Source organism: Pseudophryne corroboree, chromosome 3, assembly GCF_028390025.1.
Source record: "Pseudophryne corroboree isolate aPseCor3 chromosome 3, aPseCor3.hap2, whole genome shotgun sequence".
NCBI classification, from domain to species: domain Eukaryota; kingdom Metazoa; phylum Chordata; class Amphibia; order Anura; family Myobatrachidae; genus Pseudophryne; species Pseudophryne corroboree.
In genome coordinates, this window is record NC_086446.1 from 496271803 (window position 1) to 496343891 (window position 72089).

General features: G+C 44.1%; 1 long non-coding RNA gene across 1 annotated transcript; it reads right to left on the reverse strand.

Moving 5' to 3' along the window:
• Window positions 1–23570: 23570 nt before the first annotated feature.
• On the reverse strand, window positions 23571–56714 carry LOC135057942 (uncharacterized). The gene is made up of 3 exons (XR_010244479.1): window positions 56616–56714; window positions 26573–26686; window positions 23571–24477 (listed from the first exon to the last, which is right to left on the reverse strand). It is a non-coding gene; the product is annotated as an uncharacterized LOC135057942 (long non-coding RNA).
• Between the last annotated feature and the right edge of the window lie 15375 nt (window positions 56715–72089).

Below are 72089 nucleotides of genomic sequence, written 5' to 3' on the forward strand. Positions count from 1 at the left end.
GCAGTTTATTTAATATATCCGTTCTCTGCCTGAAAAAAGCGATACACACAGTGACTCAGTCAGTCACATACCATATCTGTGTGCACTGCTCAGGCTCAGGCCAGTGTGCTGCATCATCTATATATATTATATATCTGTCTGACTGCTCAGCTCACACAGTTTATAATTGTGGGGGAGACTGGGGAGCACTACTGCAGTGCCAGTTATAGGTTATAGCAGGAGCCAGGAGTACATATTATATTAAAATTAAACAGTGCACACTTTTGCTGCAGGAGTGCCACTGCCAGTGTGACTGACCAGTGACCTGACCACACTGACCACCAGTATAGTTAGTAGTATACTTATATTGTGATTGCCTGAAAAAGTTAAACACTCGTCGTGTGACTTCACTTGTGTGTGTTTTTTTTTTTTTATTCTATAAAAATAAAACTCATTCTGCTGACAGACAGTGTCCAGCAGGTCCGTCATTATATAATATATAATATATACCTGTCCGGCTGCAGTAGTGATATATATATATTTTTTATATCATTTATCATCCAGTCGCAGCAGACACAGTAAGGTAGTTCACGGCTGTGGCTACCTCTGTGTCTCTGCACTCGGCAGGCAGTCCGTCCATAATTGTAATACCACCTAACCGTGGATTTTTTTCATTCTTCTTTATACATACATAGTTACATAGACATCTTCTCTTTATCAACCAGTCTATATTAGCTGCAGACACAGTACAGTACGGTAGTTCACGGCTGTGGCTACCTCTGTGTCTGCAGTCGGCAGGCAGTCCATAATTGTATACTAGTATCCATCTCCATTGTTTACCTGAGGTGCCTTTTAGTTGTGCCTATTAAAATATGGAGAACAAAAATGTTGAGGTTCCAAAATTAGGGAAAGATCAAGATCCACTTCCACCTCGTGCTGAAGCTGCTGCCACTAGTCATGGCCGAGACGATGAAATGCCAGCAACGTCGTCTGCCAAGGCCGATGCCCAATGTCATAGTACAGAGCATGTCAAATCCAAAACACCAAATATCAGAAAAAAAAGGACTCCAAAACCTAAAATAAAATTGTCGGAGGAGAAGCGTAAACTTGCCAATATGCCATTTACCACACGGAGTGGCAAGGAACGGCTGAGGCCCTGGCCTATGTTCATGGCTAGTGGTTCAGCTTCACATGAGGATGGAAGCACTCAGCCTCTCGCTAGAAAAATGAAAAGACTCAAGCTGGCAAAAGCAGCACAGCAAAGAACTGTGCATTCTTCGAAATCCCAAATCCACAAGGAGAGTCCAATTGTGTCGGTTGCGATGCCTGACCTTCCCAACACTGGACGTGAAGAGCATGCGCCTTCCACCATTTGCACGCCCCCTGCAAGTGCTGGAAGGAGCACCCGCAGTCCAGTTCCTGATAGTCAGATTGAAGATGTCAGTGTTGAAGTACACCAGGATGAGGAGGATATGGGTGTTGCTGGCGCTGGGGAGGAAATTGACCAGGAGGATTCTGATGGTGAGGTGGTTTGTTTAAGTCAGGCACCCGGGGAGACACCTGTTGTCCGTGGGAGGAATATGGCCGTTGACATGCCAGGTGAAAATACCAAAAAAATCAGCTCTTCGGTGTGGAGGTATTTCACCAGAAATGCGGACAACAGGTGTCAAGCCGTGTGTTCCCTTTGTCAAGCTGTAATAAGTAGGGGTAAGGACGTTAACCACCTCGGAACATCCTCCCTTATACGTCACCTGCAGCGCATTCATAATAAGTCAGTGACAAGTTCAAAAACTTTGGGTGACAGCGGAAGCAGTCCACTGACCAGTAAATCCCTTCCTCTTGTAACCAAGCTCACGCAAACCACCCCACCAACTCCCTCAGTGTCAATTTCCTCCTTCCCCAGGAATGCCAATAGTCCTGCAGGCCATGTCACTGGCAATTCTGACGAGTCCTCTCCTGCCTGGGATTCCTCCGATGCATCCTTGCGTGTAACGCCTACTGCTGCTGGCGCTGCTGTTGTTGCCGCTGGGAGTCGATGGTCATCCCAGAGGGGAAGTCGTAAGCCCACTTGTACTACTTCCAGTAAGCAATTGACTGTTCAACAGTCCTTTGCGAGGAAGATGAAATATCACAGCAGTCATCCTACTGCAAAGCGGATAACTGAGGCCTTGGCATCCTGGGTGGTGAGAAACGTGGTTCCGGTATCCATCATTACTGCAGAGCCAACTAGAGACTTGTTGGAGGTACTGTGTCCCCGGTACCAAATACCATCTAGGTTCCATTTCTCTAGGCAGGCGATACCGAAAATGTACACAGACCTCAGAAAAAGAGTCACCAGTGTCCTAAAAAATGCAGCTGTACCCAATGTCCACTTAACCACGGACATGTGGACAAGTGGAGCAGGGCAGGGTCAGGACTATATGACTGTGACAGCCCACTGGGTAGATGTATGGGCTCCCGCCGCAAGAACAGCAGCGGCGGCACCAGTAGCAGCATCTCGCAAACGCCAACTCTTTCCTAGGCAGGCTACGCTTTGTATCACCGGTTTCCAGAATACGCACACAGCTGAAAACCTCTTACGGCAACTGAGGAAGATCATCGCGGAATGGCTTACCCCAATTGGACTCTCCTGTGGATTTGTGGCATCGGACAACGCCAGCAATATTGTGTGTGCATTAAATATGGGCAAATTCCAGCACGTCCCATGTTTTGCACATACCTTGAATTTGGTGGTGCAGAATTTTTTAAAAAACGACAGGGGCGTGCAAGAGATGCTGTTGGTGGCCAGAAAAATTGCGGGACACTTTCGGCGTACAGGCACCACGTACAGAAGACTGGAGCACCACCAAAAACTACTGAACCTGCCCTGCCATCATCTGAAGCAAGAAGTGGTAACGAGGTGGAATTCAACCCTCTATATGCTTCAGAGGTTGGAGGAGCAGCAAAAGGCCATTCAAGCCTATACAATTGAGCACGATATAGGAGGTGGAATGCACCTGTCTCAAGTGCAGTGGAGAATGATTTCAACGTTGTGCAAGGTTCTGATGCCCTTTGAACTTGCCACACGTGAAGTCAGTTCAGACACTGCCAGCCTGAGTCAGGTCATTCCCCTCATCAGGCTTTTGCAGAAGAAGCTGGAGGCATTGAAGAAGGAGCTAAAAGGGAGCGATTCCGCTAGGCATGTGGGACTTGTGGATGCAGCCCTTAATTCGCTTAACAAGGATTCACGGGTGGTCAATCTGTTGAAATCAGAGCACTACATTTTGGCCACCGTGCTCGATCCTAGATTTAAAGCCTACCTTGGATCTCTCTTTCCGGCAGACACAAGTCTGCTGGGGTTGAAAGACCTGCTGGTGACAAAATTGTCAAGTCAAGCGGAACGCGACCTGTCAACATCTCCTCCTTCACATTCTCCCGCAACTGGGGGTGCGAGGAAAAGGCTCAGAATTCCGAGCCCACCCGCTGGCGGTGATGCAGGGCAGTCTGGAGCGACTGCTGATGCTGACATCTGGTCCGGACTGAAGGACCTGACAACGATTACGGACATGTCGTCTACTGTCACTGCATATGATTCTCTCAACATTGATAGAATGGTGGAGGATTATATGAGTGACCGCATCCAAGTAGGCACATCACACAGTCCGTACTTATACTGGCAGGAAAAAGAGGCAATTTGGAGGCCCTTGCACAAACTGGCTTTATTCTACCTAAGTTGCCCTCCCACAAGTGTGTACTCCGAAAGAGTGTTTAGTGCCGCCGCTCACCAGCAATCGGCGTACGAGGTTACATCCAGAAAATGTGGAGAAGATGATGTTCATTAAAATGAATTATAATCAATTCCTCCGCGGAGATATTGACCAGCAGCAATTGCCTCCACAAAGTACACAGGGAGCTGAGATGGTGGATTCCAGTGGGGACGAATTGATAATCTGTGAGGAGGGGGATGTACACGGTGATATATCGGAGGGTGAAGATGAGGTGGACATCTTGCCTCTGTAGAGCCAGTTTGTGCAAGGAGAGATTAATTGCTTCTTTTTTGGGGGGGGTCCAAACCAACCCGTCATATCAGTCACAGTCGTGTGGCAGACCCTGTCACTGAAATGATGGGTTGGTTAAAGTGTGCATGTCCTGTTTTGTTTATACAACATAAGGGTGGGTGGGAGGGCCCAAGGACAATTCCATCTTGCACCTCTTTTTTCTTTTCTTTTTCTTTGCATCATGTGCTGATTGGGGAGGGTTTTTTGGAAGGGACATCCTGCGTGACACTGCAGTGCCACTCCTAGATGGGCCCGGTGTTTGTGTCGGCCACTAGGGTCGCTAATCTTACTCACACAGTCAGCTACCTCATTGCGCCTCTTTTTTTCTTTGCGTCATGTGCTGTTTGGGGAGGGTTTTTTGGAAGGGACATCCTGCGTGACACTGCAGTGCCACTCCTAGATGGGCCCGGTGTTTGTGTCGGCCACTAGGGTCGCTAATCTTACTCACACAGCTACCTCATTGCGCCTCTTTTTTTCTTTGCGTCATGTGCTGTTTGGGGAGGGTTTTTTGGAAGGGCCATCCTGCGTGACACTGCAGTGCCACTCCTAGATGGGCCCGGTGTTTGTGTCGGCCACTAGGGTCGCTAATCTTACTCACACAGCTACCTCATTGCGCCTCTTTTTTTCTTTGCGTCATGTGCTGTTTGGGGAGGGTTTTTTGGAAGGGACATCCTGCGTGACACTGCAGTGCCACTCCTAGATGGGCCCGGTGTTTGTGTCGGCCACTAGGGTCGCTTATCTTACTCACACAGCGACCTCGGTGCAAATTTTAGGACTAAAAATAATATTGTGAGGTGTGAGGTATTCAGAATAGACTGAAAATGAGTGTAAATTATGGTTTTTGAGGTTAATAATACTTTGGGATCAAAATGACCCCCAAATTCTATGATTTAAGCTGTTTTTTAGTGTTTTTTGAAAAAAACACCCGAATCCAAAACACACCCGAATCCGACAAAAAAAATTCGGTGAGGTTTTGCCAAAACGCGTTCGAACCCAAAACACGGCCGCGGAACCGAACCCAAAACCAAAACACAAAACCCGAAAAATTTCAGGCGCTCATCTCTACTAATTAACAGAGGGTATTTTGCATTGAAGACAGATCACAGACATCTGCAGATAAACTTTCTTGGGGTGTGAAAAGTATAGCCAGGGAGAGATGATAGACTCAGATATACAAGCATGAGGATAGTGTTTTTACCTGTGAAGAAAGGAGAGATGGTTTTCAGTTCCGATTCTAACGTCATCCTTAAAACATATCCTTAACAAATGCATACTTCACAAATGCAAGCAGGCCAAGTACTGACTGCAGGCCTTGATAATATTGCTCTTAAATGCTACACACTATATCAGTTGGAAAAGGGGGAGGTGTGCAATAAGAAGTTCAGCTAATTAACAAGGGGATTTTGCTTTGAAGACAGATCACAGACATTTGCAGACAAACTTTCTTGGGGTGTGAAAAGTATAGCCAGAGAGAGATGATAGACTCAGATATACTGTACAAGCATGAGGATGGTGTTCTTACCATGTTGCTACCCTGTTCCAAGTATCGCTGGCACCAACTTGCTGCTATTGGGGATATTTCTCATATATTTTGGGACTGACCAGTCATAGCCCATTTTGGTCGAAAGTGTTCACTTTATTATAGAAAGTTATTCAGACTCCTGTGTCCGCAGACCTAACACTTGCCCTACTCCACTGGTATCCATTAACCATTGCTAAGTCTGAACGATATTTTGTTCACCAAATATTACTTTCTATAAGGGCTACTCTAGTGCAAAACTAGAAATCCTCCTCCCCACCACTTGACTGAGGTTATTTCTAAAATCCATTTTAATTTTGATATGGAAACATTCAAGGTTCCTTAATCTACTGTTGCCTCATCATCTATTATGAAGTGTTTTTTATTGACACCTATACGTCACGGAGGGTGATGAAGCCACTGCTGTTCAGTTACTGGAATTCTTTGGTTTTAATCTTTATCTTTACCTTAATTTTGATGGTAGTTTTATTATTATGTATAGTATCCGTGTCACTATATCTTTATAATGTATTTCACAGTTTTGACATCGTTGTCATGCAGTTGTGTCGTCGCCCCCCCCCCCTCCCCCTGCCCTTTCCACTTTTCTTTTTCCTGTTCCCCTCTTCCATTACTTGCATACTTTAAAATTGATGCCTGTTTTTTTGTTTTTGTTTTTTAATAGAAACCGCAATTGTTCTTGCTTTATACAGTTATGCACTACATATTTTGTCTGAAAATGATAATTTCACAGAGTTGACAATTTCAAGCATAAACTGTATTTACCCATCCCAAACTTATAGTCAGTGGTGGAACAAGCAAGCGGTGGGCCCAGGTGCAACAAAATGCTTTGGGCCCCCCCCCCCCATCCCATCCAAGTCCACCCCATGGGCAGTGCGCGCCGTAGGCGCGCGCAAAAATACATAGTGGCGTGGCTTCGTGGGGAAGGGGTGTGTCCACAAAATAATACCAATTCATAAAACGGTGCACAGTAGTCTCCATTCTTCAAATTACGCCGCACAGTAGCACCACTACACCAGGTAGAGACCCTTTTACTCCTTACAGCGAACAGATTCCCCTTTTTACACATAACGGCAGACAGTGTGCACTTTTTACACATAACGGCAGACAGCGTGCCCTCGTTACACATAGCGGCAGACAGCATACACTTTTTACACAATGGCAGACAGCGTGCCCTCGTTACACATAGCGGCAGACAGCGTGCCCTCGTTACACATAGCGGCAGACAGCGTGCACTTTTTACACATTACGGCAGACAGCGTCCCCATTTTACACATTACGGCAGACAGACATTACGGCAGACACCATACACTTTTACACATAACGGCAGATAGCGTGCCCTTTTTACACATTACGGCAGGCAGATTCTACCTTTTTACACATAGCGGCAGGCAGATTCCCCATTTTTATACATAGCGGCAGGCAGATTCCCCATTTTTATACATAGCGGCAGGCAGATTCCCCATTTTTACACATTGCGGTAGGCAGATTCCCCATTTTTACATTGCGGCAGGCAGATTCCCCATTTTTACACATTGCGGCAGGCAGATTCCCCATTTTTACATTGCGGCAGGCAGATTCCCCATTTTTTACATTGCGGCAGGCAGATTCCCCATTTTTATACATAGCGGCAGGCAGTCCCCCCTTTTTACACATTGCGGCAGGCAGTCCCAACAAATAAAAAAAGAAAGAGACAGAAAGAAAGAAAGAAAGAAAGAAAGAAAGAAAGAAAGAAAGAAAGAAAGAAAGAAAGAAAGAAAGAAAGAAAGAAAGAAAGAAAGAAAGAAAGAAAGAAGAATTATACTTACCCTCTCTGTTGGCTCAGGCTCCTCGGTGCAGCTTCCCGGGCAGTAGAGAAGAAGGAGGAGGGAGGTGGAGCCGCAGCAGCGCTGTGTTACTGGTGGAGGCGCTGCTGCTGCTGCCCCTCTGCTTCCCTATAGGCTGTTCTCAGAGACAGCCTATAGTGAAGCAGAGGAGCAGCAGCAGCAGCAGCGCCTCCACCAGTAACAAAGCGCTGCTGCGGCTCTCTCCTTCACTGAGAGACTGTGACCTGTTTGTATATGAGGGAGGGAGGGACGGACCCTCCTCCCTCCTTCGTGTGCGGGTGGCCAGAATCGTTCCTTATGACGGGCGGGTCACGGGAGCGCTGGTGTGCGGCTGCGGCATGACATACAATGAGTCATTGTGACTCATTCATGTAATGCCGGCCAGCGGCTGTGGGCCCTTGAGTGCGGCGGGGCCCCAGTGCAATGCACTGCCTGCCCCGCCAGTAGTTCCGCCCCTGACTATAGTAATAATAGATGATTATGGAGCCTTATGTTAAATTTGGAAGTAAATGTGTTTTTATGCTTACAAATGACTGCCTATTCCGTGAACCATCAATTTTGTCTTAAACAAAAATTTCAGTGTTCTAATATCTGTTAAATATATCACTGCAGTGACAGTGTTAATTCTGGTGCTTGTTTTTTGAGAGGGAATGTGCTACTGCAGAATAGTAACATAGTCACATAACATAGTAATTGAGATTGAATAGAGGCAAAATGCCCATCGTGTTCAACCTGTATTCTGTATTAAGTTGAGTTAATTATAATGTACCTGCTGAGTAATGTTTTATGACTAGTTAACAAATATAAATCATGTTACACCCGAATTATCAACGTCAATATTTTAAATATTATAACCTTGGATATAATTTTCAATCAGAAATGTATCCAATCCTTTTTTAAATGCATTTACAGAGTCCGCCATTACCACCTTCCCTGGCAGGGAATTCCAAATCCTTATTGCCCTAACAGTGAAGAACCCTTTCCTCCATTGCGTATGGAATTTTCTATCCTCCAGCCTCAGCGAGTGCCCACGTGTCCTAAACAGAGTTCTTTTAATAAATAATTCCTCTGATAACTCTTTGTAATGTCCCTTTACATATTTAAAGATATTAATAATGTCTCCTCTTAGATGCCTCTTTTCCAGTGTATACATATTCAACCTAGTAAGCCTTTCCTCGTAATCCAGTCCCTCTAGCGCTTTAATCAATTTAGTAGCTTGCCTTTGAACCCTTTCGAGTTCACCAATAAACTTTTTTATACAGTGGTGCCCAAAACTGAACACAATATTCCAGTTGCAGATGTACCAATGATTTGTACAGCGGCAGGATTACATCCTCGTCCCTTGTCTCAATTCCCCGTTTTATGCACGCTAGCTCCTTACTTGCATTCTTTACTGCGCTTTGACATTGTATACGGTTATTAAGCCTATTATCAATGAGTACCCCCAAATCTTTTTCCAATACTGTTACCCCTAGACTTTCCCCATTTAATATGTAGGATGCAAGTTTGTTTTTAGTTACGAAATGCTTAACCTTGCATTTTTCTATATTGAACCTCATTCTCCATTTAGACGCCCAGATTTCAAGTTTAGATAAATAATTCTGCAGGGACTCCACATCTATTTCTGAATTAATTACCCTACAGAGTTTAGTATCATCTGCAAAGATTGACACTGTGCCTTCCAGGCCTATTTCTAGGTCATTGATAAATATGTTGGACAGTAGTGCCCCGAGCACAGACCCTTGTGGTATTCCGCTGACTACTAGTGTCCAGCTTGAGGACTTCCCGTTGACCACTACTCGCTGTACCCTGTTATCCAGCCAGTTACTTATCCATGTACAAACAGTTTTTCCTAGGCCAAGCTCCTTTAATTTGATGATCAGTCTCCTGTGAGGCACTGTATCGAAGGATTTTGCAAAATCTAAGTAGACCACAACTACTGCTTTACCCTGGTCAAGATTGTCGCTCACTTCCTCATAGAAGCTAACTAAGTTAGTTTGACATGATCTGTCTCTCACAAACCCATGCTGGTTATTGCTAATAATCTTAGTGGTCTGTAGATACTCCTGTATGCTATCCCTTAGAATTCCTTCCAATATTTTCCCCACTATAGATGTCAAACTATCCAGTCTGTAGTTACCCGGATGATTTTTAGATCCCTTTTTAAATAATGGCACTACCTCAGCTATGCGCCAATCCTTCGGTACCATGCCTGATCTAATTGAACTATTGAAAATCAAGTATAGGGGTCTTGCTAGTTGTGATCTAAGCTCCATAAGAACCCTCAGGTGAAGTCCATCAGGACCAGGTGATTTATTGATCTTAATTTTGCTTAGTCTCTCCCGGACTACTTCTTCACTTAAACAAGTATCTAACCATGAATCATTACTGTCACTCTCTGATGAAAAAAATTGTTCAATATTTCCGCTTTTATTTCATCATCATCATTTATCAATACTCCAAATTCATCTTTTATTGGACCTATGTTCTCCTTTTTTAACATTTTACTGTTCATGTATTTTAAAAAAACTTTTTTGAATTGGTTTTACTCTCTATAGCAATTTGCATTTCGTTTTCCATTTTAGCTGCTCTTACTGCTTTTTTGCATTTTTTCTTGCATTCCTTGTAATATTGGAATGACTCCTCCTTTCCATTAGATTTAAATGCTTTGAAAGCATGCTTCTTTTTATCCATTTCTGCGTTGACCTTCTTGTTAAGCCACATTGGCTTGCGTTTAGTACTCCTGCGTTTACTGCCCATGGGAATACATTTGTGAATATTGCTATCTAGCAACCCTTGTAAAGCATCCCACATTTCCGAAGTGTTCTTGCTTTGAAACAAAACTTCCCACTAAATGTCGTTAAGTGCACATCTCAGCATACTGAAATTAGCCTCCCTAAAATTAAATGTTTTGGTTGAACCCTTATAGCTATGTTTCCTGAAACTGATATTGAATGTGATCATATAGTGATCACTGTTACCCAAAGTCTCCCCAACTTTAGTGTTTGATATAATGTCTACATTATTAGTAATTACTATATCCAGAGTAGTTTTACCCCTAGTTGGGTCCTCGACTAATTGAGACAAGTAGTGATCCTTTAACATATTTAAGAACCTGTTACCTCTAGCTTTAACACATGAAATGTTACTCCAATTTATATCAGGATAATAAAAACCCCCAATCACTAGGATGTCCCCCAATACCGCAGCCCTTTCGATTTGCTGCAAGAGTTGTTCTTCCTCATGTATGGTAATATCCGGGTGTTTGTAGCATGTGCCTATGACTAGTTTTTTTGCATCAATTCCCCCACTTGAGATTTCAACCCATAGTGACTCCACATTATCGACAATCCCCTCATAAATAACCTCCTTTAAGTATGGTTTAAGAGATGGTTTAACATAAAGACATACACCTCCTCCTCTTTTGCTTGCCCTGTCCCTCCTGAAAAGAGAATACCCCTCCAAGTTTGCAACCCAGTCGTGCGAGTTGTCCCACTATGTTTCCGTAATACCTATAATATACTCCGCCTTTGATGCTAACAATTCCAATACCCCCATTTTACCTGCTAGGCTTCATTTTAGTTTAGCGGTTCCCTTTTCCATTTGTTTTTTTTAAAGGTATCCTATCTAGTGATGAGCGGGTTCGGATCCTCTGGATCCGAACCCGCCCGAACTTCACCTTTTTTTTCACGGGTCCGAGCGACTCGGATCCTTCCGCCTTGCTCGGTTAACCCGAGCGCGCCCGAACGTCATCATCCCGCTGTCGGATTCTCGCGAGATTCGGATTCTATATAAGGAGCCGCGCGTCGCCGCCATTTTCACACGTGCATTGAGATTGATAGGGAGAGGACGTGGCTGGCGTCCTCTCCGTTATAGTAGAAAAGACTGAGTGACTTAGTTATAATTGTGGGGAGGATTGGGGACGGGGAGCAGCTGTTAGGGAGTACAGTGCAGGGTTTTGATTATACCACCAGTGAGTTTAATCCGTTGTTTCTCTGCCTGAAAAAAAAATGCTCCACCATATCTGTGCTCACTCAGTGTGCTGCACTGCTGCATATATATGTGCTGAGTGCACTGCTCACACTGCCTAATTGTGGGGACTGGGGAGCAGTTATAGCAGGAGTACAGTGCACAGTTTTGCTGACAGTGACCACCAGTCCAGTATACGTTTGTCTGCCTGAAAAACACTCCTGTGGTGGCTCCTTTTTTCTTCATACTAGTTTAGCAGTCTGCTGACAGTGTCCACCAGGTCTGTTATTATTATACAGTATATTATATATATATATAGCAGTACGGTAGGCCACGGCTGTACCTACCTCTGTGTCGTCAGTGCACTCGTCGTCCATAAGTAATATAATACTATACTATAGTATCCATCCATCTACATTGTATACCTGTGGTGGCTTTTTTTTTTCTTCATACTAGTTTAGCAGTCTGCTGACAGTGTCCACCAGGTCCGTTATTATTATTATACAGTATATTATAAATATATATATATATAGCAGTACGGTAGGCCACGGCTGTACCTACCTCTGTGTCGTCAGTGCACTCGTCGTCCATAAGTAATATAATACTATACTATCCATCCATCTACATTGTATACCTGTGGTGGGTTTTTTTTTCTTCATACTAGTTTAGCAGTCTGCTGACAGTGTCCACCAGGTCCGTTATTATTATTATACAGTATATTATATATATATATATAGCAGTACGGTAGGCCACGGCTGTACCTACCTCTGTGTCGTCAGTGCACTCGTCGTCCATAAGTAATATAATACTATACTATCCATCCATCTACATTGTATACCTGTGGTGGTTTTTTTTTTCTTCATACTAGTTTAGCAGTCTGCTGACAGTGTCCACCAGGTCCGTTATTATTATACAGTATATTATATATATATATATATATATAGCAGTACGGTAGGCCACGGCTGTACCTACCTCTGTGTCGTCAGTGCACTCGTCGTCCATAAGTAATATAGTACTATACTATAGTATCCATCCATCTACATTGTATACCTGTGGTGGCTTTTTTTTTCTTCATACTAGTTTAGCAGTCTGCTGACAGTGTCCACCAGGTCCGTTATTATTATTATACAGTATATTATATATATATATATATATATATATATATATAGCAGTACGGTAGGCCACGGCTGTACCTACCTCTGTGTCGTCAGTGCACTCGTCGTCCATAAGTAATATAATACTATACTATCCATCCATCTACATTGTATACCTGTGGTGGGTTTTTTTTTCTTCATACTAGTTTAGCAGTCTGCTGACAGTGTCCACCAGGTCCGTTATTATTATACAGTATATTATATATATATATATATATATATATAGCAGTACGGTAGGCCACGGCTGTACCTACCTCTGTGTCGTCAGTGCACTCGTCGTCCATAAGTAATATAATACTATAGTATCCATCCATCTACATTGTATACCTGTGGTGGCTTTTTGTTGTGCGCATTAAAATATGGAGAACAAAAATGTGGAGGTTAAAAAAATAGGGAAAGATCAAGATCCACTTCCACCTCGTGCTGAAGCTGCTGCCACTAGTCATGGCCGAGACAATGAAATGCCATCAACGCCGTCTGCCAAGGCCGATGCCCAATGTCATAGTACAGAGCATGTAAAATCCAAAACACAAAAGATCAGTAAAAAAATGACCCAAAAATCAAAATTAAAAGCGTCTGAGGAGAAGCGTAAACTTGCCAATATGCCATTTACGACACGGAGTGGCAAGGAACGGCTGAGGCCCTGGCCTATGTTCATGGCTAGTGGTTCAGCTTCACATGAGGATGGAAGCACTCATCCTCTCGCTAGAAAAAAGAAAAGATTTAAGCTGGCAAAAGCACAGCAAAGAACTGTGCGTTCTTCGAAATCACAAATCCCCAAGGAGAGTCCAATTGTGTCGGTTGCGATGCCTGACCTTCCCAACACTGGACGGGAAGAGCTTGCGCCTTCCACCATTTGCACGCCCCCTGCAAGTGCTGGAAGGAGCACCCGCAGTCCAGTTCCTGATAGTCAAATTGAAGATGTCAGTGTTGAAGTACACCAGGATGAGGATATGGGTGTTGCTGGCGCTGGGGAGGAAATTGACAAGGAGGATTCTGATGGTGAGGTGGTTTGTTTAAGTCAGGCACCCGGGGAGACACCTGTTGTCCGTGGTAGGAATATGGCCATTGACATGCCTGGTCAAAATACAAAAAAAATCAGCTCTTCAGTGTGAAATTATTTCAACAGAAATGCAGACAACTGGTGTCAAGCCGTGTGTTGCCTTTGTCAAGCTGTAATAAGTAGGGGTAAGGACGTTAACCACCTCGGAACATCCTCCCTTATACGTCACCTGCAGCGCATTCATAATAAGTCAGTGACAAGTTCAAAAACTTTGGGCGACAGCGGAAGCAGTCCACTGACCAGTAAATCCCTTCCTCTTGTAACAAGCTCCCGCAAACCACACCACCAACTCCCTCAGTGTCAATTTCCTCCTTACCCAGGAAAGCCAATAGTCCTGCAGGCCATGTCACTGGCAAGTCTGACGAGTCCTCTCCTGCCTGGGATTCCTCCGATGCATCCTTGAGTGTAACGCCTACTGCTGCTGGCGCTGTTGTTGCTGCTGGGAGTCGATCGTCATCCCAGAGGGGAAGTCGGAAGACCACTTGTACTACTTCCAGTAAGCAATTGACTGTCCAACAGTCCTTTGCGAGGAAGATAAAATATCACAGCAGTCATCCTGTTGCAAAGCGGATAACTCAGGCCTTGACAACTATGTTGGTGTTAGACGTGCGTCCAGTATCCGCCGTTAGCTCACGGGGAACTAGAGAATTGCTTGAGGTAGTGTGCCCCCGTTACCAAATACCATCTAGGTTCGACTTCTCTAGGCAGGCGATACCGAGAATGTACAAGGACGTCAGAAAAAGAGTCACCAGTGTCCTAAAAAATGCAGTTGTACCCAATGTCCACTTAACCACGGACATGTGGACAAGTGGAGCAGGGCAGACTCAGGACTATATGACTGTGACAGCCCACTGGGTAGATGTATTGCCTCCCGCTGCAAGAACAGCAGCGGCGGCACCAGTAGCAGCATCTCGCAAACGCCAACTCATTCCTAGGCAGGCTACGCTTTGTATCACCGCTTTCCAGAATACGCACACAGCTGAAAACCTCTTACGGCAACTGAGGAAGATCATCGCAGAATGGCTTACCCCAATTGGACTCTCCTGGGGATTTGTGGCATCGGACAACACCAGCAATATTGTGCGTGCATTACATCTGGGCAAATTCCAGCACGTCCCATGTTTTGCACATACCTTGAATTTGGTGGTGCAGAATTATTTAAAAAACGACAGGGGCGTGCAAGAGATGCTGTCGGTGGCCAGAAGAATTGCGGGCCACTTTCGGCGTGCAGGCACCGCGTACAGAAGACTGGAGCACCACCAAAAACACCTGAACCTGCCCTGCCATCATCTGAAGCAAGAGGTGGTAACGAGGTGGAATTCAACCCTCTATATGCTTCAGAGGATGGAGGAGCAGCAAAAGGCCATTCAAGCCTATACATCTGCCCATGATATAGGCAAAGGAGGTGGAATGCACCTGTCTCAAGTGCAGTGGAGAATGATTTCAACGTTGTGCAAGGTTCTGCAACCTTTTGAACTTGCCACACGTGAAGTCAGTTCAGACACTGCCAGCCTGAGTCAGGTCATTCCCCTCATCAGGCTTTTGCAGAAGAAGCTGGAGGCATTGAAGGAGGAGCTAAAACAGAGCGATTCCGCTAGGCATGTGGGACTTGTGGATGGAGCCCTTCATACGCTTAACCAGGATTCACGGGTGGTCAATCTGTTGAAATCAGAGCACTACATTTTGGCCACCGTGCTCGATCCTAGATTTAAAACTACGTTGGATCTTTCCAGCAGACACAAGTCTGCAGAGGTTCAAAGACCTGCTGGTGAGAAAATTGTCAAGTCAAGCGGAACGCGACCCGTCAACATCTCCTCCTTCACATTCTCCCGCAACTGGGGGTGCGAGGAAAATGCTACGAATTCCGAGCCCACCCGCTGGCGGTGATGCAGGGCAGTCTGGAGCGAGTGCTAACATCTGGTCCGGACTGAAGGACCTGCCAACGATTACTGACATGTCGTCTACTGTCACTGCATATGATTCTCTCACCATTGAAAGAATGGTGGAGGATTATATGAGTGACCGCATCCAAGTAGGCACGTCAGACAGTCCGTACGTATACTGGCAGGAAAAAGAGGCAATTTGGAGGCCCTTGCACAAACTGGCTTTATTCTACCTAAGTTGCCCTCCCTCCAGTGTGTACTCCGAAAGAGTGTTTAGTGCCGCCACTCACCTTGTCAGCAATCGGCATACGAGGTTACTTCCAGAAAATGTGGAGAAGATGATGTTCATTAAAATGAATTATAATCAATTCCTCCGTGGAGACATTCACCAGCAATTGCCTCCAGAAAGTACACGGGGACCTGAGATTGTGGGTTCCAGTGGGGACGAATTAATAATCTGTGAGGAGGGGGATGTAGACAGTGAAAGGGGTGAGGAATCGGAGGATGATGATGAGGTGGACATCTTGCCTCTGTAGAGCCAATCTGTGCAAGGAGAGATTGATTACTTCTTTTTTGGTGGGGGCCCAAACCAACCAGTCATTTCAGTCACAGTCGTGTGGCAGACCCTGTCGCTGAAATGATGGGTTCGTTAAAGTGTGCATGTCCTGTTTATACAACATAAGGGTGGGTGGGAGGGCCCAGGGACAATTCCATCTTGCACCTCTTTTTTCTTTCATTTTTCTTTGCGTCATGTGCTGTTTGGGGAGTATTTTTTTGAAGGGCCATCCTGCGTGACACTGCAGTGCCACTCCTAGATGGGCCAGGTGTTTGTGTCGGCCACTAGGGTCGCTTAGCTTAGTCACACAGCTACCTCATTGCGCCTCTTTTTTTCTTTGCGTCATGTGCTGTTTGAGGAGTATTTTTTTGAAGGGCCATCCTGCGTGACACTGCAGTGCCACTCCTAGATGGGCCAGGTGTTTGTGTCGGCCACTAGGGTCGCTTAGCTTAGTCACACAGCTACCTCATTGCGCCTCTTTTTTTCTTTGCGTCATGTGCTGTTTGGGGAGTATTTTTTTGAAGGGCCATCCTGCCTGACACTGCAGTGCCACTCCTAGATGGGCCAGGTGTTTGTGTCGGCCACTAGGGTCGCTTAGCTTAGTCACACAGCTACCTCATTGCGCCTCTTTTTTTCTTTGCGTCATGTGCTGTTTGGGGAGTATTTTTTGGAAGGGCCATCCTGCGTGACACTGCAGTGCCACTCCTAGATGGGCCAGGTGTTTGTGTCGGCCACTAGGGTCGCTTAGCTTAGTCACACAGCTACCTCATTGCGCCTCTTTTTTTTCTTTGCGTCATGTGCTGTTTGGGGAGTATTTTTTTGAAGGGCCATCCTGTCTGACACTGCAGTGCCACTCCTAGATGGGCCAGGTGTTTGTGTCGGCCACTTGGGTCGCTGAGCTTAGTCACACAGCTACCTCATTGCACCTCTTTTTTTCTTTGCGTCATGTGCTGTTTGGGGAGTATTTTTTTGAAGGGACATCCTGCCTGACACTGCAGTGCCACTCCTAGATGGGCCAGGTGTTTGTGTCGGCCACTTGTGTCGCTTAGCTTAGCCATCCAGCAAATTTTAGGACTAAAAATAATATTTTGAGGTGTGAGGTGTTCAGAATAGACTGGAAATGAGTGGAAATTATGGTTATTGAGGTTAATAATACTATGGGATCAAAATGACCCCCAAATTCTATGATTTAGGCTGTTTTTTTAGGGTTTTTTGAAAAAAACACCCGAATCCAAAACACACCCGAATCCGACAAAAAAAATTCGGTGAGGTTTTGCCAAAACGCGTTCGAACCCAAAACACGGCCGCGGAACCGAACCCAAAACCAAAACACAAAACCCGAAAAATTTCCGGTGCACATCACTAATCCTATCATGGTTTACTAGTGCCTCCCTAGAGTTACTCTTACCGACTGTCCTTCTCGCTCCCTCTCCATCCCCACCATACTTAATACTGCCCACCTTACTCTTCTCTTTGATCAACCCAATGTTTCCGTCTAAATTCTCCGCCCCGACACAAGTATTTTCCCTTATGCTCCGTACATAATTTTCTATATGCTGTAATGATGACACATATTTGTTGTTAGTTAATGTTTTGGCAATACCTTTGTTAATATCCTTTTTATAACCCATGTAAATACCCTTGCCCTTGATGGCTGCTCTTTCCATCCCCCCTTCTCCACCCCCATTTAGCTCACTACCACCATCCTTACTATTCTCACTGAATGACCCATAGTTTCTAGCTAAACCCTCCTCCCAGACTCCTAGTTTAAAAGCTCCTTCAACCTACTAACCATTCTTCCCCTCCTCATTCAGTGCAATCCATCACATCAAAAAAGATGGCACCTGACTGAGAAGTCCGCCCAGTGTTCCAGGAACACAACCCCCTCCTTCCTACACCAGTCTCTAAACCACACAATTACTTCCCTGATCTCCCTCTGTCTCCCTGGGCTAGTGCATGGCACTGGTAATATTTCGGAGAATATTACCTTAGATGTCCTTTCTTTCAGTTTCTGGCCTAAGTGCCTATAATCTTTCTTAAGGACATCCCAATACCTTCCTACTGTAGGTACCCATTGTGGTTTAAACCAGGGCCCAAACTAGGATTTTCGGCACCCAGGGCAAGGCAGTAATTTGTTGCCCCCCCTGGTAGTGGGCAAGGGTTATCATGTCATAACTAGAGATCTATGTACTACACTAAGCCTTGGAGAGAGATACATTACTAGCCAATCAGCTCCTAATACCCCTTTCAGACATACGACCCGGGAATTTTCCTGCTCAGTCCTGGGTTTTTCACCTCTGAAAAATTGTGTGTTTTTGCTGGGAGCCCATTTCACACTACACCTGAGACCTGGGAAATTCCCGGGTCAACCCCTTTCAGACATAAGTCTGGCCTGCCCTGGCAGCCAGGGCAGACCAGCTACTTTCATGTCACACACACACACACACACACACACACACACACACACACACACACACACACACACACCACACTCGTGCATGTCTTACACACACACATGCCAAATTCATATACATACATACATTCACACACACACACACACACTCACCACAAAAGGCCACCTCTCTGTTTTCCGCCTGCTTCAACTATTTACTGCAGGATGGACTACAGCAGTCGGCACTCCACTCCGGCCCCCTCCAGGCAGCCCTGCCCCTTCCACAAGTACACACGCCAATCAGGTGAGACCTGGGAGCAAATTCCCGGGTCGCACCTTTCAGACCTAAGCCAGGTTGTCTACCCGGGACTTAAGTTTCAGGAAAAACCCTGGTCATTGCAGGGTCGGCAACCCAGCAATGTGTTCCCAGGTTGAGGCCTTTCAGACATGCCAAAATCCCGGGTTGATGTGCGTTCATGTGCAAAAACCTGGGATTTTGGAGGATGCCTGAAAGGGATATAACTGTCATTTTTCAAACACTGCTTGTAACATGGCAGTTAGGAGCTGATTGGCTGGTACTTTATGTCTCTCCACTTTATCTCTCTCTACGGCTTAGTATATAGACCACCTAATTCTGATTCAAGTGATATGCTCTATTGGTGAGAAATTGGCTTAAGGAAAGTTGGGATGTACCCGGTCATAAGGAGTTTTCCTGTGTCTGCCTAATAAAACATATTCCTCCTGCACAATAGTATATTTATTTCATTATCAAAGTCAGTTATAACAAGTTTGCCTAAATTAGCAAAATAGCAGTGATTGCGCAGAAACATGTGACGCACATGTGTCAGAGGTCAGGCTTGATTCATTACAGAGTGTAAAGCCGCCTACACACAGTGCGATACAGGCTAACGGCCGATATTGACTATATTGTGGCCAGTGTCATGAACCTCCGATATAGTCAATATTGGACGTGCCTGCCTTGCGATGCTGATCCCATGGGACCTTGCATCAGCATCGCAAGGTATTTTCACACGGTGCAAAATGCGCTGTGTTTTCTACCGATATGGATATACAGTCCTTAACATTAGATACTGTACATCTCACCGTGTGTAGGCCCTTTAACAACAATATGGAATCAGCCCTGAGACCTTCAGAAACTGCTGTGCTCCCACTGAAATGTTCCATATAATGTGTTATTTCCTGCCAACCAAGCTGAATACCAAATTAACAACAATAATGTCCCAATAAGCAACTACTGGGTCAGACCTGATTACATAGATCCAACATAAAGCTCTCCTTTAGAAGTAATGGCAGCTGCACCTTTGTTGCTAGAAAATGCCACACCCTGGCACATAACCAAATATCAGTCAATTTACAAGCATAAGGGAATAAAGACATCCCACCAACAGCAGCAAATCGGGACAGCCGGTATAACGTACTGTGACAACATATTATGAGAGTATTTCTGCAAAAGGTGACAATGAGCCTGACATAGATGTGCGCACATGCTGTCACAGCTATGATTCAATATGCAGCTGCTGAGTGAAAGTAAGAAAATGTTGCATCCGCAGGGATTTGTACCGAGAGGCCCACTCAAGGCGCCTGAGATCCGCCACTTGTGTATGAAGATGCAGACATCGGACGCACATCAGCCAATAATAAACATTCAGAGTAACCCTATAGTTGTGCAGCAACAGGAAGTAAAATGCAGGCACCATTGTAACTGCACATGGCAAGTTGTGACACCAGTGGTGGAACTAGTAAGTGATGGGCCCAGGTGGGGAAGTGGGGGAATGTAATAACTAGAAGTTTTTGTTAACTATAGCAAAATATTGAAGGTGCCCCAATGCTTATAGAAAGAGAACAATCTCCCCAGCAGTTGTCCATATTACTGTATGTCGCAATGTTTATTTTATGCTCCATAGTAGTTTCTTTGTTAGTTTTATGCCCATAGTAGTGCACAAGTTCACATTATGTCATAGAGTGCCCCTAATGTACTATTATGCTATACAGAGCCCCAGTTCACATTATGTTCCTTTTTAGTACGCTACATCCAGTTAATTATGTTTCCACATTGTAATGTCCACAATTCAATATTATGCCATACAGTGCCCTAGTTCAAGTTATGCCACATTGTGGTTCCTCCAGTTTGCTTTTATTATACACAGTGCCCCAGTTAACATTAAACCACATTGTAGTGGTCCCAGTTTATTATTATGCCACATTTTAGCTGCCACAGTTCACATTATACCCCATAGTGCTCCAGTTCACAGTATGCCACATTTTAGTGCCCCGAGTTTGCATTATGTTACAAAGTAACAATTCATTATTATGCCACCCCCAGTATACATTATGCCAAATTGTAATGTGGCAAGTGGTGGGTGGAACTGTCACTTCAGTGGAGAGTATGCCTGTCTGGTTCTTCATGAGGAGTGCAGGGACATCAGACACTGTGGTAATTCAGATGGCTAAGCTTAAGGAGCTGGCATTGTCTAGGGGTTCCTATGAGAGAGGAGAACCCAGGACAAAGGGCCTTGTGCCTCCATCCTAATCCAGCACTGTGCTGTTGTTAGCTGGGTGCAGGGGAGGCACCAGTAGGCTCCAGAGATGGGCCTTCTAAGCCTCCGGGCCCCATAGCAATGACACCCCCTGCAGCTATGCATAATCATGCACAATTTAGACAAAATGGGGTAAATTTACTAAGATCGAATGAACTCAGCCAATGCAATTTTGACATCAAACGCAACATCGGAAATTTACTAAACACAAAACTCGGTAGAGTTTGAACCATTCAATGTGAAAAACTCATATGTAAACACATCAAACTCAGTAGAGAACACCTGTTCGGACAAATAGACCATCGATCAAACTTGGATACATTTCTCCATAGTCATCAATAGAAGGTGGAAATTTACTAAGGATTTCTATTTGCAGTTGTGGTCGTAATTAACACAAGGAGGAAATTTACTAAGGATTTCTATTTGCAATTGTGGTTGTAATTAACACAAAATCCACCAGGCTGGAAGAGACCAGGGTCATGAAGCTGAACATGGTCAGCAGTTTGTGCAGGTGCCACGGAGGCTGCACAGGCATTGTTTATTTAGGGGGAATATTAACCTGAACTCATTGTCCGATGACTAGGTCATACAGATGTTCCAGCTCAATCATTTTCCATCTGTATGACCTTGTCAAACGGGCCTTAGACCCTGATACAGCACGCTCACACTCTGTCTCAGGTCTGAATAAACTCCTGGCATTGGTGCACTTTCTGGCTACTGGCAACTTTCAGTCTGTCAATGGCAGAGTGATAGGGATCTCACAGGCCACATTCTCCCATTACCTCACCCAGGTCATGGAGGCTTTGCAGCCTCATGTAGATGCCTCTATCTGCTTCCTTAGACATGAGTCACGGTGGCATTGTTATGCCAGTATGTACTGTTTTGGGTTTTCTTGCTATATGTTTCCCCACCACTAGGGGTCACAAGACCTTGTTTTGTGTTCTGTCTTGTGGTACAGGTGTCTGTAATGGTTTATAATTCTAGCATGGGCTACACCTGCATCCAGCCCTATTTAACCTGTCAAGATCCAGCATGCATTGCTGGATCATTACTGTTTCTTGCCAGTCACTACGATTCCTGTATCTTGTTCTTCTGTTTCCAGTTTGTGTTCGGTGTTCCCTGGTTCATGTTGTTCCACAGCTCAGCCTGCAAACCTTGCTTCTCTAATCAGCCTGCAAACCATAAGAAGATTTTTTTCCATTTGCTCAGTTTGTTATTCCAGATATCCTTTTGTCTACATTCATTTAAAACATTGGACTCCTTGGCATTTCTTCTTAGCGTTCTGTACTGTCAGATATCTGCATAATAATTTATCTGCATATCAAGTCTCCTGAACCTTTGCCTTGTTAAGTGTTATTCTGCACTCAAGTTGTCTTCAACACCCTGCCACCTGTATTTTTCAATAAAGCACTTTTTTAGATTCACAACAAACTTCTGTCACCTGTGATTTTTGCTGCACTCCAGTGAAGTTCGTAACAGGCATGCTGTCAGGGTAGTTTTCTATTGCATAGCTTGCATTCCAAATGTTGTGGGTGTGATAGATTGCATACACACACACAGCTGAGACCATCTAAAGGTAGTATATCTACCTCAACCGTCATCATGCACACAGTAGCAACATGCAGGTGGTATGTGATGAAAAACTTAAAATTATGAGTGTTGTTGTGGGTTACCCTGGCGCATGTCATAACTCCTTCATCCTTAGCTAGTCATCCCTCTATGACAAATGTGTGTGTGTGTTTTTCAGGTGATGTGGGGTATGGCTGTTTCTCATGTCTTCTGACTCCATTGTAGTGTCCAGATTTTCCTGCTGAACACAATTACAATCATGCACATTAAGTCACTTGATCAGTGATAGGAAGATGTTTTGGATAGCTGAAATCTGTTTAGCTGTCTGAGAGCCTTTTGCTGTATAGTCTTTCCAAGGCGACTCAGACTGTTCTGCTGCTGTTTTCTACACAATATCTGTGTGCAACAACATCTGCCACATGATGTTGATGTAGAAGACAGTGAGCAAGTAGAGGAGTTAGTAACATCTGGCGACAGTTTGAGTATAGATTTAGGGAGGCAAGTAAGGCATCGAGTAATACATGAACACTTCAGTGGTAAGTACATCAACCATTACTAAATTTTTACAAAGTACTGATAATATTGTACTATTATACTGGTCTATTGTCCCAAACAAATGTGGAAAAAGTTGGTCATGTGCTATTAAGTAACTTACAACATATGTGTTTTTTGTTTTGTTAATGTTACAGTATTCTATGACAATGTATTTGTAAAAATGTTTTTGAAAGATTAGTTATGTACGATATGTTTGCCATAGCAAACAATCAATTTTTGTTGTTGTTTATTAAAAATTATACCGATACATTTTCTAAAGAAGGTTTTCTATGGCCAACATATATACTTCAAAGTACAAAGTGAATTAAAAATTGGAAACATATGTACAAAAATAATGATGTATGTGCGAATAAACTATTATTGTTTGCACAAACTAGAGTCAAAGACAAACATTGGCCTTGAAATAAGTTGCAAAAGCTTTTTCTTATTTTTGGTAAATTTTTAATGCAGTTTTTGTACATTTTAGTAATTTCAAAATGACTGTTCTAAATGTGTTTGAAAATTGCGCACTTATGCCAAAAACAACTTTTATGGTAAACTGTTAAAATGCAAAATTAAATGTTAAAAAATTAGTTGATGCTGCCCATAGCAAAAAATCGTATTGTGTAAAACATTTTTCTAGCATGCATTTGTAAAATTATAGACACAATACGATTGGTTGCTATGTCAAACATCAAATATTTTTTTTTGGTATAGTTTTAAATTGGCCACATAAGAATATAATTCTTGCAACAAAAAAAAGTAACATTCATTTTTTTTTTCTTTAGATTAGGCCACTTTCGTCCAGAATCACTGTGCACCCCCTGCTCTCTAGAGGTGCTTGGGCCTGTTTCTTTTGTGTCTGTTTGCCCTAGATGACTGCCTTTGTCGTGATTGGATTGGGGTTGATGTTGGTGTTGCAGCAGACGTATGGAATGACATCAGGTTTTGTACATATGTAGCAATTGTGGCGTTCAGATCCCTGGTGGCTTCTGCCTGTGCCTCCATCATCCGGACCATACTTTGCTGGTTTACAAGATTAGCCTCCATTATCCGCAGGACACGATCCTGGAAATTGTTGAAGTCATTATGCATGTCTTGTAAGGTTCTGTTCATTTCCCTATTATAATAGTTTTGCTGGCTGGCAGAACGGTACGCTTAATTTGTGTGATTGGCCAAACTCGCCATATTCTGCACTTGCTTCCTCAGCAGATCCTGGTTTCCAATTGCTGGGATGCCCGGTTGGTACAGAAATTTTGCTCCTGGCTTGATAGTTGAGTTGTAGGGCTGTATTGTGTAGGTGGAGTTGTCTGCCTTGGTGGCATTTGCAGAGGGGCAGAAATTGGCGTAAGGTTGTGAGTGAAGATGTCCCCTGCATCCTGCTCCTCCAGTGTGGCAGCAGGCTGCTGAATATCCTCCACTGTAAGTGATAAAATCTTTTTAGTATATTAAAATAACACAATTGCATGACTCATGCGTATTGTTTTATGTATGTCCTATATTGACAGAAGGATACAAAAATGTGTAGCGGTGTTGCGCTCCATACCACCCAAACAAAATCTGAGTAGCATATAACTTGTCCATGATTCAAAAGTACACAATGGCCCTCATTCCGAGTTGTTCGCTCGTTGCCGAATTTCGCTATATTGCGATTAGTCGCTTACTGCGCATGCGCAATGTTCGCAGAGCGCATGCGCTTAGTTATTTTACTCAAAAGTTAGGTATTTTACTCACGGCATTACGAGGATTTTTTTTCTACGTTCTGGTGATCGGAGTGTGATTGACAGGAAGTGGGTGTTTCTGGGCGGAAACTGGCCGTTTTATGGGTGTGTGTGAAAAAACGCTGCAGTTTCTGGGAAAAACGCGGGAGTGGCTGGAGAAACGGGGGAGTGCCTGGGCGAACGCTGGGTGTGTTTGTGACGTCAAACCAGGAACGAAACTGACGGAACTGATCGCAGTGGCAGAGTAAGTGTCGAGCTACTCAGAAACTGCTAAGAAATTTCTATTCGCAATTTTGCGAATCTTTCGTTCGCAATTCTGCTAAGCTAAGATACACTCCCAGAGGGCGGCGGCTTAGCGTGTGCAATGCTGCTAAAAGCAGCTAGCGAGCGAACAACTCGGAATGAGGGCCGGTATGTGGTGTTTTTTCTATGGCCCACATCTCCACTTTACAGTTCATAAGATAATACTAATGTTGGCCTTTCATTAAATTCCAACATTTGTTTGATGGTGACCACACACACACACACACACACACACACACACACACACACACACACACACACACAATAGTTCCAAATGTATCCATTGTATGTGCAAATCCAGCACTGACTATGATTTTGAGCAATGGCCAATGGGGGTCATTCCGAGTTGATTGCACACTGCCAATTTTCACTGCGCTGTGATCAGGTCTCTACTGCGAATGCGTATGCACCGAAATGCGCTCGTGCGTCATACGGGTACAATGCGGAGCTATGGATTTAACGAAGAATCCAAATGCACAGCCGGTCAACTGACCGTTTTCTGGGAGTTGTAGGGAAAACGCAGGCGTGTCCGGGCGTTTGGAGGGCGGGTGTGTGACATAAATTCCGGCACGAAAAAGACTGAAGTGATCGCAAGGGCTGAGTAAGTTGAGACCTACTCTGAAACTGCACAAAATGTTTTTTTGCAGAGCTCGGCTGCACAGGCATTCACATACTTGCAAAGTGAAAATACACTCCCCCGTGGGTGGCGACTATGAGTTTGCACGGCTGCTAAAAACATCTAGCGAGCGATCAACTCGGAATGAAGGCCAATGTGTGGTTGGTGTTATCCCAAAATAAGGATGACATATGGAAACATATAACAACAGGGTCGGGCTGGCCCACAGGTGTACAGGGGAACCACCAGTGGGCCCCACTGCATGAGGGTCCACGCCTTCCTCTATGGATCAGTTTCCAGACTGTGCACTTGTATTATACTTAGTAGATATGTTGCATTACACTGCACAAGACAATTGTGTATTTCAATTCTCTGTGGAGGCTGGCCACACCCCCTTTGTAGGCTGGACACACCCCTAAGTATGGGCCCCCTATTACTGCATACCCCGGTGGGCCCTTCATGCCACAGTCCGACACTGTATGACAAAGTCCCTTTCCACTTATAGTGCCAAATGCACAGTGTGCCATGCTCACCTACCACCACCATTGATTGGTGTCTACTAATATGCTTAAGTGTTTTTGCACTTATTTTTTTACCAACATCACACTGCATTGATGTAAATGCATCGTCTTCAATTGTTTTAGCATGTCTCCTCCTTAACACAATTAAGGGAACTTTTTTAAAATGTGTTGGTTTGGCATTTCCATCATTAAGAAGTTTTTATTTACATTTTTTATTACTAATTTGCAAAAGTGGTATTATTATATGATAGATGTGTAAGGGTAATTTTAAAAGAACAGCCAACCCTGCTACAAATATGTAATAGTTTTTGGATAATATTTTTGTTTGGTTTCCTTTACAGGAATGTTTCTCACCTTCCAGTGGCGGAGAAGGAGTAGTCGGACATTGTGGACTCGTCAGCAGCTGCTGTGGTGGCAATGGTGACACAAAATTAATCCTCTGTGGAGGTGTCATGCGGGATGAAACCCCTAAACAAAAATATTACAAATTGGTTCTGTTTTTACCAACAACTACTGTACACAGTGAATTTTTTTTTACCTGCCACTTCTTCATCCTCTACATGCTGTACTGTAGAAGGATGGTCTTCTGTATGCCGAATGTCGGGATCCCGGCGCCCAGTATACCGGCGCCGGAATCCCGACACCCGGCATACTGACAACTATTCTCCCTCGTGGGGGTCCACGACCCCCCTGGAGGGAGAATAAAATAGTGTGGCGCGCGTAGCGCGCCACCGTGCCCGCTGCGTGGCGAGCGCAGCAAGCCCGCAAGGGGCTCCTTTGCGCTCGCCACGCTGTCGGTATGCCGGCGGTCGGGCTCCCGGCGCCGGTATGCTGGGCGCCGGGAGCCCGAGTGCCGGCATACCGTACGACACCCCTGCAGAAGGCTAGCCTGATGTGGTGGAAGATCTATTCTGAGCTGTAATATAAATGTAATTTGTTAAATGTGGTCAGAATGTTTTATAAGTTTAGATCATATTTGTCTCAATTATAAACATCTTTTCATGATATTATCATACAGTACAGCCTATGAAGTTTTTTTGGTTTTTGTTTATATTAAAGTATTTATATTTTAAACATGTTGAATATTGTTTAGTATTGCAAACCTAAAAATTTATATTTGAACTATATTTTTGCTGGGACCACACTTTGCTATTCCTGCCAACACCAATATTATTAACTATATTGGCGGTGCCACCAACAAACGAGATAGCACAAACACACTGTACGAAATCGGAGAACAAAATTGTTTAGTGTTGTCACCGGTAACCCATGCACAATGACAATATTGTCAGATTGAGCAGCATGCACAGATGAGGGTTTGGGGGGCTTAGTAACGATGCATAGGAATGTGCATTATTATTGATATTGAGCATACTCGCTGGCCTATGTTCATGCTATATTGTTGACGATATTGTTGACATGCATATCCTTAACCATATACATGTATTGCTCAATGTGTACCCAGCATATGTTTTCTAGCAACATTACAAAGAATGCTATTAGTGAATTTTGTTTGTGCCAGATAGTGGGCCCAATATTTCACGCCTACTGTAAATACACTTTTGCTTAGGAAATAGGTCTGTACAGCAGAAAAAAAACAAAAAAAAATATACAATGCTAATTTCACATAAGTAAAGCAACTATGGGGGTCATTCCGACCCAATCGCTCGCTGCAGTTTGTCGCAGCGCATCAATCGGGTCGGAACTGCGCATGCACCGACGCTGCAGTGCACCAGCGCATGGCAGTCGTCATTGCCTAGCGATCGCCTCTGAGGACAGAGGCGGTCGCTGGGTGGGAGAGGGCTGAACGGCGGCGTTAAGCCGCCATTTAGGGGGCGTGGTCCGGCCAACACAGGCTTGGCCGGACCGTTGGGGGGGCGGGCCGCGGTGGCTGCGTGATGTCTCACGCAGCCGCTGCAGCCATGTGGCAGTGAAGAACATCTCCCGGCCAGCCGCAGGAGCTGCGCTGGCTGGGAGTAACTCCAGAAATACAAAAGCATCGCCGCTGTGCGATGCTTTTGTATTTGTGCGGGGGGCGGCACTGACATGCGGGGCAGACTAGCCCTGTGCTGGGTGTCCCCCCGCCTGTCAGGGAAGATGATCATAGCTGTGCTAAATGTAGCACAGCTACGATCAACTCGGAATGACCCCCAATAAACATCCACATCAATGACATATAATTACAAACTACAAGACCCTGCATTAGCCACAAAAACAATTATCAAAAACACTAATACACTCACAACACAATACCAAAAGCAAATGCACAAAGACATGTACATTAACGCAAAGAAAACTACTCCTTTTTGGGAAAAACAAAACAAAACAATACAACATATCAAAGTAACACATACACATTATTCAGTGAAAGCAAACATATTTACCATGCACGAAAACATGACTACCTAACAAGAAAACCACAAAAGTAAACCATTAATACTGGAACAATATTAATTTTGCAAACACATATGCAGTATAACTACAGAAGAAATACAACATCACAATAGTATTTATTACACATAATATTAATCTATACAGAAGTTGAACTTAATGAAAAAAAAAAAAAACACTTACCAGGCCTCCGTGGGGCATCTGAGTCCCTCACATGAGTTGCCTGCACCACCTCAGCCGGGATGCGGTCAAGATCCCACCGGACGGAATCCCGGCGAGTGAAATACCGACGACGGAATCCCGACCGGCACAATCCTGACATATTCCCCCTCCATGGGTGTCCACGTCACCCATAGAGGGAGAATAAATGAGTGTGCCGAGCGTAGCGAGCGAAGTGAGCCCGCAAGGGGCTGTGTTCCACTCGCCACCCCTGTCGGGATTGTGTGGTCGGGATTCCGGCGTCGGTATTTTGATCACCGGGATCCCATCCAGCGGGATTTAGTTCTGATCCCCCTTTAGCCAGTATGAGGATCTTCATGGGCTCCTCAAACTCCAGGTAGGTGGCCACATAAGGGGAGCCACCTCATGTCTGACGTGACGTCTTGGCCTCCCTGGCCATCTTCCCTTTGACACACCACTTGATGTCATGAAATCTCTTGCGGCATTTCTCAAAGGTGAGGCGCGTCGGCCCCTCTGCATTGACAGCTGTGACGGCCCCCATGTCAGAATGAGCTCTTCCTCCAGGAGGACACCTTGGCTGCATCTCAGCCAAACAGCTGGCAATGATGCCTCATCAGTTCAGTCACCAGGGCCATGTTCTCCGCATATGTGAACTTCACATTGCGGCCGGTCTTGGTCCTTGTGTGTTGACGAGGCCCCTCTTCCCTCCCCTCGGCAGAAGAGATGCACTCCTCCAGCCCAATCTCCTCACCCCACCTCACTAACCTCACTCTCAGACATGACAGAAAATACAAATCCCACTTAACACTGAAAAAATAAAGACAAACAAACTCTTCTCCTTCCAGCACACAGCCAACAGAGACACACACACAAAAACATTGACAATAGACTGAAATTAAATGAACAAGGACAGAAAAAAAGACAGACTTAAAAACAACAGCACTAGAATAAAGACAAGACCACTAACACACAATACAACTCACAGAAATCACCAAAAACCTCCTAATATTCTCCAAAACTCACCAGCTCCCCTACACACCTCTCTCTCACCACTCCTCTAGCTGCAAGGTTCAAAGGGGTTTGGGGCGTATTTATATGTCTATGCCAAGACACTCCCATGTATGCCATGTATGCCACATTCAACCAATCACGCATGTTTATTATGAATCTTCCGTGATCGGCCGAGTTTCAATGAACACGTACGCATTTACACAATACGAACCGAAGCAAAAATCTGCCAGAAAACACAGATAAAAATACGAATGATTATGAATGGATACACCATCGGGAAATACGAATTACACAAACTCGGCAGTTTAGTAAATTTGGTGTCCGAATTCTGAAAAAAACAACACAAACACGAACGATGTCATTCGAGATTAAACTCGAATGACATAGAATCAAAATTGGCAGCTTAGTAAATCTGAACCAATGATCCTGAAGAAATGATACTGGGGTAGTAATAGACGTTTTAACATAGGACGTTTTTTATACTTTGGTGTATATTTTGCACCTGCAGTACGGAGGCAGAATTAAGTGTTGATCATGATAATTTGAAAATAACTACTTCTTATACCAATTGTATGCAAAAGTAAACGCAATTCAGGGCTTCTTTCTGAGTTGATAGAAAGTTTGAAAGAGAAAGTAACTCTAAACCTTGGTAAAACCATGTTGCACTGCAGGTGGGGCACATTTAAAATGTGCAGAGATTTAGATTTGGGAGAGGTGTGTCCCAAACTCAAATTTAAATTGCAGTGTAAAACAAAAGCTGTCCACTGTTTGTGAGCGACATAATGCAAAAGTAGCCTGTATTTACATTGCATGCAAAAAAAAAACCCAAAATTAAGTATTTACATTCCTTACATTGCAACATGGTTTGATCCAGATACAAAGTTACTTACTTTGTATTTAATTGTTTCTAACTAAGAATCAGCCTTTTCATGGGGATCTTATTTATGGAAATACACTTTATTTTGCACAAACTTTTCTTTTAAGTAATTTATTCCAATTTCACCTCCAATTTTGCATTAACTTCATTGTGTTTCTCTTTTACATGAAGATGCGGTTTATGTAATGTAGCTGTCATGTGTCCACACCTCCAGTTTAAGCAAAATCAGCTACCTCACACTTTTATCTCCTTCATGTCAAACAAATAGAGATAAGCACCAAGTATGCTCTCTTTGAGATACATCCTGCTCCTATTTGCATGCATACTGGTATATTTTAATGTTGGTATGCATGAATACTTACCCATCAGGACAGTTTTTCTGATATCCTGCCAATGAAGACTTCCAAGGTTATGGCCCATCAGCCAGCACATGTGCAAATTGCAGGGGATCATTTGGATCCACTCCGTGTCAAGGGAGTTTTTGCAATAAGAACCCCATAGGCTTCTATAGGCAACACCATTTATAGAAGTTACAGTATGCTTTCCGGAGCTTGCTGTATATGGGCACATCGCTACCTCATAGAATCCTATGGGGCCTTCTATGTTGTAGCAATGCAGCAGATATCGGACATATCTGTGCAGACATTTTTAATATGGGCATATGGGGATCCATGTTTAATGCATTAAACCTCAGTTTTCTAAAGGTTTTATAGCAGTTTTAGGATTAATTCATCCCACCCTGACTGTTGTGTGGCACAAGATCATATCATATTACATACTCTGGGCAGATGTAGACTGGTTAACTAGAATCAATTAAATGTATAGGTGAGTACTGCAGAGCATTAATACAGCAGCTTTATAGCACTAATAGACTATACAAAGCAAATTTAAAATAGGTTTAAAATAAACATTCAAGTGCAAACAAAATCACAATATTTTACAGAAACTTAACACAAAGAAAACAAATAACAAATACATCTTACTTTCCTACTTCCCGCATTCTTTCTAAACAGCTGGCAGGAAAATAAAAGACCATGCACATCTTCGAAGCCTCACTTCTCAGATGAAGAGAATAGCAATTGATCCTTAGCCAATGCTACATGAAAAGCTTACTGAAGAAATGTTTCCATATTTTAAACATGCAAAATTAAGTGAGATGGCACAGTATTCACTCAGGCTCCCACAAAAGAACGTGGACATCCCGGGTAATATTAGGTACAGTAGCTGTCCCTGGGCTACATGTAATAGAGGTCAAGTCAAACTCATACCTTCTTGCACATATTGAAGGTGCGAGTTTGTTTGCAAATGTAATAGCCTGCAATTTTTTTTAATTTGAGGCAAATATAAATGCAAGTCAAGATTTTTAGTGGTTAAACTTGCATTATACGGTGTGAGTTTCACAGAATCCTGCAAAGATCATTGTGATCCGTACATGCTTCTGTGTTTAAAACTTATGAAATAGTAAAAAAAACTGCACTAGCAGGGTGGTAATGCCACAGCCAGGGGCCAAATGTAGGAGTCCCATGGCTGAACCAGTAACCCCCAACTAGTCAGCCCAGGCTGGGGTTTCCTGGGCAAATGGTGACACTCCCAATAAATGGTTCCCCCACTCCAGGGCACCCAAGGCCTGGGCTGAAGCCTAGGGCTATCCCTGGCATCCCTGTGCTGTGGGTGACAAGTTTATAGCATTCAATGAATTTTTTGTAAAATAGTATTGTTTTTTTACAGGAGGACTATAGGTCCCAGCAAACCTCACTGCATGCCGGTACTTGGAGAGCCACAAATACCAGCATGTAGGGCATTGAAAGGCTCGCTGGTTCAAATAGTCCCCCTGTACAACATAAAATTAAAAAAGTTATAACACACACTCACCATGAGAGTACATGTTTAAACCATGCATCTGGGTATGAGCCAGCACATATCCAATAGAAACCAAAGGTCGGGCAGTGTAAGGTAACAGTGTGTGTTCTATATAGAGCTTTCAATCATTTTAGTAGATTGTCTGTAGGAAAATACATGCACTATACATTATGGAGCAGGGGGGGGTATATTTACTAAAATTCGATTATGGTTTTCAGTCAATTTTCTGTTGATTTTGTGTGTCAGGTATTTACTAAAGTCAAAATTGATTTAAAATCATCTAATAATTAACTGAAATGCAACTTTACATTTAAAGAGAACTACAATAGAACCTTCAATACTTTAACATAGAGTCCAGTTCCTAACCCATATTTAAAAATATTTTGAAAATCAACTCGAAATCAACAACAAATCAGTATTTTCAATAGAAGCATCAAAACAGTTCTATTTGATTTTAAATCATGTGCAATAGCCTGAAACCTCAATATGTTGAAAAAAAACATGGGAGAGAAGCACGTGGGCCACTCTGGTTGCATAAATAATGGCATACTGTATAAAGGCACAGCAATGATTTGAACAAATTGTGGATATTGTGGGACACCGGAATGAAGGTGTTTGTGGGTAATACAGTGCATGTGACATGTTTTGGCCAATAGGGATGCATTTGTTTATTGAAGTCGATTTTGAGTCGATTTATGTGCAAATTTACCAAATTTAGAACTTCAAACAGAAGTCACACCACCCAGTGATCTTAAAATGGAACTCAATATCGTCTTTTAGTAAATGAGCTCCTGTATTTGGAATTGAAACACTGTAGTTATTTTTCTGGGGATGTTTGTTAAAATTCCTTTTTTACAGTACTAAGTTATTTATATGCTTAACTTACTGTATATACACAGGTGATACAGCCAGGGGAAATAGCTTCTTAACTATGCTAAAAGATCACTTTTTGTCTCAAGTACTGTATGTGCGGAGAGAGTTAGATTTGGGTGGGGTGGTTTCAAACTGAAATCTAAATTGCAGTGTAAAAAAATAAAGCAGCCAGTATTTACCCTGCACAGAAACAAAATAACCCACCCACATCTAACTCTCTCTGCAAATGCTATATCTGCCACATCTGCAGTGCACATGGGGGGGTCATTCCGACCCGATCACTTACTGCATTTTTTTGCAGCAGTGCGATCGGGTCAGAACTGTGCATGCGCTGGCTCTGCAGTGCGCCGGCGCATGCTAGGCGGCCGACGTTGCCTAGTGATCGCCTCTGCCTGATTGACAGGCAGAGGCGGTCGCTGGGCGGGAAGGACGTCATGGCAGGGTTTGGGCGCCATTTTCGGGGTGCGGTCCGGCCAACGCAGGTGTGGCCAAACCGTGCAAGGGGGCGAGCCGCACCGGCTGCGTAATGTCCCACGCAGCCGCTGCGACCCTGGCAGCGACAAGTAACTCCCAGCCAGCCGCAGGAGCTGCGCTGGCTGGGAGTTACTCTACAAGTACAAAAGCATCGCCGCTGGGCCATGCTTTTGTACCTGTGCGGTGGGGCTGGGCCAGACATGCGGGGTGGACTACCCCTGTGCTGGGCATCCCCCCGCATGTCTGTGTCAGTGATCGCAGCTGTGCTAAAATTAGCACAGCTACGATCAGGTCGGAATGACCCCATGGTTTTGCCCAACTGCTAACAGTTGTATTGCACCGGGGTAATGGTACAGGTCGATTCGCCCTCCCTACGGACCTGTAGTACAGACGGAGCCACGCTCATCTAGGCTTCTCTGCTGCACCTAGGTGCACCATGGTTTATTAGCATAAGCCTTTCATCTATTGTTCTCAGCTGCAATACAATACAGAGAACAATACAGCAGAGGATTAAGTCATTACAGCAGGGAATTAAGTCCGACTGCCCAGTCTCTATTAGTCCTATTAAAGGGATAGATGAGGAGGGCTCCATCTGTAGGTGTGCTGTGCCAATGGTATTGATGATGGCCGCTCTCACATACGGAAGAAGCGGTGCGTGTGATATGCACGCATCAGGATGTCAGTCGCATTAGCATTATATTTACAAATAATTCCCATTCAGATGTGTTAGTACCAGCAGTGGCTGCTGACCCTGGGCTGCAGCACCGTCCAAGGTGTGCAGGGTTGAGCATGCCAGGACATATGAACATACATGTGAAGTTGTATGTAACATATGTCCTGACTTCTTTACCCGAGAATCAGCACCCGCCGCAGCAGCACGGGACTCAGGAATACACTGCTCAGCCTGTCAATAGTCACATAGCCCACCACCGGACTCCTGTGAAACCAGCCAATGGGAGTCCGGGAGGTGGCTAAATGATGAGTGATAGGCTGAGCAGTGTATTCCTTAGCCCCATGCTGCGTCGGCTGCTGATTCCCGGGGTAAGGAAGCCAGAACATATGTTACATACAACTTCACATGTATGTTCATATGTCCTGGCCAGCTTCCCCCTGCATACTCTGGACAGTGCTGCTGTCCAGGGGCAGCAGGCACCACTAGTTAGTGCTGGATTCAGACCTGTGTGCGATTCATTCCCAAAATCTTCTTTTCTTTTCTCTTCTGTGTTGATCTCCCACGCACAGTAAGACTCGCCTCTAGTCTCCAAACCTTTAAATGTTCCCTGAAAACTCACCTCTTCAGACAAGCCTATTTAATTCCAGGCTCACCCACATAACCTTCAGTGCTTCCCTATCTAATTACATCCTCTGTAGAGTATTCATAACATCACATATCTTGTCTTTCTTTAGTCTCACACCCTCCTGACACTTGGATAACTTTGTGGGGTATCATCATACAACCCATTAAGAACCTAGCAATCTGGTGGACCATTATGCAATAGGTAGCATCTATCCTTGTGTATCTATGCCTATTTCCCTATAGATTGTAAGCTTGCGAGCAGGGCCTTCCTACCTCTATGTCTGTCTGTTTTTACCCAGTTTTGTTCTATTACTGTTGTTCTAAGTTAAAGCGCAACGGAATATGCTGCGCTATATAAGAAACTGTTAATAAATAAATAATAAATAAATCTGTTATTTTCCATGCAGTAAAAGAATAAGGAGGAAAAAAACAAAAGGTTCTGTTTCACTGCTGGATGCAGTTTTGAGTTTTATTGCAAACGACCAATGTTTTGTCTGGTGCACATGCATATGAGCTGCAATGCGCTTGTGCAGGTATTGTGCTGGCGGTTGCAGTGTGGATTTAGATGCAATGTGATTGACCGTTTGGGAAAGGTTAGAGGGATTGAGTCCTTTTTGGGGGAGGTTAGAGGGACTGGTGACTAAAATGCAGGTGAGTTGAAACCGTTTCAGGGCATGTCGCAGATTCACTGGCTCTGGCGTCTCAGTTGCAATGGACATTCTGATCCACCATAGGGTTGGGATGATGCGACCAATAGTGCGTCAAGTACAATGCTGTACTCAAGCAGCAGTTCCGAGAAGCTGGCAGTGGGCGTCTCAATACAAAAGACGGCTACTGCATCATTTGCATAACTTCTCAGATCCGCTGCGTATGGAGACGCAGCAGCAATCCGATCTGTGTCCGCCTCTGAACCAGGCCCAAAGTGAGACACCCAGTCACTAATGCTACTTGCTTGTAAATTATCGACTATGATTGACTGGCAGTGATAAGGAGTACCAGGGATTCAGTGCTTTCTCCCAACATTAATATAAGCTAATCACTGAGTTCAGAATATTTATTGATTTAAAAAAAAATATATATAAACAATTAATGCTGCTGGGAAGCTCCCGGCAATTCATTTATTTATTTAAAGGGGATATCTTCATTTATCAGGCATGTTGGCAGATTAATTGAAATTAGCTGGAAAAGCTGCATTTGTAAAAATCCCATTTTCTACTAGATCAATGGAAATTGTCTGAGATCAAATAAATTGGATCACTAAACACATCCTTTTCTTGCCAATTTATAGCAGTTTGTAGCAATTTTAAACAATTTAGTAAGGTAGGATGGGTGAACGTTGGTAGAGCTGCAAAGAAACTGTCTAATTAAAATATATTTTTCAATCACAAGGCCAGGTACCCATTGCCAATGCAAGAGCATATCTTAGTGATATTTGCATTTGACACACATTACTTACTAGTTATTGCTAGTGTTTAGATCTCCCTGTAAAGCTTTCACAATGGAAATTGAAATTCAGTTGACACCCCCCCCCCCCACACACACACACAATAGTAGTAAATGCTTATCAGCAGCTGTGCTTTGTATGGTAAACTTGTAAACAAATCTTATACCTGATTTATGCAGGACAGTCCTAAGTTGAGGGTATTGACCCCCTGTTACTGACATTCAGGACCTTTGTCCCAACTGCTGAGAAGTAGAGCCCAGTGGTAGGCAATGTGTAGTAATTATAGGTAGGGGTGTCTTGCATTTCAGAAGTGCTATGCGGCATGCCCCAATTGTTGTGCGACCATCTCCACTATTTGTGTCTCAGTCAGAGCAATGTTAGGAGGTATGTACAAAGGTTTCTAGTGTTAAAATATATAAGGCCACTTTATTATATTATATTTTCCATGATTGGATGGGGATCACTACCAAACCTGGCCAAAGGGGGAATCCCTGGGCATTATGTGTGATTATTATGTGACACTAATATCCTAGTCTCATACTGTACTACACTGCTAATTAATATTTACTACATACCTATATTTTTTTTTTGTGTGTCTTAGATATAGTGGTCCTTTAAAGCTGATAGTCCTTAAATATATGAATCGCCCAAGTGAACTCCTTTAATTGACACTGATAATAAGAGCAGTGTGTTCTGGAATCATGTTATATACACACATTCTGGGTTCATCCTGTGGCTTGTCCTTCCTTTTCTCCTACAGATAAGCACTGACATATGTTATAACATTTGATGCCCAGGAGAAAAGTCATGTCGACTTGAAATTCTCAGGATATTTTAGTGTGATATATTTTGTAGACCCAGGGGGAGCTAAATTACTAATTATTTTTACGTCACAAGATTATCTCCGTGTACTGCAAGGACTTTAATACCTTAAACACTGTAACATCATTCCAACTGAGTACGAGAGTATGTAATACAGTACATTGAAAGAAAGGAAACTGGAGATGAGTCACAACTCTAAGCAGTGCTGTCTTATCTTAAGCTTTGGGTACAGCTCACAATTGAATTAACCCTTTGTGCCAAAGTCAGACTTTCCTCCTTTCCGGATGAAGGTAACCAAAAATACTAGCAATATCTTACATATATGTATAATATAAAGATTCATGTGCTTAACTATAAGTTATATATGGGCCTGGTTAACAAATCATATTTGCAAGATAACCCCCAAACACATGCATTGTTAGGGTTAGCCACAAATATGAGGTACTGTATCTTCTGAATTATCCTCTGAGTTAATGAGGACTGCAGCAGATATTAGAGATATCTGCTGCAATCCCCAATTTTCATTTGCAAAAGCAGCCACAAACTTTTTTTTAATTGAAGCCAATTTCAAATTCACAGAGTTTACACAGGTACTAATGTTATCATGAGAAAAAGAAAGGAGTACAATGCAAGGAAAGGCCAAGGCCAAGAAGATAGTGATACATACAATCATGGGACATGATGAAGCATAACCATACACAAGCAAGGTAGTTTACATATTGAAAAACAGACGGTACCCATCTGAAGATACTATGGTAACACAAGGTAAGGGTCCACAACATCAGGCAACAAAAGATGTAATGCAAATATCCATTCGGACAACCAGAAATGTCATATCATTTGGCAGTCCCATAGGCAGTGGTATAGATCAGCTAGGGACTGGTGAAATTTGGGGGCAGGCAGAGATATCTAATACTGTGTGACAATTACAAATCCCCTGGGGGGGGGGGGGGGATTAAGGCCAATTGGAAGACACAGTGGAAATAATGGCCCATTGGAAGATTACGATTACTAAATATGTAATACATAGGAGCCTGAAAAGTGGACATAGAGCAGGAAAGCATCTTAAGAGCTTGTCCATTGAGTGAGAGGGGAAACACTCTACCCATTGGGCAGTACCCATTTAAAAATGGAGTGATTGAAAGTGGCCAGCAGAACCCATAATGAGAGGAAATAACCCTATGCTGCTGAGGATATTTCAGAAAGAGAAAGTCCAGAGGGCTTCCCCAGTCTGCTGCTGGTGGTGATTACAAAACAGCACTAACATAGTGTTGGGCCTGGAGGAGGGCTATTCCAAAAGAGCCAAGGAAAGGAAATGTGTTTACTGCCTCAGAGTGATGAAGTGGTCTCCTGGAGTGAGACTCAATAAGTTGGCCTTTGGAAGATAACCCATACCATTTCTATAGGGGGAAGTATAGAAAGCCCTACCCTGTTGAGAATCAGAATTTCCTAAAAACGGCACATAAATTGTCTTGTAAGGATCCACTTTGAACTTGTAATGCAGGATATACCAAATTTTCTGTGTTGTCATGAGGAGTGGGTTATCAAACTAATGGGCGATAAAGGGGTGAATTAGGATTACAAATCTAAATAACACATAGTGGTAAATTTACTAAGCTAGGAGTTTGTTTGTTTTTTAGAACTGGTGATATTGCTCATAGAAACCAATCAGATTCTACTTAACATTGATCTAGCTGCTTCGAGAAGATAATATATAGAATCTGTTTGGTTGCTATGGGCAACATCACCAGATCTAAAAAACCTCCCACCTTAGTAAATTTTACCCCATAGTCGGCAATTGCTGTGAGTTTTCCTGTACATCACCAATGTGTATGCTCTCTGATGTAGGACACTTTTGCAACACACAAAATAGAGGGTCCAAAGACATATTAGAGAACAAGACAGAAATGGGTCATTCTTGGTGCATAATGATAAAATAAGTCATTACAATAGTACTGAGAAGTATAATGGGGATATGGGGTGTGAGGCTGGAAGCCACAACAGATGCATTAGCAATGCGACTATCCCTAACTGACTGCCTTTCACTGACCTAATTCTAACAAACAAAGTGGGGGAAATGAAAAATTGCAATCTAGTGGCAAATTCTTTTAGATAATAACTTGAGGGGTCCTTACCAGGTTTGGGGATTAATATAGTAAATTCAGCAAAAAAGAAGGTAAACAAATATTTACTATCTACAGTATGCTTACGGGGTAACAAATTAAAATATGAAGCTGAAAATGCAAATTGAAGTATATTTTTTTAATAACACACAGAAATAATCGCATGTAATGCACATTAAAAGACATACAGTATAGTAAAACCTTAGTTATAAAATTGTATCGATACAGTCCCTAAATTGTTACAGATCAAATTGTCACATTGTTAGTAACAAATGCTATTACTTTAGATTAGAATAGTAGCATTAACAAAAAAGTATTCAATATCTCACATTGGAGTAAAAAGCATTCATTGAGGGATGGTGTTGTAAATCCTGAGCACCTGGGAATTGTAGGGTTAAAAGCAGATCATATTTTTTGACTATTCAAATAACCGGTAGCCATTGTAAAGAGACTCTCTAGTAATCTCTAGTAGACTGGTCAGCTGCAAAATGCTGTACCTTTATTAATATTTAAGTACATTGGAGCAATATAAACTCAAAGGGTGGTATCCTATTTGGTGCGGTGAGTCACCACATAGTAATAACAGGTTCTTTAGCCCGATAACGCTATCGGGCTATTCAATTACAGCCTATTTTTACCGTGCGGTAACTCACCCACTATCAGCTAATAACACATGGAATCCATGATAACAACGTGGACCCATGTGTTTGCATTCAATAATGGGTCTCCTGGGGCTGCTTATCTGGGATTCTGCTTTGCATGCCTAAGGCACGCAAAGCAGAATCCCCCGGTAAGTTCCAGTTTATGAGGCTAATGGGATAGCCCTGGGGGAATCCTTTAGCTGTAGTAACTAACTCAGCGCAGCTAATAGGATACCGCCCTAAGCCTGCAGTGTTTCATGGACAAGTATACACAGAAAGACATTTTGCGTCATATGCGCTTATTTTGGTAGCATTATGCAGCAGATCACCCTAATAGATATGTCTAATTACACTGGCTACTGGTTATTTGGATGACCTGCTTTTAACCCTACAATTTTCAGGTGCTCAGGATTTACAATTCCATCCCTCAATGAATGCTTTTTATTCCAATACGAGATACTGAATATTTTTTTTTGTAATGTTACTATTCTAAAGTTATACAGGTTGAGTATCCCTTATCCAAAATTCAAAATCCCACATTTTTGGATCCCCTACTGAGATAATGACATATATATGATATATTATGTGTATATATAAATATATTACATAGATATATAATACAATATATCTATATATGTATCACTATCTCAGTAGGGGAACCAAAAATATGTGATTTTTAAATTTTGGATAAGGGATAACTCAACCTGTACCACTTGTTACCAACAATGTGGCTATTTTATCTGTGTGTTATTAAATTCTATATAAACCTTTCAATTGTTAATTTTGGCTTCAGCTCTTAATTTTTGACACCATAAACATAGTTAGTAAATATTTATCTCTGTTTATTTCTTAAACCGATACAGATTTAATCTGACAGTGAATTAGGGATCACAAAAATTATTTAGATCCATAGTGATTTATAGCTATTATTTTTTTTCTCTTGCTCATTATCACCAAGGTTCTTTCTTTGATTTAAATAGAAGGTATGAAGGGTGATTTCTATGCATAGTTTGATATAATATTAGCAGTACTGTACATTAAGATATTGCTGAAGTATTTTAAAATATTCTCCAAAAATCCCTTCAGGATCAGGGGTCTTGCGAGCATGCCGTGCAAAAATTACCAAATTACGTTCTTGAACGTCAAAGTGTGCATTCTAGACCATCAACAATTGGGAAGATCTTTCCAGAGAAGCTCATGTAAACAATCAGGGTTAGAGCGAGCTGCAGTACAGTATATAGATCCCAATCTATACCTGTGAGACACCTTGGTGAACTCCACAATTTTTATCAAGTGCAAAGATCCAGGATATCTTTATAGCCACAATATGGCTTTTTTTATGAAAAGATTTAGTATCTATTATAGGTGCATGGTGTGTGGTACAATTGGGTCCACGGTTATCTTGACTAGTTTGCTGCGCCTAGGCACAACATGGTTTATTAACATAAAGTCTTCATCTATTGTTCTCAGCTGCAATACAATACAGAGAACAATACAGCAGGGGATTAAGTCATTACAGCAGGGGATTAAGTCCAACTGCCCAGTCTCAATTAATCCTATTAAAGGTCAAGATAAACGTGGACCCATCTGTATATATGTGCCTCGGTTCCATGGAACCCACACTATACACCCTGCACCTATAATCTATATACAGTACTTCTTTACCTGCTGACACACTGTAATCACTGGGAAATCACCAATGAGCCTCCTATCCAACTATGGTTAAAAAAGAATAGCAAAACTAGTGTGGATTGACAGAAATGCAATAGGTGGTTTGTACATCTTTTAAACTCACTGTAAATCAGTGAGATGCAGTCCCATACAGGTTCTCCTATAGTAACAATTTCCTCAGGTATAGGGAAACTCTCCCATAAAACTAATTTCATATAAAACAGCTGCATTCCCAAAAAATATTTTTTTCCCTTATACTCCACAGCCATGCAAATAGAACTTGCAATTCTTGGGTCACTATACTCCTTTACTGTAATTCCAGATAGAGATAGGGTCTCCAAGTGCACAGCCTTCCAGGATGCGACCGCAAGGAGAATGGTCGTACCCACGCACTGCGACCAGTGCATGTGCAGAAACCAAATGGACGCGGCCATCATTGAATCAGCCCCTTCAACTGCTTTTATCAATTTGTATCAATTTTTAAAGAAACCCATATAAAAAAAACTCAAAACACTTGAGGGTAGTTTTGCATAACCAAACATAACAATGAACCAAACCCAAAACACTGGGGCCTGCACATATCTCTAACACAATCCTCTGTTTATGTCTCATCCCTCTAGTAAATTAGCTTTCTTCCTCCCATCTCCTGCCCTCATCTTCCTATCCTCATCGCCAAGATTTCTCCATGATCTACTGTGTCTTCCATTGTATTTACTATTTTTTGATGTTTATTCTTCTATTGGGTTTTTACTAGAGATGTGCGGCTGGCACTTTTCATGTTTTGTGTTTTGTTTTTGGTTCTAATTCCACTTTTGTGTTTTGGTTTTGGCTTGGTTTTGCCAAAACCACACTTTCATGTTTTGGTTTTGGTTTTGGATCTTTATGATTTTTGAAAAAAACATAAAAACAGATGAAATCATATAATTTGGGGGTAATTTTGATCCTACGGTATTATTAACCTCAATAACATTAATTTCCACTCATTTACATTCTATTCTGAACACCTCACACCTCACAATATTGTTTTTAGGCCTAAACGTTGCACCAAGGTTGCTGTATGGCTAAACTAAGCAACACAAGTGTGCGGCACAAACACCTGGCCCATCTAGGAGTGGCACTGCAGTGGCAGACAGGAGGGCAGATATTAAAAAAAGGCCCCAAACAGCACATCATGCAAATAAGAAAAAGGATTACTGGAATTATACGTCAGGATTACTGGGATTATACGGCAGGATTACTGGAATTATACGGCAGGATTACTGGGATTATACGGCAGGATTACTGGAATTATACGCCAGTACCACTGGAATTATACTGCAGGATTACTGGGATTATACGGCAGGATTACTGGAATTATACGCCAGTACCACTGGAATTATACGGCAGGATCACTGGACATATATGGCAGTACAACTGGACATATACGGCAGCACAGGGACACCACCACTGGACTGATGCAGCACGATACACCACCACTGAACTGATGCAGCACAATACAGCACCCTATACAGCAGCACTGGACATATGGCAGCAGAGGACACCACTGTGACTGGTCACTGGAATGACTGATGCATAGGACACTACCACTGGTCTGATGCAGGACAACACAGCAACACTGTAAGGGACTTATTATACAACAGCACTGGACATATGGCAGCAGAGGACGCAACACTGTGACTGGACTGATGCAGCACAACACACCACCACTGAACTGATGCAGCACAACACAGCACCACTGGACAGCACTGGACATATGGCAGCAGATGACACAACACTGTGACTGGACAGATGCAGCACAAGACATGGACACTGAGGACACTGAGAGAACAGAGAGACGTCCTCTCTCTACACTCTCCAATGCTGGAGTGAAAATGGCGGCGACGCGCTGCTCCTTATATGGAATCCAAACCAGCGAGAATCCGACAGCGGGATGATGACGTTTTGCCTCGTTCTAGTTTCCGAGTCAGGAAAACCCGAGCCTGATAGCAGAGAACAATATCTTCCAACAGCGGCAAACACCCATGGTGGGATGTAATGCAGTCCGAGATCGCCGAAGGTGCAAGTTGCCGGTCGATCTACTGTAGAATGTTTTTCTAAAGGGACAATCACTTACAAGGCATGGTTTTGCCTTGTAAGTGACTGTCCCTTTAAAAAAACCTTTGAGGTCGGCTGGCAATCCGCACCTCTGGTGATCTCTGACTGCATTACATCCCGCCGATTTTGTCATAGTGTGGGAGCTTTTATATCTGTGTTTAGAATGAATAAGCACATTGCTTCATCATCTTAAATGTGATTTGTATTGTACCTTTAAGATCTGTTCTAGTGTTTGTTTGTTTGTTTGTTTGTTTGTTTGTTTGTTTGTTTTTTTGGGTGGGCACTCTATAATGTTGGGGTGTGCAATAGTACATAGTATTATTTTGTACTGAAACACAAAACACAGCAGGTAAGTATTTTATATTTATATTGTCGAGGCTAGGCAACCTATAATATTTAGGACGTTTCATTCAGCTATAAATTTCAAATTTCTGCTGTCAAGTTGGTGATTATTTGTAAGAGTAGGGTGATGTAAAAGCTGGCTTTTGTTAGCAGATGAAAGTGTAGATATCTTGGTCTGTAATCTTCTCTCTTGTTATCTCCAATTTGGTCCCAGGATTGCTTTCTGTTTGTGAAGAAAATATTACATATCCTTGCACATATATTTATTTTCCAAAACACTTTTATTGCTGTCAAGTTCAAGTTCCGATTACATGCGAGTAGGTTGAGGTAAAGAAAGCATTTGCGTAGATCGTCCCCAATGTTCATTCATGTAGAAGCTAGAGATGAGCGGGTTCGGTTTCTTTGAATCCGAACCCGCACGAACTTCACTTTTTTTTTCACGGGTCCAAGCGACTCGGATCTTCCCGCCTTGCTCGGTTAACCCGAGCGCGCCCGAACGTCATCATGACGCTGTCGGATTCTCGCGAGGCTCGGATTCTATCGCGAGACTCGGATTCTATATAAGGAGCCGCGCGTCGCCGCCATTTTCACACGTGCATTGAGATTGATAGGGAGAGGACGTGGCTGGCGTCCTCTCCATTTAGATTAGATTTAGAAGAGAGAGAGAGAGAGAGATTGCTGTGATACTGTAGATTAGAAGAGAGTGCAGAGTGCAGACAGAGTTTAGTGACTGACGACCACAGTGACCAGTGACCACCAGAGACAGTGCAGTTGTTTGTTTTATTTAATATATCCGTTCTCTGCCTGAAAAAAACGATACACAGTCACACAGTGACTCAGTCTGTGTGCACTGCTCAGCCCAGTGTGCTGCACATCAATGTATTGTATATAAAGCTTATAATTGTGGGGGAGACTGGGGAGCACTGCAGGTTGTTATAGCAGGAGCCAGGAGTACATGATAAATAATATTATATTAAAATTAAACAGTGCACACTTTTGCTGCAGGAGTGCCACTGCCAGTGTGACTAGTGGTGACCAGTGCCTGACCACCAGTATATTAGTAGTATTGTATACTATCTCTTTATCAACCAGTCTATATTAGCAGCAGACACAGTACAGTGCGGTAGTTCACGGCTGTGGCTACCTCTGTGTCGGCACTCGGCAGGCAGTCCGTCCATCCATAATTGTATTATAATATATACCACCTAACCGTGGTTTTTTTTTCGTTCTTTATACCGTCGTCATACTAGTTGTTACGAGTATACTACTATCTCTTTATCAACCAGTGTACAGTGCGGTAGTTCACGGCTGTGGCTACCTCTGTGTCGGAACTCGGCAGGCAGTCCGTCCATCCATAATTGTATTATAATATATACCACCTAACCGTGGTTTTTTTTTCGTTCTTTATACCGTCGTCATACTAGTTGTTACGAGTATACTACTATCTCTTTATCAACCAGTGTACAGTGCGGTAGTTCACGGCTGTGGCTACCTCTGTGTCGGCACTCGGCAGGCAGTCCGTCCAACCATAATTGTATTATATACCACCTAACCGTGGTTTTTTTTTCATTCTTTATACCGTCGTCATACTAGTTGTTACGAGTATACTACTATCTCTTTATCAACCAGTGTACAGTGCGGTAGTTCACGGCTGTGGCTACCTCTGTGTCGGCACTCGGCAGGCAGTCCGTCCAACCATAATTGTATTATATACCACCTAACCGTGGTTTTTTTTTCATTCTTTATACCGTCGTCATACTAGTTGTTACGAGTATACTACTATCTCTTTATCAACCAGTGTACAGTGCGGTAGTTCACGGCTGTGGCTACCTCTGTGTCGGCACTCGGCAGCCCGTCCATAATTGTATATACCAGTGACCTAACCGTGGTTTTTTTTTCTTTCTTTATACATACATACTAGTTACGAGTATACTATCTCTTTATCAACCAGTCTATATATTAGCAGCAGACACAGTACAGTGCGGTAGTTCACGGCTGTGGCTACCTCTGTGTCGGCACTCGGCAGCCCGTCCATAATTGTATATACCACCTAACCGTGGTTTTTTTTTCTTTCTTTATACATACATACTAGTTACGAGTATACTATCTCTTTATCAACCAGTCTATATATTAGCAGCAGACACAGTACAGTGCGGTAGTTCACGGCTGTGGCTACCTCTGTGTCGGCACTCCGCAGCCCGTCCATAATTGTATATACCAGTGACCTAACCGTGGTTTTTTTTTCTTTCTTTATACATACATACTAGTTACGAGTATACTATCTCTTTATCAACCAGTCTATATATTAGCAGCAGACACAGTACAGTGCGGTAGTTCACGGCTGTGGCTACCTCTGTGTCGGCACTCGGCAGCCCGTCCATAATTGTATATACCAGTGACCTAACCGTGGTTTTTTTTTCTTTCTTTATACATACATACTAGTTACGAGTATACTATCTCTTTATCAACCAGTCTATATATTAGCAGCAGACACAGTACAGTGCGGTAGTTCACGGCTGTGGCTACCTCTGTGTCGGCACTCGGCAGCCCGTCCATAATTGTATATACCAGTGACCTAACCGTGGTTTTTTTTCTTTCTTTATACATACATACTAGTTACGAGTATACTATCTCTTTATCAACCAGTCTATATATTAGCAGCAGACACAGTACAGTGCGGTAGTTCACGGCTGTGGCTACCTCTGTGTCGGCACTCGGCAGCCCGGCCATAATTGTATACTAGTATCCAATCCATCCATCTGCATTGTTTACCTGAGGTGCCTTTTAGTTGTGCCTATTAAAATATGGAGAACAAAAATGTTGAGGTTCCAAAATTAGGGAAAGATCAAGATCCACTTCCACCTCGTGCTGAAGCTGCTGCCACTAGTCATGGCCGAGACGATGAAATGCCAGCAACGTCGTCTGCCAAGGCCGATGCCCAATGGCATAGTACAGAGCATGTCAAAACCAAAACACCAAATATCAGTAAAAAAAGGACTCCAAAACCTAAAATAAAATTGTCGGAGGAGAAGCGTAAACTTGCCAATATGCCATTTACCACACGGAGTGGCAAGGAACGGCTGAGGCCCTGGCCTATGTTCATGGCTAGTGGTTCAGCTTCACATGAGGATGGAAGCACTCAGCCTCTCGCTAGAAAACTGAAAAGACTCAAGCTGGCAAAAGCACCGCAAAGAACTGTGCGTTCTTTGAAATCCCAAATCCACAAGGAGAGTCCAATTGTGTCGGTTGCGATGCCTGACCTTCCCAACACTGGACGTGAAGAGCATGCGCCTTCCACCATTTGCACGCCCCCTGCAAGTGCTGGAAGGAGCACCCGCAGTCCAGTTCCTGATAGTCAGATTGAAGATGTCAGTGTTGAAGTACACCAGGATGAGGAGGATATGGGTGTTGCTGGCGCTGGGGAGGAAATTGACCAGGAGGATTCTGATGGTGAGGTGGTTTGTTTAAGTCAGGCACCCGGGGAGACACCTGTTGTCCGTGGGAGGAATATGGCCGTTGACATGCCAGGTGAAAATACCAAAAAAATCAGCTCTTCGGTGTGGAGGTATTTCACCAGAAATGCGGACAACAGGTGTCAAGCCGTGTGTTCCCTTTGTCAAGCTGTAATAAGTAGGGGTAAGGACGTTAACCACCTCGGAACATCCTCCCTTATACGTCACCTGCAGCGCATTCATAATAAGTCAGTGACAAGTTCAAAAACTTTGGGTGACAGCGGAAGCAGTCCACTGACCAGTAAATCCCTTCCTCTTGTAACCAAGCTCACGCAAACCACCCCACCAACTCCCTCAGTGTCAATTTCCTCCTTCCCCAGGAATGCCAATAGTCCTGCAGGCCATGTCACTGGCAAGTCTGACGAGTCCTCTCCTGCCTGGGATTCCTCCGATGCATCCTTGCGTGTAACGCCTACTGCTGCTGGCGCTGCTGTTGTTGCCGCTGGGAGTCGATGGTCATCCCAGAGGGGAAGTCGTAAGCCCACTTGTACTACTTCCAGTAAGCAATTGACTGTTCAACAGTCCTTTGCGAGGAAGATGAAATATCACAGCAGTCATCCTACTGCAAAGCGGATAACTGAGTCCTTGACAACTATGTTGGTGTTAGACGTGCGTCCGGTATCCGCTGTTAGTTCACAGGGAACTAGACAATTTATTGAGGCAGTGTGCCCCCGTTACCAAATACCATCTAGGTTCCACTTCTCTAGGCAGGCGATACCGAGAATGTACACGGACGTCAGAAAAAGACTCACCAGTCTCCTAAAAAATGCAGTTGTACCCAATGTCCACTTAACCACGGACATGTGGACAAGTGGAGCAGGGCAGGGTCAGGACTATATGACTGTGACAGCCCACTGGGTAGATGTATGGACTCCCGCCGCAAGAACAGCAGCGGCGGCACCAGTAGCAGCATCTCGCAAACGCCAACTCTTTCCTAGGCAGGCTACGCTTTGTATCACCGCTTTCCAGAATACGCACACAGCTGAAAACCTCTTACGGCAACTGAGGAAGATCATCGCGGAATGGCTTACCCCAATTGGACTCTCCTGTGGATTTGTGGCATCGGACAACGCCAGCAATATTGTGTGTGCATTAAATATGGGCAAATTCCAGCACGTCCCATGTTTTGCACATACCTTGAATTTGGTGGTGCAGAATTTTTTTAAAAACGACAGGGGCGTGCAAGAGATGCTGTCGGTGGCCAGAAAAATTGCGGGACACTTTCGGCGTACAGGCACCACGTACAGAAGACTGGAGCACCACCAAAAACTACTGAACCTGCCCTGCCATCATCTGAAGCAAGAAGTGGTAACGAGGTGGAATTCAACCCTCTATATGCTTCAGAGGTTGGAGGAGCAGCAAAAGGCCATTCAAGCCTATACAATTGAGCACGATATAGGAGATGGAATGCACCTGTCTCAAGTGCAGTGGAGAATGATTTCAACGTTGTGCAAGGTTCTGATGCCCTTTGAACTTGCCACACGTGAAGTCAGTTCAGACACTGCCAGCCTGAGTCAGGTCATTCCCCTCATCAGGCTTTTGCAGAAGAAGCTGGAGGCATTGAAGAAGGAGCTAAAAGGGAGCGATTCCGCTAGGCATGTGGGACTTGTGGATGCAGCCCTTAATTCGCTTAACAAGGATTCACGGGTGGTCAATCTGTTGAAATCAGAGCACTACATTTTGGCCACCGTGCTCGATCCTAGATTTAAAGCCTACCTTGGATCTCTCTTTCCGGCAGACACAGGTCTGCTGGGGTTGAAAGACCTGCTGGTGACAAAATTGTCAAGTCAAGCGGAACGCGACCTGTCAACATCTCCTCCTTCACATTCTCCCGCAACTGGGGGTGCGAGGAAAAGGCTCAGAATTCCGAGCCCACCCGCTGGCGGTGATGCAGGGCAGTCTGGAGCGACTGCTGATGCTGACATCTGGTCCGGACTGAAGGACCTGACAACGATTACGGACATGTCGTCTACTGTCACTGCATATGATTCTCTCAACATTGATAGAATGGTGGAGGATTATATGAGTGACCGCATCCAAGTAGGCACGTCACACAGTCCGTACTTATACTGGCAGGAAAAAGAGGCAATTTGGAGGCCCTTGCACAAACTGGCTTTATTCTACCTAAGTTGCCCTCCCACAAGTGTGTACTCCGAAAGAGTGTTTAGTGCCGCCGCTCACCTTGTCAGCAATCGGCGTACGAGGTTACATCCAGAAAATGTGGAGAAGATGATGTTCATTAAAATGAATTATAATCAATTCCTCCGCGGAGACATTGACCAGCAGCAATTGCCTCCACAAAGTACACAGGGAGCTGAGATGGTGGATTCCAGTGGGGACGAATTGATAATCTGTGAGGAGGGGGATGTACACGGTGATATATCGGAGGGTGAAGATGAGGTGGACATCTTGCCTCTGTAGAGCCAGTTTGTGCAAGGAGAGATTAATTGCTTCTTTTTTGGGGGGGGTCCAAACCAACCCGTCTTATCAGTCACAGTCGTGTGGCAGACCCTGTCACTGAAATGATGGGTTGGTAAAGTGTGCATGTCCTGTTTTGTTTATACAACATAAGGGTGGGTGGGAGGGCCCAAGGATAATTCCATCTTGCACCTCTTTTTTCTTTTCTTTTTCTTTGCATCATGTGCTGATTGGGGAGGGTTTTTTGGAAGGGACATCCTGCGTGACACTGCAGTGCCACTCCTAAATGGGCCCGGTGTTTGTGTCGGCCACTAGGGTCGCTAATCTTACTCACACAGTCAGCTACCTCATTGCGCCTCTTTTTTTCTTTGCGTCATTTGCTGTTTGGGGAGGGTTTTTTGGAAGGGACATCCTGCGTGACACTGCAGTGCCACTCCTAGATGGGCCCGGTGTTTGTGTCGGCCACTAGGGTCGCTAATCTTACTCACACAGCTACCTCATTGCGCCTCTTTTTTTCTTTGCGTCATGTGCTGTTTGGGGAGGGTTTTTTGGAAGGGACATCCTGCGTGACACTGCAGTGCCACTCCTAGATGGGCCCGGTGTTTGTGTCGGCCACTAGGGTCGCTAATCTTACTCACACAGCTACCTCATTGCGCCTCTTTTTTTCTTTGCGTCATGTGCTGTTTGGGGAGGGTTTTTTGGAAGGGACATCCTGCGTGACACTGCAGTGCCACTCCTAGATGGGCCCGGTGTTTGTGTCGGCCACTAGGGTCGCTAATCTTACTCACACAGTCAGCTACCTCATTGCGCCTCTTTTTTTCTTTGCGTCATGTGCTGTTTGGGGAGGGTTTTTTGGAAGGGCCATCCTGCGTGACACTGCAGTGCCACTCCTAGATGGGCCCGGTGTTTGTGTCGGCCACTAGGGTCGCTAATCTTACTCACACAGTCAGCTACCTCATTGCGCCTCTTTTTTTCTTTGCGTCATGTGCTGTTTGGGGAGGGTTTTTTGGAAGGGCCATCCTGCGTGACACTGCAGTGCCACTCCTAGATGGGCCCGGTGTTTGTGTCGGCCACTAGGGTCGCTTATCTTACTCACACAGCGACCTCGGTGCAAATTTTAGGACTAAAAATAATATTGTGAGGTGTGAGGTATTCAGAATAGACTGAAAATGAGTGTAAATTATGGTTTTTGAGGTTAATAATACTTTGGGATCAAAATGACCCCCAAATTCTATGATTTAAGCTGTTTTTTAGTGTTTTTGGAAAAAAACACCCGAATCCAAAACACACCCGAATCCGACAAAAATAATTCGGTGAGGTTTTGCCAAAACGCGTTCGAACCCAAAACACGGCCGCGGAACCGAACCCAAAACCAAAACACAAAACCCGAAAAATTTCAGGCGCTCATCTCTAGTAGAAGCAGGGATCTGTCCAGTGCTTGATCAGTCATTAGGCTGATCAGGCTGTAGCCTAGGACACAGGATCTTGGGGGGCACCAACTGCCAGATGACATGTCCCTTGTACATTTGTTTCAATTTACTTCTGTAGATGCTGAGTACTTCTCATTAGTGATGAGCGGGTTCGGTTTCTCGGAAACCGAACACCCCCGAACTTCACCCATTTTACACGGGTCCGAGGCAGGTTCGAACCTTCCTGCCTTGCTCGGCTAACCCGAGCGCGCCCGAACGTCATCATCCCGCTGTCGGATTCTCGCGAGATTCGGATTCTATATAAGCAGCCGCGCGTCGCCGCCATTTTCACTGGTGCATTGGAGATGCTAGGGAGAGGACGTGGCTGGCGATGCCTGACCTTCCCAACACTGGACGGGAAGAGCTTGCGCCTTCCACCATTTGCACGCCCCCTGCAAGTGCTGGAAGGAGCACCCACAGTCCAGTACCTGATTGTCAAATTGAAGATGTCAGTGTTGAAGTACACCAGGATGAGGATATGGGTGTTGCTGGCGCTGGGGAGGAAATTGACAAGGAGGATTCTGATGGTGAGGTGGTTTGTTTAAGTCAGGCACCCGGGGAGACACCTGTTGTCCGTGGGACGAATATGGCCATTGACATGCCTGGTCAAAATACAAAAAAAATCAGCTCTTCGGTGTGGAATTATTTCAACACAAATGCGGACAACAGGTGTCAAGCCGTGTGTTGCCTTTGTCAAGCTGTAATAAGTAGGGGTAAGGACGTTAACCACCTCGGAACATCCTCCCTTATACGTCACATGCAGCGCATTCATCATAAGTCAGTGACAAGTTCAAAAACTTTGGATGACAGCGGAAGCAGTCCACTGACCACTAAATCCCTTCCTCTTGTAACCAAGCTCCTGCAAACCACACCACCAACTCCCTCAGTGTCAATTTCCTCCTTACCCAGGAAAGCCAATAGTCCTGCAGGCCATGTCACTGTCAAGTCTGACGAGTCCTCTCCTGCCTGGGATTCCTCCGATGCATCATTGAGTGTAACGCCTACTGCTGCTGGCGCTGCTGTTGTTGCTGCTGGGAGTCGATCGTCATCCCAGAGGGGAAGTCGGAAGACCACTTGTACTACTTCCAGTAAGCAATTGACTGTCCAACAGTCCTTTGCGAGGAAGATGAAATATCACAGCAGTCATCCTGCAGCAAAGCAGATAACTCAGGCCTTGGCAGCCTGGGCGGTGAGAAACATGGTTCCAGTATCCATCAATAATTCAGAGGCAACTATAGACTTGATTGAGGTACTGTGTCCCCAGTATCAAATACCATCTAGGTTCCATTTCTCTAGGCAGGCGATACCGAAAATGTACACAGACCTCAGAAAAAGTCACCAGTGTCCTAAAAAATGCAGTTGTACCCAATGTCCACTTTACCATGGACATGTTGACAAGTGGAGCAGGGCAGACTCAGGACTATATGACTGTGACAGCCCACTGGGTAGATGTATTGCCTCCCGCAGCAAGAACAGCAGTGGCGGCACCAGTAGCAGTATCTCGCAAACGCCAACTCGTTCCTAGGCAGGCTACGCTTTGTATCACCACTTTCCATAAGAGGCACACAGCTGACAACCTCTTACGGGAACTGAGGAAGATCATCGAAGAATGGCTTACCCCAATTGGACTCTGCTGGGGATTTGTGACATCGGACAACGCCAGCAATATTGTGCGGGCATTACATCTGGGCAAATTCCAGCACGTCCCATGTTTTGCACATACATTGAATTTGGTGGTGCAGAATTATTTAAAAAATGACAGGGGCGTGCAAGAGATGCTGTCGGTGGCCCGAAGAATTGCGGGCCACTTTCGGCATTCAGGCACCGCGTACAGAAGACTGTAGCACCACCAAACATTCCTGAACCTGCCCTGCCATCATCTGAAGCAAGAGGTGGTAACGAGGTGGAATTCAACCCTCTATATGCTTCAGAGGATGGAGGAGCAGCAAAAGGCCATTCAAGCCTATACATCTGCCCACGATATAGGCAAAGGAGGGGGAATGCACCTGACTCAAGCGCAGTGGAGAATGATTTCAACGTTGTGCAAGGTTCTGCAACCCTTTGAACTTGCCACACGTGAAGTCAGTTCAGACACTGCCAGCCTGAGTCAGGTCATTCCCCTCATCAGGCTTTTGCAGAAGAAGCTGGAGACATTGAAGGAGGAGCTAAAACAGAGCGATTCCGCTAGGCATGTGGGACTTGTGGATGGAGCCCTTAATTCGCTTAACCAGGATTCACAGGTGGTCAATCTGTTGAAATCAGAGCACTACATTTTGGCCACCGTGCTCGATCCTAGATTTAAAACCTACGTTGTATCTCTCTTTCTGGCAGACACAAGTCTGCAGAGGTTCAAAGACCTGCTGGTGAGAAAATTGTCAAGTCAAGCGGAACGTGACCCGTCAACATCTCCTCCTTCACATTCTACCGCAACTGGGGGTGCGAGGAAAAGGCTAAGAATTCCGAGCCCACCCACTGGCGGTGATGCAGGGCAGACTGGAGCGAGTGCTGACATCTGGTCCGGACTGAAGGACCTGCCAACGATTACTGACATGTCGTCTACTGTCACTGCATATGATTCTGTCACCATTGAAAGAATAGTGGAGGATTATATGAGTGACCGCATCCAATAGGCACGTCAGACAGTCCGTACGAATACTGGCAGGAAAAAGAGGCAATTTGGAGGCCCTTGCACAAACTGGCTTTATTCTACCTAAGTTGCCCTCCCTCCAGTGTGTACTCCGAAAGAGTGTTTAGTGCAGACGCTCACCTTGTCAGCAATCGGCGTACGAGGTTACTTCCAGAAAATGTGGAGAAGATGATGTTCATCAAAATGAATTATAATCAATTCCTCCGTGGAGACATTCACCAGCTGCAATTGCCTCCAGAAAGTACATGGGGACCTGAGATGGTGGATTCCAGTGGGGACGAATTAATAATCTGTGAGGAGGGGGATGTACACAGTGAAAGGGGTGAGGAATCGGAGGATGATGATGAGGTGGACATCTTGCCTCTGTAGAGCCAGTTTGTGCAAGGAGAGATTGATTGCTTCTTTTTTGGTGGGGGCCCAAACCAACCAGTCATTTCAGTCACAGTCGTGTGGCAGACCCTGTCGCTGAAATGATGGGTTCGTTAAAGTGTGCATGTCCTGTTTATACAACATAAGGGTGGGTGGGAGGACAATTCCATCTTGCGCCTCTTTTTTCTTTCATTTTTCTTTGCATCATGTGCTGTTTGGGGACAATTTTTTTGAAGTGCCATCCTGTCTGACACTGCAGTGCCACTCCTAGATGGGCCAGGTGTTTGTGTCGGCCACTTGTTTCGCTTAGCTTAGTCACACAGCGACCTTGGTGCGCCTCTATTTTTCTTTGCATCATGTGCTGTTTGGGGACAATTTTTTTGAAGTGCCATCCTGCCTGACACTGCAGTGCCACTCCTAGATGGGCCAGGTGTTTGTGTCGGCCAATGGTGTCGCTTAGCTTAGCCATCCAGCGACCTTGGTGCGCCTCTTTTTTTCTTTGCATCATGTGCTGTTTGGGGACTATTTTTTTGAAGTGCCATCCTGCCTGACACTGCTGTGCCACTCCTAGATGGGCCAGGTGTTTGTGTCGGCCACTTGTGTTGCTTAGCTTAGTCACACAGCGACCTTGGTGCGCCTCTTTTTTTCTTTGCATCATGTGCTGTTTAGGGACAATTTTTTTGAAGTGCCATCCTGCCTGGCACTGCAGTGCCACTCCTAGATGGGCCAGGTGTTTGTGTCGGCCACTTGTGTTGCTTAGCTTAGTCACACAGCGACCTTGGTGCGCCTCTTTTTTTCTTTGCATCATGTGCTGTTTGGGGACAATTTTTTTGAAGTGCCGTCCTGCCTGACACTGCAGTGCCACTCCTAGATGGGCCAGGTGTTTGTGTCGGCCACTTGTGTCGCTTAGCTTAGCCATCCAGCGACCTCGGTGCAAATTGTAGGACTAAAAATAATATTGTGAGGTGTGAGGTGTTCAGAATAGACTGGAAATGAGTGGAAATTATGGTAATTGAGGTTAATAATACTATGGGATCAAAATGACCCCCAAATTCTATGATTTAAGCTGTTTTTTAGGGTTTTTTGAAAAAAACACCCGAATCCAAAACACACCCGAATCCGACAAAAATTTTTCCGTGAGGTTTTGCCAAAACGTGTCCGAATCCAAAACACGGCCGCGGAACCGAATCCAAAACCAAAACACAAAACCCGAAAAATGTCCGGTGCACATCACTACTTCTCATAAGTTAAAGTGTGCCTACTCTGTACCCCGCACCACTGGAGTATGCTAATGATGCCACAACCATCTCTGTCTGTGACTCAGTGTGCAGTCTGAGTGGAACTGGGAGGAGCAAACAGGAACCAGGGACCATGGGGGCTATTTACCAAGCCTTGGAGAGAGAGAAAGTAGACAGACATAAAGTACCAGCTAATCAGCTCCTAACTGCGATGTTACAGGCTGTGTTTAGAAAATAACAGGAGCTGTTTGGTTGGTACTTTTTCTCCATTCACTTTATCTTTCTCTAAGACATAGTAAATAGACTCCCTAATGACAGCCGACAGCACACAGGATGGCAGTGCATGCAGTGCAGTTGTCAATGACATTAGCAAGTTGTTTGGACACACTGACATCTGTGTGTCCAAACACTGCTCCTGGGTTTCACTAGGAGCTCCTGGGTTTGACCCGGAGCTTTCCTGGGCAAAACCTAGGAAAGCTCCGGGTCCTGTCGGAGTGTCACCATCTGCCCTGAGAGTATGTGCGGGTCAGCTCGCCCCCATATTCACCAAGATCTTCAACAAATCGCTGGTGCTACAGAAAGTCCCTTCCTGCCTCAAAAGGTCCACTATCGGCCCGGTCCCCAAGAAACCCTCTATCACGAACCTGAACGACTGCAGTCCGATAGCACTGATGTCTGTGGGCATGAAAACTTTAGAGCAGTGGTAGCCAACCCTGGTCCTCGAGAGCTACAAACAGTTCATGTTTTCTAGTTCACCTGGCAGGTGCACATGTGCAGTTATTACTAACTGTCACATTTTAAAAGAGGAGACCTGGAAAAGGTACACTGCTGGTAGCTCTCGAGGACCGGGGTTGTCTACCTCTGCTTTAGAGCATCTTGTGTCCCTACGGCAGGGGTGGGGAACCTTTTTTCTACCAAGGGCCATTTAGACATTTATAAAATCCTTCGGGGGCCATACAAAAATTATCAACTTAAAATTAGCCTGCCCCTAGTAGTTATGCCCCAGTAGATATGCCCCCAGTAGTGCACTGCCAGATACACATATGCCGCCACAGTGCCAGATACACATATGCCGCCAGTAGTGCACCGCCAGATACACATATGCTGCCACAGTGTCAGATACACCTATGCCGCCACAGTGCCAGATACACATATGCCGCCAGTAGTGCACCACCAGATACACATATGCCGCCACAGTGCCAGATACAGATATGCCCCCACAGTGCCAGCTACAGATATGCCACCACAGTGCCAGATACAGATATGCCACCACAGTGCCAGATACAGATATGCCACCACAGTGCCAGATACAGATATGCCCCCCATAGTGAGGGGTACACACATGTCCCCACAGTGCCAGATACAGATATGCCACCACAGTGCCAGATACAGATATGCCCAAATAGTGCCAGGTACACACATGTCCCCACAGTGCCAGATACAGATATGTCCCCACAGTGCCAGATACAGATATGCCACCACAGTGCCAGATACAGATATGCCCAAATAGTGCCAGGTACACACATGTCCCCACAGTGCCAGATACAGATATGTCCCCACAGTGCCAGATACAGATATGCCACCACAGTGCCAGATACAGATATGCCACCACAGTGCCAGGTACACACATGTCCCCACAGTGCCAGATACATATATGTCCCCACAGTGCCAGATACATATATGTCCCCACAGTGCCAGATACATATATGTCCCCACAGTGCCAGATACAGATATGCCACCGCGTGTCATCTGTAGGGAGGAGAGCGCAGCTATGTCCACTGTCCAGCGGCGGCGTGTAGGATCTCAAACCAGCCGCCAGTTCGTAAGCCAATAAGAACTCACAGACCGGCAGCACGGCTCCTGATTGGCTGCCGGTCCGCGAGCTCTGATTGGCTCACGAACCGGCGGCTGGTTTGAGATCCTACACGCTGCCGCTGGACAGTGGACATACTGTAGCTGCGCTCTCCTCCCTGCAGATGACACACGCTGCCACGGCCGGACTGAGCTCAAAGGGGCAGGAGAGGCGCACGCTGCGCTCTCCTCCCCTGTCACACACAGCAGCGGGTGGCCGGGCCGGATCAGTTGGCTTTACGGGCCCTATACGGCCCGCGGGCCGGAGGTTCCCCAACCCTGCCCTACGGTATACCTATCTGTCCGACTTTACGTCGCCCCCCCCCCCCCCCCGCTTATCTGTTACCTACTTGGCTGTTGTATAGCAAACCAAAGACAAATTCCTAGTATACGCAAGTATACCTGGCCAATAAAGCTGATTCTGATTCAAAGGAGACAATTGTGGCAGATGTTAGAGGACCAGTAGTTTATCTACTATCAGGGAAGGCAGCATGCATGAACATCGGTAACCGGAAGTACCAGGACCGCTAGCCACCGGCAGTGGGTGTAAAACAAGGGCGTGGGTATCCCCAGATGCAGGTATGGCTAGGTCAACTTGGAAAATGCCTTCCCTTTTCTTTGTGTGTGACCTACACCAATAAAGTGTCAGCTTTACCTAACAGAACCAACCAAATACCAAATATCTGACTATGGGACGTGTTTGAATTACCTGCAGGATGCGCTCTGCTGTGTGTATTTTAATACAAAGAATGATGTATACTTTAATGTTATTAATGTTAGAAATACTGTAGGAAGAGTGAGTAATAGTAAGGGGAGAAGCCTATGGAAGGAGCCAGATGCTGACAACAAGGTGGGCCTGTGTGCTTTAAGTGCCAAGGCCTATTTTTTTGTCCTAGTCTAGCCCTGTTGGCAAGTGAGGAGTCCAGTGATGATGGAAACTATATGTTTTTCTCTTTGCTGTAATTGTATCTTGATTATTGATACTTTTTACTTTACTTACACCAATGCCCAGTAGTTGCAAGATTTATGAATTACAATGTATGTACACTATAATAATTTCAGTTTATTGCTGGTAATTGCTTTTCTACATCTTGACAACTGTAATCATACAGTTTCTGGCAACTACTTGCGGGCATGGAATTCTTAGCAATAATATCTATAATGATCATATAATATATATATATATATATATATATATATATATATATATCTCATTATTTTTGCTCAGTATTTACTACTAAAGAGAGAAGAAGGGGCCTCAGTTAAGTTGCAGGGATATTCAGAAAAATGAAACAAGTACATTTACAGAGGGGAAGGTCCTAACAGAACTCTGAAAGCTGAAAGTGGATAAATCAATGGGGCCAAATGCGATACATAGAAGCATACTAAAAGAGCTTAAAGGGGTGTTTGTAGCACCATTAACATAATTAGTCACTAGCTACAGGAGTAACTCCAGGGGATTGGAAAAGAGCGAATGTAGTCCCACTGCACAATAGTGGATGCAAAGAAGATGCATGCAACTACCAACCAGTGAGCCTTATATCAGTAGTAGGGGAATTGATGGAAACACTCAAAAAAATAAAGCGTTAAAGATTATCTCAAATCCAGCAATTTACAGGATCCCAAACTGCATGGATGTGCTGGTGGGAGATCATGTCAAACAAACCTTATTGACTTTTTTCACTGGGTGACTAAGGTAATAGATAAAGGGGTGCCATGTATATAGCTTATCTAGACTTTAGTAAGGCATTTGACACTGTCCCACATTACAGACAGCTAAATAAACTTAAAAGCATGGGACTGGATACTAAGATGTTTGAACGGATAAGGTCTTGGCTGCAGGATACAAAACAGAAAGTTGTAGTAAATGGGGTACATTCAAAGAAGGGAAATGTTACCAGTGGAGTACACCAGGGATCTGTACTTGGACCTGTGCTTTTTAATACCTTCATTGGTGACATTGCTAATGGTATTGAAGGTAAAGTATGCCTTTTTGCAGATGACACAAACGTATGCATCAGAGTAAACACACCAGGAGACATAAAACTAGAGATGTGCAGTGGACACTTTTCGTGTTTTGTGTTTTGGTTTTGGTTCCATGCTCGTGTTTTGGATCTGGATTGGTTTTGCCAAAACCACCCTTTCTGGTTTTGGTTTTGGATCTGGATGATTTTTAAAAAAAACATAGAAACAGTTAAAATCACAGAATTTGGGGGTAATTTTGAAATAATGGTGTGGTGGGATGGGGAAGAGGGCATAATACATGGGAACAGTAAGGTTTAAGTAGCATGCTGCAGATGTGGGTTTAGGAATATACTGTATATTGATTAAATCCCAAGGTGATAGCCTAGGTTTAGTCACTGGTAGATTCTGAAATACCTACCACAAATTTGTTTTCTTATTATGAACTATTCAGAAAATAGCTCATGTCTGATTAGTTGATATGATTTTAGCACAGAGTTGCCCCATTGGGAAAAGTTAGTAAATAACTCTCAGTGGTTTAGCTAAGCATGTGTAATACCAAGGGGTGGTAAAAGTGTAAATAATGTGATGCAGGCACAGGTTGGAGTTCCCTTGGTGGGGGAATCTTCCTTCAGCAGCAGATCTTCCCTATTCCATGCCCTGGAAGATGCAAGATTCCCTAGACCTTACAAAGGAAAGGCAGAGAGGGCTTTGTATAAAAGAATAACACGGTTTATTGCATAGCTTGGAATAGGAATTGGTTAATGTACTTGTAGGGATGGGAAATAATGGATTCAGGAAATAATGGATTCAGGCTACTTAAACATAGTCTAATACAAATATATACACCAGTGGTTTGCAAACTTTTTTGAATCATGGCGCTTTAGACTATCAGCAGTTTCTCCACAGCACCCCTACGCCAAAAGTTTCTTATTATGAAGTGGAGCAAAACTTATTAAATTAAGTAAATTGTATCTACCAGTCTTCCTTAGGTCCAGTTATGTGATAGTAGACAGTGCTGTGCTCCTGTTTGTCCATGTATTTTATGATTGGAACCCCGCACCACTGGTTTCTCCTATCACATGACCATAACCATTTGATTTGGTACTGGACCACAACCCCGTGGCACTCCTGTGTGTGCCCTGTGCATCTAGGGGTATATGTAAAAGGGTCCGAGTTTGTCAGAGGTCCGGGATATTGGCTGAGAATGGCTGCATTTTAAAGGCAGCAATCATTTACAAGGCAAAACCACCCCACAGCACCCCCCTCCCCAGTACATTCAATCTCCATCTCACAACACTCCCACTAACCCCTTCACAATAATCCTCACAGCATTCACCCTCCCCTTTAATGGCCATCAAAGCTGCTCTTGGCGCGCACCCAAGCTGCTCTTCTGGCAATCAGTCATGCTGCCTGCTGTCATACTGAGCTGAGGAGCATAGGGAGGCGGAGCTACCCAGCTGCTTCAATAGTATGACTGTGAGAGCGGCCGGAAGCTGCCGCAGCCCACAGCAACTGCCACTCTGACAGTCTCCCACAGCCAGCCAGCCACATATATGCAGAGAATGGCTGTGGGCAGCCCTTTTACCACTAAAAGTGTACCGGCCTGGGGCGCAAGTGGCACTATGTACCCCTTGCCCAGTCCACCACTGCATATTCCACCTAGTTTGAGAACATCTAGACATATATTATATGAATTTCAGGTCATTACACATGAAGTATGGCACATTTCTAACACAATTAGAAAGGTATCTCAATCAATAATATAATCAATCCATGCAGAATCACTTTAGTACACTGTACATACAGTATATGAACAATTCTCAGCATGTAATCTTCTTTTTATTATCAAGTAGACAGATACAGTATTTAAATTCAGAAACTGTTTACTTTGTAATAATGTCCTGCAGACAATATTAAAGTCCATGATAACTTTGGTGTAACACAAAGGATTTTTATGTGTATGCTGAAGCCCAATTACAGTATCTTGTTATTTTGTTAAGTACTAGTCTAGAATACAGCTGTAAAACCCCTTTTCGCAATAAACAAAAGATTGCAGCACTCTGTATTAAATATATTAATCAAACAGGAGCTTTTTCCCGAGGAATCCAACATCTGTATAGGTATTGTAACTATATTGCCCGGTACAGTGGAGCAGGGTTTGTTGAGCTAGTATATATACATAATTTACTAAGGTCTTCCGGTCTCTAACATGCACACAGAGTATTAGCCATAGCGCATACTGCCCATTTAATGGCTGCGACTGCTAGGGAGACCGGACAGACTCTAGCCTAGCAGCTACAGGAGAGGAGGAGGACCTGCTGGACCGCCTTAAATACAGTAAGAATTGGGGCAGAGTGGAAAAAAATGGGAATGGGGCAGCGGCGGAGTGGGGGCTGTACGGAGTCAGGAGGGGGCTGACCATTGTGACCCAGGATATGACAGGTCCTGTTAGTAGTATATGTATATAAAATGTATCTCATCCAGTCTGATGGATGATCATGGATGATGGATGATCTCATCCAGTCTGAACTTCTGATCATATGGGACTTTTTCCTCCAACGGTGTGGTATTAACCTTTCCTGGGACTGTGCTGCCAGTCCTAAGAAGTATGAATTGTCCGCCTTCATTTGCCATAAGTCTAGTGTCCATTTAATAGGAACAGGCATGGTTTCCTATAATTGATATTTCATGGTGACTAGGAGCTCTTTCATGTTTTTACATTCCTTTTAAATTGTGTATTGTTTTTATACCTCATCTATATATTAAATCTATGATTTTTTTTCTTGACAATCCATCTGTTTTAATTAGTTAGCGCTGCCTTTTCTTCTTTTACACTGTTTCACTCCTTGAAATGCACTTTTTTAAATAAACTTAGTTTAAAAATCCGCTGTCCTCTACACCCTTTTCCAAAATGGACCTTTTTATAATTGGATACGACACATATATTGCATTGATTTACCCCAATGGTAAATGCAGTTGGTGCGCTTGATGAAATACATGTTGACACTCTATAGTAAATACAGACATTAGCAAGTCGATGTCTTGCCCCACTGATTTTACCCAGAAAGTGATGGGGCCAGCAGTTTGGTTAAAAACCCTGGAAAAAAAGCTATAGAACTGCAGAATCTGGCGGTGAGAGCTCACAGTACACATATGGTGCCTGATTCAGAGACACACGTTATCCATACACAATGCTAGTGTTCGCGTAGTTGAATGACTTTTGCAACTGTGTATACGAAAACATTTTTAATATTCCTGTGGCGCAGAGGCGTCATTCACCTCTCAAACACCCAGGGCGGCTGGTCGAAAAATGTGAGTGGCTTTGTGGGACAGAGGCATGGCTTCGTGGGTTGAGGGCATGGCTTCATGTCCCTACCCCTGTTTTTGACAGATCTGTGGTCCAGGAGATGCGGCCTGGCCCCAGAGACTGGAATTTCTTCAGTGCCGGCTTCAACATGGTGACAGGAGCCGGGTTGCTGCACATAATATTACAGTGCAGCACCCAGCTCCTGTCACTGAGCAGGAGCTGACATTTTGGTGTCACCCCTCGGTGGGCCGCACCCCCCGCACCCACCTTCTGACGCCACTGCTGTGGTGCAAGTGTTACACAGTGTGTATGCAGAGAGGGCTACTGAAATCAGGAGAGGCAGTATCAGAAATGTTGTGGAAATGTGACAGCATTCCTGGGCGGTGACTAGACATTCACGCAATAAATGGTTCATTCAGTGGGCGTGTTATGGGGAGATCCAGTCAGGATCCCGGCGTATGGGATCCTGATAGTCTGAATACCACGCTGGAATCCAGACACTGCTCGGAATAATGACAGCGGGGAAAGAAAGTTAGGTTTAGGCTGAGGGGGGTGGGTGTGTTGGTTAGGGTTAGGCAGCAGGTGGATTTTATGGTTAGTCTGCGTGGAAGGGGAGAGTTAGGCACCCCCGGGAAGAGTTAAGGTTATGTTGCAGGGGCACGGTTAGGGTTGGGCTGTATCTAGGCACCACTGGGAGGGTTAGATTGTGGAGTAGGGAGAGTTAGGTTTAGGCTGTGGGGATAGGGGTTGAGCACCACCGGGGAGGGTTAGGCTGTGTGTGTGTGGTTAATGTCAGGCTGCAGGTAAGGAGGTTTAGGGAGGTTAGGGATTAGGATTATCATAATTACCTAGTAGGTGTCGGGAACCTGTGCATTAGGATTCAGCGGTCGGTATTCTGACTGGCGGCATCCCAAGCGCCGGAATCCCGATACCATCCCGTTATGGGAGTGTTGCTGGAGTGTCAATGTAAGTAACTGTGCTCACAGACTCACTGCAGCAGGCATAGGAGGTCATGGTCAGGCAGAGATACTACATCTGATTTAGGGCTGGTGCAAGTTTCGCTGGTGCACCTAAGGATGTACTAATCGGTATTACACTATGCACATACACTGAAAGTGTGCATCTCAGATGGATATACACAATGGACTTTGTAGTGCATTTGCATAAAGATGGAGATAGGCGACCACCAATACTGTATATGCTGTTGTATGTGTTTCTGCATACAATTGAGAATTAATCCCATTCTTGATCTGTCAACAAGATTAGAATTTAAACAAAGCACCTCTGGTGGTCCGGGGGTGACTTGCCTGGTTCGGCGGCTCCAGCGGTGTCTTCCAGATCTGGCAGTCATCATACGGTGGCTTCCAGCTGTTCCAGTGGTATCGCTAACCTCTAATACTTCCAATAATGCCTATTGCCTAACCCTAACCTCAGTTCCCCCAACTTAACCCTAAACCTCCCCCGAGTGCCCGTACATTAATCCTACCCTCCAGCAGTCTAACACTAATCCTCCCATTTTCACGGCCTTACCCAAACTGTTGGCCTCTAAGAATGTTGACCATCTCACATGTCGACATTGTGACCCTGTCAAAAGTCTACAGATGTCAATATGTTCCATGTAGTGGTGATGGTGGTGAGGGAGAGGACATGGCAAGCATCAGTCAGAGTAGTGGGTAGGATGGTACAGAGCTGGGGGTGGAGTGGGCTAGGGGAGAAAAGCCTGAGTTGACCCGGGATATGCTTGGTCTGCGTATGAGAAATACAGTATTAATGTTACAGTTTTTGCCTCCTTGCTTAGTAGATAATGATTGCCCTTGTATATACAGTATAAGTGTTTTGTGATTCGCTACCATCTGAGCTTGATTGCTTAAACAGCATGCTTTTTGGGATGCAGTATCTAATCTGTCACATCCACTTATTTTGGTGATGTTGGCAAGGGTTTCATAACTGCTGCTTGATAAATTGGGTGGTTACTATCTTTTACATTGGATAAATCAGGACAACAATGCAGAGGCGTAACTAGGATTGATAGTGCAAATACAAAAGAGGCGACCCTTAAAAATTGTTCTAAAATTCTGGATGTATGAGTAAATCCAGCAGCTACTGTAGCAACCCCTATTGTTACCTACAGTGGCTGCATTTGCAGATGAGAATGGAGGGAGCGTGGCAGATATTGGAGTTATCTGATGCTATCCCTCCATAGGGGGATGCATAATATTTGCAAGAACCCCCAAAATATCAATTTTAGGGGGGATATCCTCTAAATATTTAATTTTAAATTTTCCAACAGGTTTGCCTCTAGTACTGTAAATTGGAAATCTATTAAAACACTGTGAAAACTATCATAAAACGCTAGCTTTGTAAAACTGTTGTTTTGTAAACTTTGCCCTATAACTCATTTAATGTCATGCAAAAATTAGATATTTGAGATGTAAATTCTCTTTTGTGACATTGCTTCCATGCAAAATATGTTTATGTTCAACTCATGAGGCCCACAGTGCATTGTCCAAAATGTGGTCAATAAAGCCATTTGTTTGTAGGTTTCGGTAAAGACCTAAACGAGCTATGATTTCCAAAACTTCAGACCTCAAAAAAAAAAATTTGCTTGGATAACGAACAATGTTCAGTACATATTAATACTGGGGCATAACATATTTTTACATAAAATATAGCACTCCACCTCCCACATAAATATATAACTATTGAAATGCACACACACTAATCCTCTGTCTTCCATTTTACAGTGTTTAGATTCAACAGAGATAAAGAAGTCTGGGAATTATTCCAGAATATCTCATGTTTCATCATTTGTTTTGTAATTCCTTTTAAATCTGATCAGTATGAATCTACAATCATTTTCCAGTAATAACAAATTGGCTGTTACAGTGTGAAATTGAACAACTCCCAGATTCAGTAAATAGTGTGAATGACATCATGGAAAGATTTAGTTTATCTATTATCCTGTTTTCCAACTTTTTTTTTCCAAAACAATTTTGCTTTTATTGATACAAAGAAAACAGTACAAAGAATTACATTACAATCGGGTCACAGATCATAGCGAAAGTCCCAGCATAGTATAAAGAAGTTTACAAAGGGCAATACATTGTGATGCGGAATTTAAATTACGTGGGACTGCGATCAGTTAGTTTCTCCAATAATGCATATCTCTATCACAAATAAGACAACCAAATAAAACATCCAAATAGCAAATTAATAAATAGCACTCAAGCAATATCAATAAAATAAAAACACTATAAAATAAGGAAAGAAAAGAAATATATACAATATAATGGTCTCTAAATTAGGACAAATATGTAGACTGCTTTTCTTATCTGGTCCTCTTTATCTGTCTCCCCAATTGCCCATCCTCCCATCTGGTTCCATGTCCGGATCTCTGACTCGCCCATTCACTCGAGTCAAACTAAACCACCAAAATAAATATTATTATATTACCAAGACAATTTCAAAAAATGTGTCTACATAGGTATCATATTGCTGATTCAAATAATTTCATGATTTGCTCTTGAGTAGAGGCGTCCAATGTTTCGATATATATTTCTAACTTTTTATAATAGCGTTTAATACCTTTTTGATGTCGCGTAATGTGGCTGTTCATTCAAAATACAATATCTGGAATAACATTACTTTAAGAGTATCCAAGAATGGTGGGGAAGAAACTATGCTAGATTTTAAAATTATTTTTTTGGGCAATTATCACTATGAGGGTAACAAAGGGTATAACGTCTGTGCTTGTTCAAAATTGTACAAAATGACAACAGAGCATAGCAAAGGGGCCCTAGCAGATAGGTACATGTATAATAGGAGACATAAACTGTGCAACCTTATCTCATAATATTTGTATCTTATGACACGCCCAAAATTGAATGAAGAAATCTGCTATACGATGGTTACATTTTAGACACAATCCAGACTCACAAGCTATCACGTGCCTCCTGTGTCCTGGAGATATGTAAGCTCTCTCTGATTTCCAACTTTAATTAACTTCTTCATTGTGGGTGACAAAAAGGGGGTGACTTCATTGTGGTTGATCCAAGTTTTCTCTTTATTAAATACATGGGGGCATTTGTAATAGGGTCAGAGTTTGCCAGAAATGCGTGATGCCGGCTGATCTCAGATGTTTTATTAAAACGCCAATCATTTACAAGGCATGGTTTTGCCTTGAAAAAAATGTCTGCTTTAAAGTTAAAAGTTAAGAGACAGCTTGTATTCAATGTCTTTTGATTAGAAGAATTGCTATTCACAGGTAGTTTAAGCATTACCTATTTCTCAGGCACTTCACAGTTTGACTTATGAAATATGACATCTTAGGATTTATACAAGTTTTTTGTTAGCAATGTCCCAAAGTCTATATCCACTACTCTCAAGACAATGGTGGTCATTCCGAGTTGATCGCTAGCTGCATTTGTTCGCAGCGCAGCAATCAGGCTAAAAACCAGCAGTTCTGCGCATGTGGCGCAATGCGCACGCACGACGTACGGGCACAACGAACGATGCAGTTTTGCACAGGGTCTAGCGATGCATTTCAGTCGCACTGGTTTCCGCAGAGTGATTGACATGAAGTGGGCGTTTCTGGGTTGCAACTGATCGTTTTCAGGGAGTGTTCGGAAAAACGCAAGCGTGCCAGGGAAAATGCAGGCGTGGCTGGGCGAATGCTGGGGTGTGTGACGTCAAATGCTGCGAATGCTGGGGTGTGTGACGTGGGTGTGTGACGTCAAATCCAGACACGAATAGGCTGAAGTGATCGCAAGCACTGAGTAGGTTCAGAGCTACTCAGAAACTCCACAAACTGTTTTTGCAGAACTCGGCTGCACATGCGTTCACACTTCTGCTAAGCTAAAATACACTCCCAGTGGGCGGCGGCATAGCGTTTGCATGGCTGCTAAAAACTGCTAGTGAGCGATCAACTCGGAATGACCCCCAATATCCAAGAAAAACACAGCCTTGTAATTTGCAGTCCAACTTGCGCCTTCTTTCTTTTGGAATATGTACATAAGCTTTGCAACCAAACACTTTAAAGTGATTTATGCCAGGTTTCTTACCAGTCAAAGCTTCAATCAGTGTTTTCCTTTTCACTGCAACCATGGGTTCAATGGGCCTAATTCAGACCTGATCGCTGCTGTGCTGTTATAGGTGACTTGGAGATTCCCAATGGTATTAAAATGAACAGGGCAATAAAATCTTTTCACGCTGGTTTATCCTGTTGAAAGACATGCACATCCGCACTTAAAGTTATTAACCCCAGTTTTATGTTTTCCAGCAAACCCAGGAGCTGTTTTACATTTGCTGTCCACTATATAAAACAGCAGCGGGAAGTTTGTGGATGCTACATGGCCATACCCATGGTCTGATTACCTGGCCATTGTAATTAATTAGATTCACAGAAAAGGCAAGAGGTTTGTGTGCTGGGGAAGTTCATGTGATATGATGTTATACATGGCGCTAGTGTAAATTTTGCTTATGCCATTATTTGTCTCCTTGTCAATTATAGTGGTAAATATTTCACCATTTTCTGTCCTGAAGTCAATACTCTCACAGTGGAGACCATTGTCTGGGATGATTTCTGGTGGAGCATCTACAGTGTGAAATTAGTGTGCTGGGTTGCTGGAATGTGCCATGTAATGTTGTCTGTCATCAGATTTAGGCTTAAAACTACACTAGTGTGCAAAATTATTTTCTTTGTCACAAGCATTTTTCAGCTTTTATTAAATGCTGGACATTTGTGGCGTTCATGGGAATGGCAACCACCGTTATTCACACAGCATGTTTGTTGCTGCATATGTTACTCCATTGTACATTTATTGGATTGCTTATGTTACATGCATATGTGTACAGCAGTGTCCAGTGTTAATTGCTTCCTATGCAAATATGCACAATAACTTCATTATAAGTCCCGCACACAATCCTGTCCCTAGTGAGCTGACTTCCTAATGCACCATAATCACATATTTTTGCTAGTAGTTTCAATCTGGCAACATGTGACTGGATTCTCTCAGAGGTACTCTGCACAGCTGTATTAAAAAGCATGTCTGTCCATTATAAGATTTTCACTGGTAAGCATATTTCATCAAAGTTTTTATTAGTGTTCCTGGATCTTCCTGATCGTCCCCCTTTAAATAGACAAATGAGTCTGCTTTGTCAGCAACTTCAGCACCAACTAGGTTGAGTAGGGTATATGCATGTACTTTTTCTGATTTGACTGCAATAGCATAATTGGAAACTATCAGATCTATGCATCTGAGACCTTGTGCCATCACATCCAGACTTCTGACACCATGTTAAGTGGTCTCTTTGCAAGTCACCACATGATTCTGGATATCTGCAGAAATGTATCTTTACTATCTGTAGTTATGCTGAACAATGGCTACAAAGGCACTTCCTGTATAACAAACACTTACTGTTTAACAACTGGATGGCATTGATGATACTTCCACCATCCACATTCAGCATACAGCTACAGTTACCAAACTAGAACTACAGTTTACAGGAATTCTACTGGGTTAATGACTACAGAGATACACCACAGAATGCTACCTTACACACAGTTAACTTCTTATGTTCCATCCAGATGGTGATGCAGATGTAAATTATGCTACCTGCCTCTCGTCTTGGCTACAGGTCAGGTGATGTGCTCCATAATGGGTCAGCAGAGGAGGGAGAAATTTGAGATATAAATTCTTACAATCCTCAGCTGCAGTGCAGCCTGATCAGCTTGTAAATTGTTCAGGCACTGCTTGTGGCCATGCTACTGTTTTGTTTTATTTTTTACATTAAGGTCAGTATAGACATCATTTTTAACAGATTTTCAGCACTCGCTCCCCTCCTGCTCTCAACCTGGCTATGCCACTGAGGGAAAGTAGACAAGCAGAAAGATGAAAGCTTGAGAGGAACATTGCATACTGTCTCTACAATTTGTTGTATGAGGATCCTGTTGTTAGGCGCCGGGGTCCGCTCGTCGGTGCGGCTCGGCGCCTAGCAACCAGGGACGCCGTGCGCGTACAGCCGCCGGCTCCCTGGCAACGCTAGACGCCGGGCGCACGGAGCCGCTCAGACCCTAGCAACGGGGACGCCACGTTCGGGCCGCGTTCCCCGTTGCTGGGTCTTTTCTAATTGTATAATGGTGTGCTGGCCGTGCAGCATGCAAGCTGCACGGCATTACTTGTGATTACCCAGTCTGGCTCCTGATTGGGGAGCTCACAGTTATAAGCACCCTTTGGACTTCTCACAGACGCCGGTGATAGCTTCCTGTTTGCCTGTGTTGGTTACAGAGAGTTTCCAGTCCTGCTCAATCCGGTTGTTCCTGTCCTCAGTGATCCTGTACTCGGAAATTGTCATCTGTTCCTGGAGTCTGACCGAGCACCTTTAACATCCTGTGGTGTTCGTGAGTCGCGGCGTAGCCGTGTGTTGCGGCTTGACCGCTTACTGTTTATTATTTTGTATCTTTGTGTTCTGGAGCTTTTGCGGAGGATTCCGCTTCCCCTGATCCACTCTGGTATCCAGCGGTGCTGGATAGGAGTTACGGATCAGTGGATCTTTGGTTGTCCTTTTCCCTGGCGGCTAGTCCGCACATACTTTTTGGTTTAGTTAGTTAGCTTGTAACCCCTGGCCTGGTTGCTTAGTCAGAGGGCCCCTTGTTATCACCCTGTCTCGGATTTCCCTTTGTCTCCCATTAAGACCTGAGGGGGCATCGGGGTTGGGCAGACATAATCCGCCCTTCGAACGCGGCTGCCATGGGCTCAAGCAACCATAGTCTCGCAGGGGATTTCTGATAACACGGGCGAGACAACGGAGTTAGGGCGCCAGGGGTTACTAGGCTCTCCTGCTCCCACAACCAGTATATCTTTCCAGTACTCAGACCTCTGCCATAAGATCTCCTCTGGTCTGGAGTACGGGAATCATAACATTATCACCGGCCAGACTAAATTTAAAATTAAACAGGAGTTAATTTTTTCCCTTGTTCAGTTGGGAGATTTGTCGGCCTCATGAATCCCACCGGTGTCGGGCCAAATCCTGGCCAGCTTCTAGTTAGCCAGATTCAAGAGCTTACTCAGATGGTTCAGGATCTGTCTCTTCGGGTGAGGTCACAGGAAGATCTGTTACGGACTTCCCCGAGGGTCATTCCTGAACCAAAAATGCATCTGCCTGACCGTTTTTCTGGGGATAGAAAACAGTTTTTTAATTTTAAAGAGTCTTGTAAACTTTATTTTCGTTTGAGACCAGTCTCCTCAGGTACGGAGGCTCAGCGGGTTGGAATTATTATTTCTCTGCTTCAGGGGGATCCTCAGACCTGGGCTTTTGGTTTAAAGACAGACGATCCGGCTTTATTTTCTGTAGACGCCTTTCTAAAGTCTTTAGGGCTATTGTATGACGACCCTGATAGAGAGGCATCCGCCGAGAGTCAGTTGCGTGCTCTCAGACAGGGTAGGAATCCCGCAGAGATTTATTGTACGGAGTTTCGCCGTTGGTCGAACGACTGTGGATGGAATGACCCAGCCCTGCGCAGTCAGTTTCGCCTCGGCTTATCTGAGTCTATAAAAGACAGTCTCCTTCAGTATCCCGCTCCTGAGACTCTCGATAAACTCATGGAGCTCTCTATTAAGATTGATCGTCGGCTCAGAGAGCGGAGGGCTGAAAAAGGAGCATCTGTCGGGTCAACTCCTTGTGTTTTTTCCATCCCTGTGGACATAGAGGAGCCTATGCAGATAGGTCTCTCCAAACTGTCTTCTGAAGAAAGAACCAGAAGGCAAAATTCTGGTCTTTGTTTATACTGTGGAGGTAAGGGACATTTTGCCCGTAGTTGTCCGAACAAGTCGGGAAACGTCTCGACCAAGTGAATTGTGAGGGGGTTCACTTTGGTCTGCAGCTTATCTCCTCAAATAATTCACTGTTTGTACCAGCTAAAGTTTCCTTTGGCAGCCTCTGTTCCTCGGTCTCTGTTTTTGTGGACAGTGGAGCTGCAGGGAACTTTATGGATTTG